The following is a 72,089-nucleotide window of genomic DNA, read 5'->3' on the forward strand; positions in this document are numbered from 1 at the left end:
ATAGTGTGTAGCTGCTGCCTAACCAAGAGATGGAAGGAATATGAGAATGGGGCATGGCAGATCTTTCAACACGGGAGTCTCCCAGCCAAACAAAGATGATTAAACATTGCTGGCTTCATGAGTTCCTATCTGGGTATCAGCAAAAAAACCCAGAATTGCTCCCAAACTGTGGACTGATGACTGCGGGTTTGTGCATTCACACAAAGGAAACTGCAGTGGACACATATATTTAAAAAAAAAAATTGTGTGAGCACCTCTTCTGTCTTGCTGAGATTTCTGACCCAAGAGCTGACACCATTATGTCATGTCCTCGAAAACTCAATCAAACTGCTGAAATGAGTGTGTTGATGTAGTTGGGTGACTGGCGCTAAGTCCTGTAGCAGTAGCACCTGGTTTTGAAAATGTAGCCTCCCTAGATTGAATCAAAATATTACAAAGGTATCAACTGTAATTTTAAAATCCATGTGCATATCTGTATCTGCAGGGCTTTTTTTGTTTACTTTACTTTAACATACTTAACTCAATTATGATATATGCCTAATTTCTAGGAACGCTTACAGAACACACTCACAGAAAGTCAAGTAGTCACCTTAATGTAATGTCAATAGAACTATACCTTCACCCATTCTCTCACACACAAATTAAATTAAATGTTTTCCAGTTTACTTACAACTTCCAGAAAAGCCTGAGTAGTTACACTGAGGTAAGCCTCAAGTTTTCCTGACTAAACTAGGATTTTACAGAGCACTAGAGTTCACATTTTAGCAATATGATAAAAACATGTTGTTTTTTCTTCCTAGTGTGCATAGACATGTCTTTCTGAAACACCCATTTGGCAACAACAATGTTCCCTACAGCAACATAAGGCTGTTAAGACTCCATAGATTTGGACAACAGCCTGTCCATACCACAAAGGGGAGGAAGAGAAGGAAAATAAAGGATGCTGAGCAAGAATACTTCAGACAGGCACCAGAGGTGCTGATGCTTCTGGGACACGCTCCAGGTCTATGCCATAGTGAAGGGAACAGCCATAAATGTTTAGGCAACACTTTCCCAGGCCTTAAACAGAGTATCCAAGATGGCCGTGGGTATTACTACTATTATTATTATCTGGATAGGGGGTGCAATAGGCATAAGGCCATCCAAACTGGATGTGGGAAACCATGTAGCACTGTAGGTGGAGAGGAGCATGTTGGCATGACTGATAGTTTGGGGAAATGTACACTAGGGAGAGGGACGGCACAAGGGCAGGGCAAAGGCAGTCAGTATTGCTGTGGACTCTTTCCCTTGCTTGCACTAGCCTGCTTTGGGGAAAGAAAAAAGAAAAGGGAGCGTTAGGTCAGGGAACAGCTGGCGAAGTGGGCAGGGGACTTTAGTAAAGACAAAACAGAATGTCAGTGCCCTGAGCCCACTCCCATCCTCCCAAGGGTTCGTCTGCCTGGGCTTAGTGTCAACCCAGAGATAGCACCGCCTGTCAACCTGGGGGAAGCTCTTCCAAAAGCAACACAGGGAGGCCTTGGCCAGGGCTGCCCCTCCTTCCCTTGGGACCCGCTTTGAAGTCGAGTCTCTTCCCCTTGGTCTCTGCCTGAGCAACGCTGCAGCTGCAGTGCAGCCATAGCTGTGCGTTGCCTGCCAAGGACTGCCAGAAGAAAAGATTTGCATGACTGTATCTGGCATTGGCAACAGCAGAAACTGCAACATCCTTTAAGGAGTACCTCAGTAATATTTGAGAGTACTAACCCTGTTCCTTACTGACCTGGCACTAGCATCTTTGCTGACAGATTTCACTCGGTTTAAGGAATTTTGGCTTAAATTTGGGGTTTTTTAGTGATTAAAGATATCTGGTAAAAATATTTTTAGGAATCACTTGAATTTCCTCCAGCAAATACAGTTATAATTAGGGCCGCTGTATAGAATTGCAGGATTAGCAAAGTGTGCCACAATAAATCAGTTTGTGTTCTTTCCTTATCTCTTCTCAAGGCAGGGATTTACAAACATCATTCTACAAGGACATCTTAGTAAGCAAAACTTTCAAGTTTCACTCCCGTTCACTGCATGGACTAACTCTACTCAGTCGAGATTCTGCAGTCCATGATAACTGTAATAACTGCTCGGTAATTAATATGAGGAAGGTTTCATGGAGACAGATGCTTTCTATGAACTTTGGTAGCTTAAGACAAAGAGAGTACCGTCGGCCCACTGGCAGACTTAGAAATAAGAAAGATGTGTTAAGATCATCTAGAAAAACAAGAAAGCAGATACTATAACAAAGAGAGGGCTAAACTGGATTGCCTGAAGACGGCAGTCAGAGGTTAGGAGGAGGCTGCAACATGGCTAAAGAAGCGCTGATCAAAGTCTCAGGGAAAGTGCAGTTGTTAAATACCCAGAAGAGCTTCATTCCCTTCCTGATTAGCCTGTATCTTTCACAGCTCCTTCGCTCCCTGACAAAGCACATCTGTGCACACTGAAAAACACAAGACTACTACGGAGGACCATCAAAGAAACGAAAGACATGAAACACCAAGAATATACTACGTTTTCAGTCAGGTAAAGGTTGAAATCCAGCAGCTTTTGGAGCTGACCACCAGTCAGAGCAGACACCTAACCCAAAGACGGGCAAAAGGATCAGACAGATGCGAGTAAGAAAGACTAACAAATCTTAGGTAGGAACAGGCTATGTTACTTTAAAAGAGGCCTGGAACTAAGAGGAAATGCCTCACATTTGCTAAGGCTAAACTGGCCGTAGTTGTAGTCATGGGAATACAGAAAAAAAATCCCTCCATTGCCTGAGCACTTGGCCCCAAGGAAAGGCAGATTTCCACCTCCTGCTGCACGCTTCGGATCAGCTCTTCCTGTTCTACCTCAGAAAAAAAAAATCTCTTTAGCAAAATTCTACATCCTTTCTTCATGGAAGCACATGAAAACACACTTATCTAGAGGTAAACACATGCTCAAGTGCTTTGCTGGGGAAAAAAAAAGTGTTTTTCATTTAGGTTGCAGGTGACTGACTGAAACAAATAGCAGTGCTGTCCATGTGTAGAATTAAAAAGAAACAACAAAAACCAACTGTATGAAGCTACAACATTAAGTCGAAATAAGCAGAACTGCTTCCAAAAGAAGCAATACAGTTAGTAGCCATAACAGCAACAACAGCAGTAGATAAAGCACAATCTGTTGTAACGATGTCTAGAAGCCCCAAGAAAATACAAATAAAGACAAGCTAAAGAGATTAGGAAAATACTAAAAAAGAGAAGAAAACAGCAGAAGATAAACTCTACAATTAATCTGCCACACAGCAACAGTTCGCCGAAGACAACGGTGGGGATCGGTGAAAGGAGAGAAGCCACTACCCGTCCCCTGGCCCTTCCTGGCAAGGTGATGGTGCAGCCAGAGGACAAGGCTTTACAACAGGAAGGACACACCTGGAAAGATTGGGTGACAGGGACATCTGTTCACAGGCAGGCAGATCAAACTCTTCTCAGAGGCCTGTGTGCAACTGGACCCTTCTAGGTTTAAGAGTAATGAGAGTCACACACATGGCAACTGTGAGAAAATGTGCAAACTGGGAATGAAGGCTGGACCCCACTCCATGATGCAAACTTCCCCAGTGGTGTAAAATCAGCGTGAGACACAGCCCTGAAACAGACCATCCCTTTGCTGAGGGCCAGCAGTATCACCACCCATCCAGGGCTCCCCATGCATCTGGCAACCTTTAAAGGAATAGCTCAGGCTCTGGATAAGCAAATTATGGATGTAATTCTGCAAGAGGAATCATTGATATTCACCCGTTAGACCTTTGCACATTGTTTTGCAGAATATGAAGGCTTTAAGATCTTTGGACGCTTTCAAATTGTTTTGTATCGCTGGAGCAATGTAAAAGTACTTAGTATAAAAGAGAATTAAGCCAGGAATGTGTAACAGAAAAGGCACAGACGTGTTTGGAAGAGCTATAATATCCGCAGCACATGCAGGGCTAAGTCATGAGCTGGCACTTCGCTTGCAGACAGGTGTGCCAGTCGGTGACATTATCGTTCTTCCAGTCGTTTCTTACCACTCCTCTGCTGAGAGCTTCCACCCCCACAGCTCAGTTGGCAGAAGGAATTAAGCGAGCGTTCTCTCGTGTGCTTCCAACAAGTCAGATGGATTAGTCAACAAAGAGGGTTTAAACCAACCTGCTTGCTTTGCCTGAAGCAAACGAAAGAGCTCTTAAACAAACCCTTTTACCAGCAGAGCTATGGCAGTAGTAACCACAGCATCAAAGGTACAAACTGGCAAAATCTTCAAATGGCACAGTTAGATCTGGAACGCACTGTTTGTCCATAGTTTTACAAGTATGCACAAGCTATAGCATCTTATATGCACAACACCTGTCCACATGTATATTTTTTGGCAGCAAATACAAAGTTAATGCCATTATACTGAAAACTCTTCCACCGTGGGCTGGGTTAAGGCACGCTATCTCATGCTCACTGTGTGCTAAGAGCACACAAGGGAACAGTTATCAGATGATGGATGGTAAAGTTTAACTCGTGATACCTTCCTAACCTGTCTAAGGTCACAAGGTGTCATTGGGCAAAATTAAGTAATTGACTTTCAAGGTATTGCAAGATGATTAACTGTACAAATTCAATTTGAATTCAGTTTACTACAGAAATAGCTACTGATTGTAGTCCAAACATTCTGCTGACACTTTACAAATGTGTGAGTTTCTATTATTGGAAATTACTTCCAAAAGTCTTCTCTAATTGTGATCTGGAAGCAAGGATTGTGACATGAACAGATGTGCCTGTGCCAGGCCAGACAGCAATGAAATCTCAGCATACAAGCCTTCCCAAGACACTCAATGCTCCCGAGGCAGCTGAACCTGTGCCACCAAGATCTACTTCAGTCTGTCTGCTTGAGCTGCACTTGAGAAGGCAGCATAGGCATACCCTCAGACTAGGGAAGACACTGAGGTTTCCAAGTCCTTCCTTGTCGTTGTTTTCTCTTCCTGGTATTTGTTCTGTGCAGCACCATTCATACTATAACGTGATGGTTTACCTGATCTATTTTCTGCTACGACCTAATTTTCCACTTTTGGCATATCAGGACAAATGTGCACTTGCTCCTGCCCCAGTAATAAGGCTTCGATCCCCACACACTCACTTTGCTGTGTCATCCCCACAGCAGATCAGCCTATTCTGCAGAGTAACGCTTTTGCTTGAGAGGCAAAAGAGCTCCCTCTCTGATCAGTGAATTTCTAGCTTCCAAAATCCCTGAATACACAGGAGCATTTGAACTGAAACTTTCATATGCCTAGGCATACAGATTTCCAGTAACACAAAAACCATGTTAGTGGAACTTGAATTCTTTGAAAAAAGTCTTGAATCTTCTTTATTGCATGATCATCCATTGCAGAGATGTGCTCTAGGGATTGGACAACATCTCATCTGTTTCACAAGTTGCATTGGAGAGTCAGCCCCATCATGAAAGTGTTTCTTAGGTCACAGCAGGAACTTTGGGACACAATTATTTCCAGATATAATGTGCTGTTAGTATCAGTAGTATTTTGTTGGAAATGCTATGATTGGTATACACTGGAATTGCATAATGTTTCTCATGGCATGATCTATTTCTCACTGATTTCTCTAAGAGTTAGATCAGACTTTAAATACTCTTCTCAGCTGTAACAAAAAGAGACACCAGACATGTATATAAGAGTCTGTCCCTAATCAACAGGACGCTCTACATCAGGCATCACACAAGTACGAGAATTTAATTCCCAGTCTTGCACAAGGGTTTTTATCATCTCAAAGCAAAAGATCCTATTGTTCCGTAGGAGCTTGCAATTTGTTCATTGAAACCCTAATTCAGCAGAATACACAAACACACTTTTATATGTTTTGGTAGAATGGGTTTTAAGTAGTATTAAATACGGAATTGATTAGTGATGATATTCACCCATGAAGGAATTTTATAAACCATTCTCCCCAGATATACATATAGCTGGAGTGATAAACAGGATTTTATGCTATGTTCACCACCTTTCACAGCATTATGTGCATTTAATTATTTTTAAATATTGGACTTTCAGACCCTGGAAAACAAAAATAAGTGACAACTGATGCCTTCCTAGGGTATGTCGCCTGCACAAAGTACTACCAGTGGCTGTTAACTGCATGGTTTAGATTTGGGTTATTCTAAATTTGGAGCAAAATGCCACACTGCAGCAGTGTATGTATCACAATGCATCGATTATTAATTCTGCTCTCTTGCGTGAGGCACTAGCTTGTCTTTTGCAGGAAGTCAAATCAGTTTATGGTTCTTTCCCAATGAAGTGTGAGTGATTTTTATGTCTTTCTGTAACATGGGAGAAAGAAATAGAACCAAAGGACTACTAGAGAAATGAGGAAGCTGCATGATATATCTGGAGAAATAGATTTCAGACTGAAAAAAACATTGTTTGTCACACACAGGAGTAGGATGATTAACCACAGAAGATTTCTCTCCTATGCTGTCTCATCAAAGAATGGAAAAGGAAAGAGGTTCCAGCTGACTGTCCAAATATATGAACTCTGGCAGTAAACGTTACTGACTCTTAAGAGACTATGGGTGAAAAAGGTATGTTAAAGAATTACCATAAGGTACACATCAATGATTTTTTTCAACTACGAGCCTTAGCAGCACGTGGGTTTGTCAGGGGAACTGAAAACCAGTTGATGAAGAAACAACAAATTAATGTTCCTACAAAATAAACGTATTTTTGCTACAGCATCTCAGGATGCTTTTTGAAATATTTAGTCCTATCACAAATATAATACAAAGCCTCATTTACAACAAAGCAGTCTGAAAACAAGAACCTCTGCAATGAATATTAAGTGGTTTGAAAATGCTTGCAAATTACACAGCGACAAAAAAGTGTTATGCAAAAGTTAAGATTACCTGGGGAGACCTGTGTCCATGAAGACACTCAGTAAAACGGAATTATCAAATAGACCAATACCACCTCAATTCTGGTGTGACAGAGCCATTATAGATCAATTACATTAGCCACAGTGATTCGGTGAAGTTCCCCTTGCTGAGCGCACTGTGCAGCAGAGGAATCCCTTGTAGCAAGCTGACAACGCAGAAGTGTGATGAGACAATTTGGGAGAAGCCATTAGCAAAGGTCTTCTCAGCAAACAGTCCAGGAGAGTCTGAGAAGTTGTCCCTGAGCAACCGACTGTAGCTTTGAGGTTGGCCCTGCTTTGAACTGAGTGAACTCCTGAGGTTTCCTCCAATCTAAATTATTTTATGATTCTGTATCGATTTGTTAGCACTCTAGATTACCTGCTGCAATCAAATGACACTCTTTGCACTCCAAAATAGGGACCCTACAGCTCATTATCCTACCATATCTCCTACATATCTTATCCCAGCTCATTCCTGGATGTCCACTGGGTAGGTTTTAAACATACCAGTCCTGGGTGCAGGTTATGTTCCCCGAGATCATAAGTAATCTGCCCCGTAAATGTGAATCCCAGCACGGATTTTTAATGTAAACTTTCTGCATACACTCACTGCAACCTGCACGAGTTTAAACACGTAGTAAGAATAATCTACACCACCAAACATTTCTTTAAAAACAATGTAATCTTCAAATGGGTAAGAAATTCTAACGTCAGTAAGTGCCGACACGCTAGTCAGCTGACAAATGCTGACAGGCAAGGATCAAGTGCGACAGGAATCCAAAACCAGGGATACATCACAAAGCCTAAAACTTTATGAAATACGAGTCTGTTTGGAATTTTACGGAGGCTGCATCATGGGAACCCTTTGCTTCGATGGACACAGATCTGAATCGCTACCTCCACCCTGTGCCCCAGTGAGGCACAGCAAATTTCAAAACTCTATCTCCGAGCACTCCTCTGCCCCCCCTTGCCTAAATTTAGACCATCTTTGCTCCTCTCCTGGAAATCTGATACTGTCTTTTACAGTTTCTTGGCTTTCCCATGACCAGCTCTCCAATTCTCTCCCCTCCTCCCCCAAATTTTAGACAGACTTTGTTAATCTTTCCAGAAGTGGAAGTTAATTTTCTGGCAAAGGTCTCCTTTTCCCAAGTATTTCTTTGGAAGGAGGAAAGCATTCTTGCTTACAGCATTATTTACAGCATTTATAGCCATCTTGCAAACTCTTCTCAGTTGTTGAAATCAACTCTCCAACACCCCTGTGTATTTTCCGACCAAGACAGAGGAATATCTTTTTTTATTACTCAATATATGAAGTTACACAACAGCCACACCACCATACTACTTCACCTGGAAGACTCCATGGCCCTCCCTCCTTGACACATTTTGATATCTGGGTCTGGTATAGATGGAGTTGACATTCCTCACAGCAGGTCGTATTGGGCTGTAGCTTGGAGTCAAGGCCTTTTCTCTCTGCCCCCCCAGGTAAGAGACTGGGGGTGCCAAGGAGGTTGGGAGGTGACACAACCGAGCAGATGACTTGAACCAAGGAAACAAGCATTCCATGCCCTGTAACACTGTGCTCCCCGGCAGAGTGGAGAGAAGAGGGTTTCGGGAGGTTCACCATCTCTTTCCCAGGAACTGGCTGGGCATCGATCTACCTGTGGGAGGTGAAGAGTGATTCCCTCAGCGTCACTCGTTCTGTTTTCCTTCTTCCTTCTCCCACTTCTTCGCTTACTAAAGTGTTTTTTCACCTTGACGTGCTGTCTCTTGCTTTTCCTCTTCTGTTTCCTCGTGTCACCGGGTATAGGGGAGGGGCGCGTGAGCGGCGCGGCGCTGCCCGCCGGGGTCACGCCACATCCCCCACCGCTCTCCTACATGCTCGGCAGGACTGTCAGCCGCCCGCCGCCCCGGACGCACCGCGCTGCCCCTCGCCGCGCCGCACTCTCCCGCCCCCGCCACGGCGGCGCCGCCGCCGCTCCGCGCCTCGAGCCTTCGCCCCGCGGAGGGGCCCGCCCCGCCGGCACGTGCGGGCAGCGCGCACGCCGCACGCGCCGCCCGGCGCTCCGCGCCTGCGCCGCGCCGCGCCTAACGGTACACGCCGCTGCCGGCCCCGCCGCCGCAGCGCCCGCCGTTCGCCGGTCCCGCCGCGCAGAACCTCCCGCCGAACGGCCCCGGGCGGCTCGACCGCCCCGCCTCGCGGCCACCGCGCACCCCTAGGGACCCCCCCGCGCGTGCGCGGGGGAGCGGAGGAAAGGGGCGGGGGGGGGGAGGTGCTGCGGCCCCTCCGGGGCAGGGAGGGAGGGAGGGAGGGAGGGAGGGAGGGAGGGGGTCGCCCGCCCCCTCCGCCCCCGCCGTGTGGCGGGCGGGGCGGGGCGGGGCGCGCGCGCGGCGGGGCGGGCGGGCGGTGCAGGGGCGCGTGACGCGCCCCAGCTGTCGCGCCCGCCCCGCCGGCCCCCCGCCTGCCCGCCCCCCGCTTGCGCTCCCCCTCCCCTGCGGTGGCTCTCCCGGTGCATTGTGGGAGCAGTCCGTTGTTCATTTGCCATTCGACCTGATCCGGGGCCTGTTGGGACGGAAGCGCTGCCGAGCCGGATCCATTGTGGGGAGCCTGCGGCGGTGATCTAGGCCGGAGCCGGGGGGGGGGAGCGGCCGGACTTCGTTTCTCTCGGCCGCCACCCCCGCCCTTCCCGCACGGCAGCCGGCGCCGCCTTCCCCCTTGCCCGCAGGCAGAGCCCTCGGCCGGGCGGGGAGCGGCGGGCCAGGGGCGCGAGGCGGCGGCGGGCGGGGGGCGCGCGCGCGCGCCATGTTCACGGAGATGAACCGGCGGACGCTGGCGTTCCGGGGCGGCGGCCTGGTCACCGCCGCGGCGGCGGCGGCGGCCGGCGGTGGGACAGGCGGTGCGGCCGAGGCCTGGGACCGGCAGGACCCCGAGGCGCTGAACGGGCGCGGGGCGGACGAGGAAGTGGAGCTGGAGGGGCTGGAGGCCGAGGAGCTGGAGGCCGCTGCCGACGAGAAGGAGCTGCTGCTGCCTCAGGACGCGGTCTCGCCCCCCGCCGCCGGCCCCATGTTCGCCGAGAGAAACCGCCGGACACTCGCCTTCCGGGGCGGCGGGGGGCTCCTCGCCGCCCCCTCTGCCGCTAACAATGGCTGCGAGGCCTCGGCCTGGCCGCGGAAGCACTTCAATGGGCGGGGGGCGGACGAGGAGATGGAGCTGGAGGGCGCGGAGGGCCTGGAGCCAGAGGGCCTGCTGGAAGGGAAGGAGCTGGTCCAGGACGGGGGCTCCCTGAGTGACAGCAGCGACGACGAGGAGGACGGCGAAGGGGGCAGCCTGGGCGACGGCAGCGGCGCCGAGGGCGGCAGCTGCAGCAGCAGCAGGCGGTCTGGGGGCGACGGAGGGGACGAGGCGGAGGGCAGCAGCGTGGGCGCGGGGGAGGGGGAGAGCATCAAGCATTTCCCGCTAGCCAGGCCCAAGTCGCTGCTGCAGAAGCTGCACATCTCCTTCCAGGGCTCCTGGCTCAAGGAGTTCCCATGGCTCTACTACTGCCAGGAGACCGGCCTCATGTCTTGCGCCTGGTGCACCGCTGCCGCGGCCGCCGCCGCCCCTCCCGAGCTGATCATGGCCGGCGGGGCCCTGCCCGGGGGCCACGACGAGCTCTGCAAAGGCACCCGCAACTACAAGCGGGCGCTGCTCCTGCGGCACCACCTCTCCGCCGAGCATCGCCTCAACGAGCCCGTCAGCGCCGAACAGGTAGGGCACGCAGCGGCTGGGGAGGGGGGGTGTACCCCGGGTGGCGGACCGGCGCGGGGAAGAGGCTGGACTCCCCTTTCGCATAGTTTGTTTTTTTTTTTTTCCCCTTGCCCACGTGTGTGAACTTCTTTACATGGCGCTTCCTGTGCGTGGTGGTGCCCGGCGGGGTGGGCATGCCGTGCTGGTCTCGCACGCCGTCTCCGGAGCGGCGTAGGCGAGTCCTCTTTCCGATTTGGGGTGACTCTCTCCCGCTGGATCTTTCCCGCTGTCAGGGCTGCCCGGGAGCGTTTGCACGAACTGTTGTTTATGGCTGTACCTGGTTCACGTAGCCTAGCCGTTTGGAGGTAGCGAGTGCGGTTTTCTTTAGTTCATCTCTTTATCTCGCGAAGATAAACCGGCGATGTGGGAAAAAGTTGCGTACGAATACCAGTGTTGCCGCACTGATTTAGAAACGCTCGCTACAACTTCCTCCTGCGGTACTAGAGAAGGGAGGATAGTGTCCGGCGACCGACTGCGTGTGAAACTGGTCCTTGCGAGCGTGAAATTAGAATTACTCTGCTGTTCTTAACGGTATGGTCCCTGTGCAGTAACGGGATAACTCTGTGTAATCAAGACCTTCTCGCTTAAATCTTTTTTTCCCGGTTGTGTTGCTTTAGATTGAGTTACTGAGCAAGCAGTTTGCAATTGCTTGGTGTGTGTTTGAGATAAACATGTGGTTTCCTGAAAGCCATGTTAATATGCCAGCTCTCCTCTATAATGCTTTAGGACTAGTAAAACTCTCCCATGTTCCCCGCTGAATTAAAATTATTGTGTTTCTTGGCTGCTCTTAGGAACAAGGCAGGGCTAACTCTAGAACATATGTGGATGAAAACCTCCTAAAGACTACTCGCATAGAACCACTATGCATCTGCCGCGTTTCCTCCTAAGGACGTTTCGCGCTGCAGAAGTTCACTCGGATCGCCACGCTGATGTTAAACTTGCCAGTGGGCACAAGCTAACCTGCTTCAGGTTAGGCTAGTACTTGGAACTGTTAGGCTGAACTTGAGCTGTTAGCTGGAATTAATCCCCAGTCACTCCGTTTTCACTATTCGGAGCTGAGGTTTAATTAAAACACCCACCTTGCTTCTAAGAGACGATCTGGAGTCCGAATTGTAGAGCAATAGTTAAATTGAGCTTATTGCTTGAGTGCTTTAAGGAGCTCAGGGTACCTTGGACAAGAGCAGCTGCTATTCTAATGTTTGGGTAGGATATCAGGATGACAGGTAAAATGTTAGGTGAGCGTGAGTTTTCCTAGAGCTAGTTGGAACAGGTATGCAAGTTTTATGTGAAACTACTGCAGGAATGCAAGGAAAACCCTATGGTGCATAAATTTCGGTTATCAAAAATATTTTATTTACAAATGCAACGTTTACCTTCAAGATGAGTAATACTACCTTTTCAGTAGGTGTATTTCTAAGGCAGCTGTTGTTACAGACATTTCGTGGCAGTAGATCATCTTGTCAGTTTCTTCCAGTCTGGGGTTTGTTATTCACTCTGCAGTATTTTAGCCAAACTTGCTTTAAATAGCTTGTTTCTAATTTTGAAACTTTCATTCTTAATTTCTTTTACCTCTTTATATCTTTGAAATCTTTTTGTTTAATGTTGCTGCAGTATATTCCTTGCTATCTTGTTGCCTAGTTCCTAACTTTGAGTTGTGAATGATCACCATGTAAAGGTATGTCCTGTCACTGTGTAGCCTCCTGTGTCACTAGATGTTGCTGATTCATGCCACACTTGGAAGTTTCTCTCACTCCCATTAAGCTACGCATAAGTTAAACATATTCCAAGCAGTTTTTCCTACTAAACTTACTATTTTTTTCTTCTTGTCTTCCTATCCCCAATCTGTGGTAAGATTACTAAGCGTTGGGAGGGTGGAAGGGGGAGACAATGTTTGCTTGTGTGTCACGGTAGCCTAAAACTTAACGTAAGTATTTATTTGAAGATTAACCTTTCATTGTCATGGCAATCTTTATAAAAACGAGCCTCTGCTTTTATAACACTGATAGTTTAAGAAAAAAATATTTGTAGTAACTATAATAATAAATGAAACAGTAGGATAGATGAGATGTCAGTGATTCTTTTGTACTGTATTAAAGATAAGGTTTGGACGAAGTAAGCTTCTATAAGATAGCTGTACAGAGATTGGTGTTTTCAAGTGGCGAACAGTGCTGGATGCATCCCTGTGCAATTACATTCCAGTTAAAAACTTCTTACAAGGGAAAGAATTGCGATTTTTCAATGCAGTTTTCTTTGTGGTGCACTTTTGGGTTACACTTGCTTTATCGCAAATTTGATTAAGAATCTCTGTTTTCTTTCTGCTTTTATGTTTAACTTCCGTATCATTTTGCACTTTTAATAGCACTTGAATTTCTCTTGATACGTATGTTTAAATTAATGCCAAAACAATAGCCCCATTTTTTCCTTAATGCCCTGATACCAGATACTTGGAACAAAAGTAGGTAACTTGTACCCTCACCATATTTCCAACATGCATAATGAGGCAGCAAAGCTGTTGAGCTGTTTTTTTAATGAAACTTGGGAGAGATCTTTCAGCCTTTGTCTTGGAGACAACACACATGTATTCTCGACTTGACAAGCTTCAACTGCAGGGCATGTTTAGCAGCTGCTAATAAACATATGGCATCGTGCCAGTGTTCGACTGCGAAAAGGAAATTGTAGGTGTTAAGACAGTAAAGCAGTGGAAATTTCTATAGGTCTGTTGGATTTTACACTCATGAAGGAACGAGTGATGATTTCAGTTTATTTTTGGGATACATTTAATTTGGAAGGCCAAAATATATCATGAGTGGTTGCAGCTGCTGTAATTCAAAGGCATTGAGCTGTTAGTCGGTGCTTCTTTCTAGGACAGAAATCTTGACTCTCTTTTTTTCTATTCTAGTTTTTAAAATAATCTGTTTCCATGTTAAAGCTGAAGGAAAAATATAATCAACTTGAAACTACCTTCAATTTTTTTTTTTTAATAAATGGACTATTGTGTTGCAAAAATATTAAGAAATAGACACTGGGAAATCACTGCAAAATATTTTAATTCTATGATGAGTATAGATCTATAAGGTGCAGATTTATTGGCTACTGGGAGTTCCTCCCCTCAAAGCAGCTTCTTGAAACGTTTCTCTCTGGACATAATTTGAAGCTGAGCTTTGGAAATACTGCCAGAAAGGCTTTCTCCAGCCTAACAGACATGTTGGTTTAAAGCAGAAGCTCTCCAAAAGGAGGAAGGCCTTTGATGTGTTGGGTTTGTTTTCCATGTGAACAGTAATTGTTTGCTTTAGGTGAGCAATGATGACTAGAAGTTGTGCTTCAGATGTAGGAGTGTATTATAGTGTTCTAAGTTATCTTCTTGAATTACTCTTAACAGAGCAAAAAAGTTGAGGAGGAAGTCAGGCCTTCAGGGTAAGGACGTTTACTGTATTTTTATTATTATTTATTTACTGTTTTTACTAGACCTTGAACTAATCCATTGGATGTTAGACACTTAATGGAACAGTTTTAAATTGCTGAGTTTTCTGTGAGCAGTGCTATGGCATGTAAAACAGCAGTAGAGCATCGTGTGTGCAGCAGATAGGACCATATTTTGAGATAACTTTCCTTCGTAGCTGCACGTGCTTAAGAGGTTCCTGATAGCTCACTTTTGTTAGGGGATCTATTTTTCAGGATGAGAATTAATTTGGGGACATAGGGAACTGCTGTAGAGTAAGATGTGGCAATGGGGAAGAGATTACAAAAATGTGGTGTAACTGCTTTTCATATACGTAGAGCTGAGACAAAATCTATGGTTAGATTTGTCTTGGTTTTGTTTTCTTTTTTCCCCACTTCTTCTCCCCCCGCGCCCCCCCCCCCTTGGTCTCAGGAGACTATGTTGATGGCACAGGAGGAGAAAGAAAAGCAAGTTTCTAGTAGCAGTTTTTGATCACCTGTTTCTGCTCCTATCAGCTTTTAGGCAAGTTTAATTAGTGAATTATACGTATGAAAGAGTCATTTATCTTTGGGTATATGTAGATGAGACTAATTGAAACTGAGCACAATATTAGTTTCCTTGAGCAATCTCTGTTCTGTCAGACCACGTCTTAACTTCACCTATGGAGAGAAGCTTTTCAGAATTATGATGCTGTAGATTCCACAAATAAAACTGAAAAGTCCTGGTTTTTATTCTAGATTTCTTACCTGTTTGTATTAAAGGATAAGGTGGTTTGGTATTGAGATGACTTAGGTGATGGGAATATTTGGTCTATAATCTGAAAATGTAATTGGCATTTAACCAAATAACATTAGTTTGTGGTTATCATCAGAAAAACAGTACCCTTATGATGATGTGCCATTAGTGCAACATAAGTAACAGAAGCTTTAAAATATACTTTTTTATTTTATTTTTTGTAATTATTTTCTGCAGCTTACCTCCTATTGAACTCTCTTGTACTTTCTCTGTACAAAGGGGAGGTATTTAAAACTCTCCAAGGGTTACTAGATTTTTTTCATCTCTCATAGCAAATGTTAACTCTACTTGTCACACTTGGTGTGCATAGGCTTTGATTAACTGTTCAGGTATCAGGGCTTTCATTTCAAGTATGGCATTAGGGTTAGCTACTTCCATACCAGTAGTTAAACAGTTGTTTTCAAATATTACAGTTAGTTTTAAAAATCTTTATGCACCCATTTCTGTAAAGCTATAATACCAATCTCTTTCTGCCAACGCACACCCCTGTAGCTTGGACATTAGTCACACAATGTTTCTTATTTTCACTCAGCCTTCTGGTCTTCTCATAATGAAGACTTCAGTCTTGTGTTTCTGTAGCACATTTGTGATCTGCAGCTCCTTTTTACCATGCTGACTTGTTGTTTTCTCAGGAAAACAAAAATATATATATATTGTAAATCTTGATTTCTTTTTTTTATCAGCCTGATTGGATACATACACATCCTCGGTTGAAACATACTCTATCTCCATTCTTTAATCAGACATTTGTAAAAAGAAAAGAACCACTGCAGATTATTTTTAAGTTTCATGTGGTGTTTAATGTGTTCTCAGAGAACGAGATTGTCATCTACCTAACATTTACTGTGTGAGATGCAAGATGCTGATGATTGACTTTGACTAGAGTGACAACACTTTAGGGTACGATAATTTTCATCTTAATCTGATCCAAAGTCAGTGTAATTGGTGTTTTGAAACTATGCAGTGTTCTGTTCCTGGAGTGACAGGAAGCTAGTCCAGATCCAAAATCTGCTGAGAACTTAAAGAATGACAGGCTTAGCTGTTGCACGTGTGGGATGCACTTTCTGTTTCAGAAATCTCATCTGAGGGAGTACCTGGGTATGTCAGAGAGCACACAGAGAAAATTAAGCCAAGGTTGGACAAAGATCTTTTGCTTATTTTCTCATAAAAGCCTGATTGCTTTTATTCCTACCTCTTCTCTTCACCAAAATGTTTTTTCTGAGATGGATAGAGATTTAGAAGGGACTTGAATGTGACAGCAAACTGAAATTTCTCTGCAGGAGATGCTGAAATGATAGTGTTTCTATTTTGGTTTTGCTGGGTGTTATTCGCTGCTTATAGTTGTAAATACCATTTTAGAGGATGTAGTTAACGGCTTAGGTTGTCATCCCACTGATCCGCACTGGGATTATAACTTGAAATGAATATTTATTTAATGCACTAATTACTGTGTGGTAGAAAGTGAGTTTTTTTTAATATAGCTGTTTTCTGCCGTGGTCCCAAATTAAGGATAGTACGTCTCTGCAATGTATATTTTAGCCCCAGTGTAGATTACGGGCTCATGACAGCATTGACATTACCTTGTTAATGCCGATTTTTACCTGTAATGTTGAGGCAGTCGAGCTTCAACAACACCTCTAGCTGCCAAATTTGTGAGTTGTTTTAGAAAACGAGAGGAGAAAATCATGATGTAACTTGCAAAATCTGATCTTCTCTCATCCTAAATCATATTGGAGCCAGCCAGTTTTGAACTGTTCTTATTTGCTAGGGAAGAAGAGAAAATCTTAAGGATCTGGTATAAAACATACTCTGCTCTTGATGGCAGCATATGTCAATCAATATAAGTATTGTTTCAAATATGCCAGTCTGTGGTGGTTTCTGCTTTCTCCTAGCTGCCACTTTGTAGTCGCTGTGAATCATCACTGTCTAAACATCAGTTATAAAGTTTTCTAAATGCTCTAAAATCCAGTTCAGATCTCTTTTTACTTATCAGGCCTGTCACTGTCTGAGCTAATCTTTAATAACAACTAATTTTTTGGTGTTGGATTGTCTTATACTACTTTTAGCAAAACTTTAAAGCCAGGTTTGAGATCATGTCTTAAAAAGGTTGTAGAGAGACAAATAAGTACATATGGTCTATACTATAATAAGCATGTACCAGTTAAAGGTGTTGCTACTGGAAAGTTTTAGTGAAGCTTGATTCAAGAAAGTCTTAGTTAAATAACACAATGGAAACTTAAGTTTTGTTTGGTCACGTGGTGTTCTGGCTGCTTGTCATGTAATACAGCTATTTAATCCTAAACCTGCCACGATTAGAAAATAAAGAATAAATGCCTATCTTGTACAACTGTATAATAAATTTATCTGCTATCATAACTACTTCAGTAATATGTTTTCTTTAAAACATACAAGACAGATTGGGAGATACAGACCTAATCTTTATGTATTCATCTCTCAGCATGAGATGATGTTGACTCAGTAGTCAGGGTTCTACTTACCTGTTTAAGTGAAGATTTCTAGGGAAGAATGATGGGTTTGATATGTGAGAAAACCACCTAGTTAAATCTTTGGAAAGAAACTCCTGAATCTTTAATGTATGTGGGTTGAGGAAAAACAAGTACTTCACACTCAGCTAAATCTTTTCTTACTTTTGGCCGAAATTTCACTTCCTTTGCCCTCAAGGCAATTCTGCTAGTTCTGTTTTTGTTCCAAATTTGGGGGCGGAGGGTGTGGAATGAGATCGAGATTCTTGTTTTCAGAAGTATTTTTTAATTATGTATTCCCGCCTGCCTTTATTAGAAGAACATAAACAAAAAAAAAAATCGTTTGAATAACATTATCGTCTTAAGTGTATTTTCATATCCTTATTATAGTGTTGGAGGACTAAGGAGAGCATTCATTAAGAGCTAATTATGGTTGTGGGTTCTTTTTAATTGCAGGAGTCAGAGTTACCATCAGAACTGAATAATGAAGGATACTGTGATTTTAACAACAGGCCAAATGAGAACTCTTACTGCTATCAGCTCCTGCAAGAGCTCAACGAGCAGAGGAAGAAAGGCATTCTTTGTGATGTTAATATTGTGGTGAGCGGGAGGGTCTTCAGAGCTCACAAGAACATCCTGGTTGCAGGCAGCCGCTTCTTTAAGACTCTCTATTGCTTTACAAACAAAGAAAGCCGTAACCAAACCACTGTTACCTATTTAGATGTTGTTGCTGTTCAAGGTTTTTCTGTCATCTTGGACTTCTTGTATTCTGGTAACCTCGTGCTGACGAGCCAAAATGCCATTGAAGTGATGTCGGTGGCCAGCTACCTTCAGATGACGGAGGTTGTCCAGTCCTGCCGCAACTTCATTAAAGATGCCTTAAACATAAGTATAAAATCAGAAGCTCCAGAGACCGTTGTCGTGGATTACAACAGAAGATCTGTTAGTAGGGATGGCTTGTCTCCAAGGGATCAGAAGGTTGCCAGCTTCTGGGCAACGCGAAACCTTACCAACTTGGCAAGTAGCATAAAAACTGAGAACGATGGTTACCCTATTGATGAGGGCCAAATGGAAAGCTACCAAATGAATGACTGCAGCTGGGTCCAGGACAGCTCACCTGAAATGGCTGAAAATGAATCTCAAGGTGAGGGAAAAGTTTTTGTATGGAATGACATGGGCGCACAGGGACAATCAGTTCAAGAACCTGGAAAAGCAAGAAGGAAAAACCAAACTGCAAAGAGATTTATTTATAATATACCACCTAATACTGAAGAGAATTCAGAAGATTGCTCAGTGTTGCAACCGTCAGTCCCATATCCAGAAGAAGATTTGTCGTTTATTAAAGAAGAAGCAGGTAAATATTGCTTAATGCCAGTCGTGTCATTTGAAAACTAAATTATTGAATAAAGTACATGACAATGTAACTTTTTAAAGGTATGTTGGATAGAATGTTTTAATGAAGTCAGCACACCAGTCAGGTTACTAAATCAGTAATCTGATTAATTTAATTCTCCACCTTGTTGACACACAGCAGTGTATCCTCAGCTAGAGAAAGGAATGACAGTGCTGTGCCATGCAGTATGTAACATGCTCTTTGCATTTGATGCTTGAATTGGGGATCTTTACCAGCCAGTGGAAACTAAAATTCTTAGATTTACATTTAATCTGTAGCCACTACTAGGCACAACATCAAGGAGTGATAACTGGTAGCTAATGATGTTAGCTGGTTGAAAGAGAGAAAGGGCCTTTATAATTGCCTTCCCTACACTAGCAAAGGATTTTTGTGGTAATCTCCCTCACCTGAGTGTCACCTAGAAAAAGAAGTCAACTTTCCACTGCGGTTTGTTGTAGGGGGTATCTGGGAAGCTGCAAAATGGAGTAATCCTAGCTAATATAATAGAAACTCTTAAAGCAGATTTGTGAAACAGATTGGAAAGAAATGCCACAATGACATACAGTAGAGATGATATCTTTTGTAGAACTATTCTTTAAACAAATCCTGGGAGTGACTGACTTCATAGTTGTTTTTTTTTTTTTCCCTTGAGGATTTATGGTTAATGTAAAAGCTAGGATAAAATTAAATATGTTTACTAAACAAATAAGTTTAAAATTAGTTAGTGTTAACTAAACACGAATTGTTATAAGCAGCCTGTGCATAGTGTAATTGGGATTTGGGGAAATCATAGAATGGTTAGAGCTGGAAGGGACCTCAAAGATCATCTAGTTCCAACCCCCCTGCCATGGGCAGGGAAACCCTCCACTACACCAGGTTGCCCAAAGCCTCATCCAACCTGGCCTTGAACACTTCCAGGGATGGGGCATCCACAACTTCTCTGGGCAACCTGTTCCAGTGTCTCACCACCCCCTGAGTGAAAAATTTCTTCCTTATATCTAATATAAATCTGCCCTCTTTCAGTTTAAATCCATTGCCCCTTGTCCTATCACTACATGCCTTTGTAAAAAGTCCATCTGCAGCTTTCCTGTAGGCCCACTTTAAGTACTGGAAGGCTGCTATAAGATCACCCTGGAGCCTTCTCTTCTCCAGACTGAACAGCCCCAACTCTCTCAGCCTGTCTTCATAGGAGAGGTGTTCCAGCCCTCAGATCATCTTCGTGGCCCTCCTCTGAACTCACTCCTGCAGCTCCATGTCCTTCTTGTGTTGGGGACTCCAGAGCTGAACACAGTATTCCAGGTGGGGTCTCACGAGAGCTGAGTAGAGGGGCAGAATCACCTCCCTGGACCTGCTGGCCACGCTCCTTTTGATACAGCCCAGGATACGATTTGCTTTCTGGGCTGCCAGTGCACATTGCCGGCTCATGTTGAGCGTCTCATCCACCAGCACTCCCAAGTTCAGGTTTTTATTTTTTAAATTATTAGCATTGCTATTATTTTGTATGAATAGTTGAAGTATATATTTGAAGTAATGTCATTTACCTGTATCACTTTTAGATGAATTAGCAGTTTTGAAAACATACCCTACTTTAGGAGTCAAATTAAAGATAGATTTGAGACATAGCTAGAACAGTTCTTTAGATGTATCTGTTTCTAAAGCATTTTTAAATTTATGTTCCTTTCAAACATCAAGGGATTGTGGATATCCTGTGTTTCATGGGCTGAAGGGGTAGAATTAAGAGGGAAGTAAAAAAAAAAAGAAATCGGCACTCACACCTGTGAGTATGGAACGTTTCCAGATATTTTTATATTCCAGTGACAAAACAGAAATTTGAAAGCAACTTGAGTTCTGGGAAGGGTCTAGGAACCTCTGTTTATTTAGCTGGAAGGAAGGATGGCCTCAGTTTCTTCCTATATCCCCGGACTTGTTTAAAAACAAGGCTGAAAGAAATCCTTTTGGTGGTGGCAAGCACAGGACACGTCTCCCGGGCAGCACATAGGTGCGTGGCTGGCAGCTGCCGTGGTGCCAGCAGCCTGGCAGAGGGCAGGCGGTGATGCTGCGCTGTACCAGCAGCACCGCAGTGACCTGCGACAGTACAGAGTGATGCAGGCTGGAGCTGTGGACTTGCACACCGGGCACACGAGCAGGGGCGGCCAGTACGGGTTGTGTCAATATAGTTAGCAAGGAGTGTGGCCCTGGAGGAGCAGCCTTGCTGAGGAGCTGACATTCATTCTGTGAGTGCTTCAGGGGGTTTGCTTGGTTTGCTTATCTCTGCTCTTCATCTCTGAACTCAGTGAGTAGGTCTGCTTTAGCTTTGCAGTTCAGCTTGGGAGTAAGTGCTTGAAAAGTGAATTTCTTGATCTTCTCTTACTGTCTAAGCTTTCTTAGATTGCACAAGGCTTCTTCTGACTGAAATGAGAATAGAAACTGTATTTCAGAAACCATGCCTATTGTGCCTTGTGTTCGCAGCACCGAGTTACATCTAGCCTTAAGTGAAGCGCCTTTAGAGGTGTGTAGTGGGGATGCTGAGTGTCTTCAGCACCCACACAACAAATCTGCCTGTGCTGGGCTACACTGCTTGCTAATTATGTACTTAGTTGCAGTGGCGTGAAAAAGGGGTAGCAGAGGATCTGGAGCAGGAGCTGGGGACCTCTGTATTAATTTGCACAAACATCCAATTTCTGACACAGTTTAGCATGTGATTTCTATTTCTGATTTATGAGGTAGATATTCAACCTGTTTTACTCTTGGAAATACCCCAGAGAATGTGTCTACTAAATGGTGTTCCAGCAACAGAAATAAATACTTATTTGCATTCTGCAGAATTTGAGTATGTGCTGTGGAGCTTTCTTGAAGAAATAATGGAGGATATGGGCAGTGCAGTGGTGATTAAATGGGTTTAGTCCTTCCTTGTTCATTTTTTTTTTGGACAGAAGCACTAAGGTTTCCAGTAACTCATTGTGCTAAAGAGATAAATTACAAAATGCATCCATGCAACATCTTGATGAAAAGAGCTGTATTAGAGGCTAGGGGCACACTCAGTATGTGCTGTGAGGTCTGTCCAAAACTGTTGAAAGTTCTATGATTGCAGGGGGAAGTTTATTTTACTGAACTGTAAAATATTGTCAACTAATGACCTCCTTGAGCACAACATAAGTGCTCTCAAGTAAGTAATTACATTTTCTGTCAATGTTAGAACTATTTCGGAAGCTATGTCTAATATTTTTTTTTATAAAAATACCTTTACTTCTATAATACTGTTATGTGCATGCACATTGTTTGAAACAAGAAGAGATATTGAAAGTATGGCTTGGTATAGCTTACTTTCACTCATAATCTGTGCTTTGGTGTTTGGTGTGTTTTTCTTCTCTGCTGCTGGCTAGCTTTTTCTTCACTCTGCAGGTCGATTCCACTCCTAAATTGCTCCCTCTGTGCCCAAGAAAGAGTGGAAGAGGGAGTGGTGGAAAATTAGAAGAATGACAAGAATGAGTTGTAGAGTAACCTGTAGGTTATATGGTAACTTTTTAGTTGTGGATTAAATTTCTCATGGAGATGAAAAACTACTGAAAATAATAGGTGCTGGGAGTTAAAAATGCATAATAAAATGTCTTCTGGAATAGGTATAAGACAATGTTCTGAGAAGAAAAAGAAGAAATAGTAAATTCTTAGGATGAAAGCTAAGGTTGTCCCGTTGGTTGCTAAAAGTGAAAGAATGAGCTTCTACTATTACACTTTGTCATGTGCTGATGAGGGTAACCAACACCAACTGTGGTTATGAGATGTCCGGTTACATGCAAAGTGAGTGGCTCTGTCCTTGATTATGGTTTTGGGTTGTCTGGTGTTTTTGTGAGAGGAAAGAAATACCATAGATATGGTGGAAGGGAAGCCTATTTAAGAGCACTCCTCTCACTACAAAAATGTACTCCAAAAGCCACTACCTTAAATTCCATAGCAAATGGACTTTCCAGTTGGGTGCTGCTAGGTAAGTATTAGATAATCGACAATAAAAGCTTTCTGAACTACCTGCTATCCCTCTTGTCCCTGTAAAGCAAACATGTTCAACTGCTCCTTGCCAAATGTGAGTTTTCCTACAGGTATCCGTAAGGCTATGTCAGCTTCTCCTTCTCACCCTGTGTTGCTAGTGAATTTATATTTAACACCTTCCTTGTAAAAGTAGCACTTTGGTGAGCTTCAAAAGACTGCATGAAGTTGAGATGGATTTTAAATTGCATGTACCGCCTTACTTCATTTACCTGCTCTTACTAAAGCTTTCAAGCCTTCTCCAGTTTTAGCTTTATTAATTAAAATAGCTGCGTTTCTTCACACTGAAGGTTACCGCTTATGTCACCATTTTCCCTTCTAGTTGATAATCTGCTAAAGAAATGTCTTTACAGCCATGGCGCATCCTACAATTAACAATTTACCATGGTGAAATAACAGTGCAGTCAGTCAGCATCTCTTAGTCAGTTTCCAGTTTATTGAAGCTCAGTGATTCTAATTCATCATATTCTTAATGTCTGTTCATAGTTTTTTGTAAATTTTTATCACTCCTTGAATTTGTTTTCCACTTGGCCTGTTTTTTGGAGTGCGAGTGTCCTATCATGAGGCTTTGGAGCACAACTGTGAAATATTGTTTATACTTTCCAGAGCTGACTGTGTTGATTCTTAAGGGGACTTGTATGTGATATCCCAATAGCTTTATGAAGCTGCCACCAGATTATTTGTTACTGTGATTTTCAGGCTACATAGTGCTGCGTCACGTAATATGTTGGGACTGGGGGGAAAGATAAAATGGCAGGATAAAAACAACCCTTTTGTGGAGCAAGAGGGTCCCTGATTGATTTTTGTAGGGATTCTTAGAGAATTTAATTCAGCTTGCTGTAGAAGCAACTACTTCTCGGAAGGATACAAGCAGTGGCTAAACCTGCTTACAAAAAATGTAGTGCTGTTCACAGTTTTTGTCATGACATGAGGGAGAAGCATAACACAACTTGATCAAGACTTTACAGTAAAGACAGGTAACTTCATATTTGAAAAATCAAGATTGATGGACATGTATGTATTTCTTGTAGGGATAAATCCCTCTTGACTGTCTGAACTACAAAGCAAAAAAAGTAGTACAAGAAAATTAAGCTTTATTTCCTACTCTTCCATGGTACTATGACTCAGTCAGATCTTCCTCGGATCTCCAGATGATAACTCTGATTGAAAGATTTAAATTGCTTAATGGACCTTTAACCTCTTTATTTGCCCCATTCCCTATGTAATCTGGTATTGAAGGCCCCATAGGTTTTTAGAAGTCATCTAAAGACAGTATAACATCTGGGGGTCAACCTCTTTCTTTCTTTCTCATTACATTTACCTCTCCTAGGGACGACTGCAAAGACAAGTTAGATCCTCACATTCTCATGGTGCGGTCAACCACTGACCTTGGAGCTTTAAGCAATGTTCTGCATATTACTGTTGTGTTGGGGTTTTTTTGTTTGTTTTTTAACCAAAGGGGAAAAACAAGCAAGGTGGATGGGTTAGAGAAGAAGGTTGTGTGGTGTCTACATACCATTTCTGCCTGAAAACCTATTTTCTTGTTGCAGTGCAGTTGAAGCACAGGCAATACATTCACTTATAAAAAATTGTCAATCTGAAGTGCTGATGTGATTTTTCTGCTACCTCATTTACGAAATAGTGATGATGATGGCAGCAGCTCCGTAAATAAAGAAAAGCAGGGGCTGTGTATCTTCCTGATTCATTTGGGGGGCATAGTTCCAGCCACAGAAGTTAGCTATGCTATTTCTTCAGCTAGCTTCCCTCCTGCATCTCAAAGATGTAGCTCAGTAAGTCAAATCTAATTAATTTTAATACATGTTGAGCAGTGAAAGTGTTTTTACTCTTTTTGGATTGTAGATAATTTTCAGAGTAGTGTGGAGCTTTTTTTAAACTGTCATGAAGATCAGAATATAACTTCCTTTAAAAAGCTTTTTCCCAGCTAATAATTACCCTAGAAAATGGTCTTCCTTTTATCTAGAGCCCCTTTATCTCCTACTTGCTGGTTTTCACATGCCTGTCCATTCCCATATGATATTTATGAAGCTGAAGGACCGCCGAAGGACTTTTTGAAATACCCTTTATGCCTTCATTGACATATGGTACAGAAAAACATTAGGTTTCTTTAACGTGCCTTGGTAGGCCTACTCAATTCGGTTAGACCACCATAACTCCCCGTGAGAGCACTCTTATGCTAGAGTGGCTTTGTCATGTAAGAGTTCATAGAGGTATAAATTGATCAATTGCTGTTCACTTACTCTGGACTTACAAGTCTTAGTGTGTTGTGTGGTTTGTTTTTTGAGGGGGAGTTTGGTGTGGGTTTTTTTTTTTAAATTTGAGGGAAGGGATAAGTCATCTTCGGTGTTGGTAGCTGAGTAGAGTAGGTTTTAAGTGGCATGAAATTTGACTAAAATACGATTCCTTCAGGTTCTCTTTCCTTGATGAGTTGTTTTGCTTGTTGCCCAACCATTTATTCTCTGTGTACAGTTTTGAATTCTTCTGTATGGAACTTGGAGTCATTATTTTGGTGTGGAGGAGAGAGGCAGGCAGCATTTCTTACTTGTGCCAGTTTCTGGCAGGTATCAGTAAATGCATCCAACCAGAAATGTGTTCATAGTGTCGAAGATTTATTCTAAATGTAGAATACTGTAGCATAGCAAGCTTATACGATGCGTTTACCCTAAAGCTCGCTGTAGTACTTGCAGGACACATGCATTGGTAGGAGTACAGCTTCAGCAGACAGTTTCACTTCAACCACTAGCCTTCATGGGTGCAGCTGTTAGTTACAAGCTTCATCCTGACATACTGGGAACAATGGACAAGGGAGTTAGCAAGGTCAGTGGCCATTTTTACTGTAAAAAATGTAGCCACAATTGCAGAACTTTAGTCATTTCTGGTATTCCCAAGACTCGGGGAGGGTTGAAGGGGATATGATCTTTAAAGCTGGAACCCCCTCGCAGTTGTCTTTCATGGTCAGGCGATGTGTATGAAAAGTATGAGCTGTGTAAAAGTTCCAATTTTTTACACGTTTGCTTGCTTGTTACTTGAGTTGATCCCCTTCCTTTAGGGTGTAATGTTGCGTGTTACTTTGTAAGGAGAGCGTGACACCAGTCTGACAAGCTTAGTTTGTTGTGTACTCCCAGATCTTGTTATGCAGAGTTCCCAAGGAAGTATCTGAGTTTGTATGATTGGTCGTTTGGTGTTGGTTTTGGTGTGTGGTTTAGTTTTGTTTGAGTTTTTTTGGTGTTGTTGGAAGGTTTGGGGTTTTTCTTTTTTGTTTTAGTTTTTTTACAGATTTGTGCCTCTGTGTTGTACCTTACTTTTCTTCAAAGCCCAGTCTAAAGACAAAATTAATTGCTCAGTATTCCTGGACGAAGTTAGAATTTGGCAAAGTAAGTCTGGAATGAATGACTGTGAGATACCAGTTCAACACAAGAGTTTTGGTCAGTTATGCTGCTGCTTCTAAGACTGCCTGCGATTAGAGAAGCTAACATGAAATGAAAAGCTCCTTAGCATTTCCATTCAGCTGTTCTAGCATAAAAAGTTGTTCAGATCAAAACAGTCTCTACACAGCAATTGTATCTGTGCTTATGTCTTTACGTGAGAATAAATATAAAAGAAGACCTGTATCAGTTCTTGGTGTATTTGTCTTGACTACAGTGACATCAGTGGTCTTTGATCATGATGCACAGTGATTCTTCTGTTTCCTGTCCCTCAAGCTGATGTTTAGTTCTTCCTTTAAGAAGATATGTTTACAAGGTACAAGGTGTAGCTGATAAAATGGTAGCAATAACAGTTCTCTAGTGCTCATGCAGAAAGAGACTAATGGCTTTACAAGAGAACCCTTGTATTAGGGCTAAGATGGGAATAAACTTTATTTATTTATTTGGATTCTTTTTTACCCTCTCATTAGGGTAAAAGCTGGCAGCTTTGAGGACAAGTCGAACTTATTTCCTTGGATTTGTTCTACAGTAGCTTTTTCAAAGAGTTAACAAGAAAATAGGAGCAGAACATAATGCCAAGACGTTTAATTTGATTAGCAGAGTGTCTAGAATGGTTGGTGTTTTTTTACTGTATTGAAGGATCTTAATCCTAAATGCCAGTCAGTCTCTAGGAGTTTTGTGCAGCCTTTCAGGTGTATATCTCCTTCAAAGTCCTACTTATGTTAACACTTCAAATATAAGACTTGATGAAAAGGGGATGTGAAATGTTTATATTAGAAAGTCTTTTGAGTTATTTCTTGAATACTTTACTTGCAAAAGCTCTTGAGGTACATCCTTAAATTGACTTCTAGTGTTCATGGTGTGGTCCTTGAGCTCACAACATAGCCCAGAAGTTTATGGATGAAGCTATTTTCTTGACAGTGAACCCAAGAAGAGCTATTTTCCTGAAAACAGCTTACTGAGTCTCATACTGTTTAACATCTTTGTCAGTGATTGGGATAGTAGGACAGAAGACGCTCTCAGCAAGTTTGCAGATGGCATGAAATTGATGGGAATGGTTGATATGCTAGAGGGCAGGGCTGGGCTGGGCTGGGCTGTTGTACAGATGGACCTCAACCATCCGTAGGAATTGGCCAACAGGAACCCTCAAGATGCTGTGCGAAGACGAATGTCAAGTCCTGCATCTGGAAGTAGCAGCCCTGTGCATCGGTATAGCTGAGTGCTGAGTGGCTGTGTAATAAGCTCTACAGAAAAGAACCAGAGGATCCTTGAGGACAGCAAGCTGAACATAAGTCAGTAGTGCATCCTAGAAGCAATGAAGGCTAGCCTCATGGTGGTAGTATTAGCAAGAACATAGCCAGCAGGCTGAAGGAAGTGATAATAATAGCCCTGTACTCAGTCAGGGCCGACAAGAACAAATTTGAAATACTGTGCCCTGAACTTCAGGGCAGCCCAGTATAAGAAACGTGTTGGCAAGCTGGAGGGAGTCCAGTGGAGGGGCACTGAGGTGATTAGGGGGACAGAGAACATGTTGTTTGAGGAGAGGCTGAGGAAACTGACTTTATTTAGTATGGAGAAGGCTGAGGGATATACCTGCTGTCTTCCACCACCGTAAGGGGATTATAGAGAAAATGAACCCAGATGCTTTTCAGAGGTGCACAATGAAAGGGCAAGAGTCAGTTGTCACAAATTGCGACTAAGGAAATTCCAGTTGTATGGGAAGAAAACTGATGACCATGAGAGTAGTTGTGTTGGAGCAAATTGTTTATAGAGGGCTTATGGAATCTCCCATCCTTGTAGATATTTAAAACTTGGCAAGGTCCAGCACAACAATACAGTCCAGCTTTGAAGTTAGCCCTGCTGTAAGCTGGAGGCTGAACTAGGTGACCTTCAGAAGTCCCTTCAGACCTAAGTTTTTGTTTGAGTCTGTGATAGTCCCTGAGAACAATAACTTCCCCACAAATAAATGAACTGGATGAGGAAAGCTCTCACTGTTTCATGTTACACTGAGGTAGCCTTTCTGGGGAGAGATCAGCAAAATAGCTTTCCAATGTGAATGGCACCCCTTTCTCAGGGAGGAGTTTTTTCAGGGAATATATGATAATCAAGTGGAAAAGCAACGGGGTTATATATTTGGCATCAATTGATAGTCATCTGGCAGGGTTAGTTGGTGATAGATCTGCCTTCATGTCAAGGAAATTATTTTTTTTTCATGAATGAGAAATAGTAAAAATCAAGAACAACTGAGAGCAGTACGTAGAGCATGAGCGAGATTGCGTTGGCAAAATGTCTTAAGTTTGAGCCTTCTGTTGCGAGAGGCAGCTGAGAAGTATTGTGCTTTGACCCCTTTCCAGAAGCAAGGTTAAAGATGTGAGTAATACTCTGGGAACAAACGGAGTGCGACATACTTTTTCCCTCACTTTCCCAGTATGTCAGTCTTGGCAGCGCTGTTTTTTCTGTCATGTTACCTAACGTAAACAACAAATCCAGCTCTCTAATAGCAATCCAGATTGTATCAGTAGATTACCACTGCTCCCTTTACAGTCCTTGAAAGCTTTGGCCTAATCACTTATCCTGTCTACTTTCTGTCTTTTTTTAATTGATCTGGAAGACTTGGTGGAAAAACAGTATTCTTTTTTTGTCCTCTTTTGGTTTTGAGTGGTAATATATATAAAGAAAGCAGAAGTTAAGTTCATTACAGACAACTATATCTAATGTGAGGTTTTGTGTCTTCTCTCTGTGTGCCCTATGTCAGTATCCCTTTCTATAGTGACCTGTTCAATGGCTTCTATTGTTGATCTTCTCATTAATCTCTTTGTTCATCTCCTTTCCAGTCATATCTCCTTTTCTTCCCAAAAAAGTGAGCATATTTCTGGTTACAGAAAAAGCGCAAAACTTGTTAAACTAAGGATGTTTCTGCTCAGATGCTCTCTCTTTGGTGATACTCCCTTGCCTTCAAAGCTGAAAATCAGTGTGTCTGACTCCTGGTTATTGTTTTTCCTGAGAACACAGACAGTAGAACACAAAATCCTTTCATAAAGTTTTTGTTAGTTATGGAAAAGCCTACACAACCACTTCATTGTATTTTGAACTGTCTTTATCTCTTCTCAAATTGACATCTTGAATTTTAGTGCTGATAGTTAATCGGCTTATTTCTATTCTGTTAATTTTATTATTTTGGGTTTGGTTTTTGGTTTTAAGGTCAGGTTACTGGTAGAAACCCCTTCTCCATGCAGGGTATAAGAATGGGTAGATGCTGGAGGCTAATTGACATTAGCTTTTATTAACATTTAGCTTTTATTAGCAATTATTAACTTACACCTCTTTTAGAATCAACTAAACTGTAAAAAGGTGTCCTTAGATGAGAGGAAAGTTGTGGCCAGATGACCCGGTCTGGAGATATAAAATATTATTGCTTCTGGTTACTCTCTTTTTTATATTTTTTAAATTATCTTGCCACTGTTGTCTGTATTTCCCCGTTCACACCCCACCCCCAGTCTACCAGTACAGCTGCATATGTAGTTGCTTTCAGTCTCCTATCAGAATTGTCTGGGTTTAAGTTGACAGGAACAGGTTAGATGATAACTATATCTGCGGCTTTGCAAGCAGGTTTCAGGGGGCAGTAGCGCAAGTGGGAGGAGGAATGGGAGAAGTTACAAGCCACAGGAGTCTGTAACATCTTACACTTCGCTCAGCTAGTCAGAAGTTTATCTGACTGTAGGCTGTATGTCCACCTGAGGAAACTAGTAGAGGCTAGGTATTGCGCTTCCAGTTCCCAGTCTATATGTAATTCATGTCTTTCCTGTGTGGATGAGCCATATGACATTAAAAATGCCCTTTTTTTGTTGTTTTGTGTGTTTAATCTAGAAAGCAGGTTTTTCTAGGTCAATGAAAGTCTAAGAAAATAAGCATTACATTTAATTGTGATCTACTTAGCCCTATACTGTGCAGAGACTGAAGTGTTGTAGCAACCTCTTATCTCTTGTGGTATCTGTGCTGGTGTTCTTTCATGTTATAGCAGGTCTTCTCTCAAATGGGAGGTAGGAGGATTTAGTAACTATTATCTACACTAGATTATACCTCTTAAGTCCGTTTGGCTCTATGCTGAGTCTTGTGCTAAGATCTAGACCTGTGCAGGGGTTTGAGCTCCCTAACTTCCCTCAAACCTCAGTACCAGCTGTAAGCATAAATGTTCCTAATGAAATTCAACTTGTGCTCTGTTAAATCCAGAGGAACCGCCAAAGAGACAGTGTTGTAAACGTGCTCAGCTTGGTACAACTCTCACAGTCAGTCTTCGATGTATGCTTAGTTTGAAGGAATCTATGCAATATTACCTATACACAGCATATACATTACATCTGGGAACAGTGAAGGCTTGGTCTGTTGACCTTAAGTATTTCCCATAGGAGGGGAAAAAGTGGGTAAAACACTTCGATCACTGATCTTCCACTGGTCAACTAGAGACAGGACAGTTCCATAAGAGGGGGAAAACCTGCGAAGAAAAGGTCAAATATTTTAAACAGATTATAAAAGTTGGGTTTGTTTTTTTTCTCTGATAGATCCTGAAGCCTGTTTTAATCTAGGGGCTTTTAGCCTTGAAGTCAAGTAATTTTTTCTCTTGCCCAGAACTGTACAACGCTGCTTCCTCACTAATCCTTTCTTGTGTTATAGAAGGAAGTTTTACTGCTCACCTCAAAGGAATGTGTAGTTGGCATGTCTATAGGGTATCTGTGTTCTATTCTTTGAGCTGTTGTGAGATGCCGTTGCTGGAGTCCGTAGCTCCAAATTGGCATAAGGAGTTCTTGTCTCTTTTGGACATAACAGCTATTAGAGACAGTGATTTTAAAAAAAAAAATTAAAAAAATTTTCCTTACTACTTTGTTTCTTAAAGGAGAGGGATTTATTCCTTCCCCCTCTCCTTTCTTTCTTTCTATATCAAAATAGCTAGGTGGGTGAGCTAAAATACTGGGGTTTCCCTTCCATCATCCACTCAAGCTCTGCTTTTCAAAAACTCCGGTGGGATACCTAGTTTGACAGTTGTCATCCAGCTTTGTTTATCATTTTCTGTTATCTAACGGCGATAGGATGGAATTGTAAGCTTTCTATTTGTCGGTTGATTTCCTTTTGAACTGTTTTCTTATGTTGCGGATGAAGCTACTGCTGCCAACTGCAATACTGCCTGAGCAGTAGATGAAACTACTGCCTATGTCTAACGCTGTGAGGATTTGTAATCTGTACTTTCTTTCCAGTAAGACTGTAAGTTGTGAGTGTTTCAGTATGTAGCTTACCACTAACTGTGTGAAATTCTAGTTTACACAAAGAATTTCCTTTCCCAGAAAAGTCCTTAGAATGACCAGTATTAAAGACAAAGGGAAAAAAAACTCTTTGGACCATTGAAAGGTACAATGTCATGCTTGAAAGGGAAAAAAAAAAAAGGCTATGAAGCCCTTTTCACAACAGTGACGTTGGGAATCCAGTGTGAGAGGACCTGAGTGCCATCCAGACAAGTAAAAGGAAATCTGCCAATTTCCACTGCACTTGGTTTATTTAACAACCGTGTGCTTGTGAGGAAAGTAATGGGTTTATGAGTTCATGTTTTCCAACAGACTCCTGTCTTGGAGTTTGGGGGGAAAGATTGATTTGCACTCTTGCTAGAAGACGCTTTGCCCCATAAATATGATTTTGTCAAATGCCTAGTACAGCTTTCTTGTGTACTATTTATAGTTCTCTGTGCTGTGTAACAGTGATTCCACATTCACTCATGCAATTCTTAACTCATTACAAAAGTATAGAATTAAACAAGCAAGGATCTCCTTCTTTTTAAGGCACTGTTCACTTCTGAATGATTTTGTTCTTTTAAAGAGGGGAAAAAAAGCTACAAAGACCACACAAACTTAATGAAGATCTTGTCTAAAGACCAAATGTAAATACGCAAAGCAGGCTTTTAAGCTGGTTTATTCCAAGTAATTATGGTCTCTTGAATTGATGTGGTTATAGAGTAATGGAGATGATTATTCAAAAAAGGATTTAGACATAGCTGTAGGATACTTTATGTAAATAAAGGTATTTAAAGTGCTTTGTATACCACTGAGATATTTTAAGGCAATAAAGAAAATCACCTCCAGCAGAAAATGTTTACTTTTGTACCAACTAGACTGCCTATGGTAGACCAGATGAAGTCACTGCACAAAGCAATTGTAAAGCGAATCCAGTGGAAAAGTTTTTAGCCTTGTCATGATGATAGTGTGAGAGTAAATATCCTTACCATAAAAGTTCCTGTAGTATCAAAAAGGCTTTGAATTTTTCTCAGGGTGGGGAGAAGGAATGGTGCTGTGGAGAATAGTTTAAAGGTCTAATTTCATTGGAATTAGGAACTCGGTTACTTCTTTGTTTCAGTGTTGAAGATAATGTGAAAACCAATTGTAATTACTATTTAAAGGTTTGAAACTTTTTTGTCCCAGTTTAAAAAAGAGATATATTTTGCTAAACAACATGACTGATTAGAACCCGGGAAGCTGAAGTAAGACTGTGTCTGTAATAGGTACTTCGAGTGACTTCAAGTACGGATTGCTGCCGGGGACTTCGAGTGACTTCAAGTACGGATTGCTGCCGGGGACTTCAAGTGACTTCAAGTATGGACTTCTACCGGGTACTTCGAGTGACTTCAAGTACGGACTGCTGCCAGAATCTTGGCCAAAAGAAGCTTGGGAAAATGGCAAGTATATCTTATGGAGAGGAGGTTGTTTTTTGCCTCTAATTAAGGTTCTCTGTTTTCTATGTCACTGCTGGTAATATTTGATCAGTCTGTTTAGAGATTTATAAGATCAAGTGTTTACATAATCTTCTTCCCTATCATTTGCCTTTCTGGGTAATGTAAATAGGAGCACTTCCTTGGAGGGAGAAAAAGGAATTCAAATGTATGGAAAAGCAAAAACAGAACATGATTTATGTCAGCTTTTATATTGTGCCTGAATATGAAGATACCTGAGATCTTTAATGATCTGATAGCTCCTCCTGCTTAGTAAGCTAACTACAGTTAAATGGGCTTTGAAATTGAACATTTGGATGATGAAGATACGGAGTTAAAGATAACTTTAAAAGTAGATCTCGGAGCATGCTTCTCACTATTAAAAACTTCACTGCAATAAAGGTTCTGAATTCAGTGCAGCCATAACTAAAGTCCTCTTCAGTCAAACCTGTGTTATATAACCTACCATTTCACAGCTCATACGCCTTTGTTAATAGTTCAAGCAAGCAATTATCTGTAATTATTCTTGTGTCTGAAAACATACCAAAAAAACCCACCACATCTAAAATAATTATCAGTAGATCCTTAAAATACATGAAGTCTATACATAAAATACATAAAAGAGGATCTTAAGGATTGAGTAATTGTAATGCCTACCTCTTCTCTGTAATGCTTGGAGCTATTACTGGGATGTGGTTTATGGTTTACTTTAAAACATTTTGGTTTTTACAGTGGAAGAAATTAGGTCATCAGAAGGTGAAATTCACTAGCAGGGGATTAGAACTCAGGTCTTAGGTTGTCTGCCTGTTCTTAAACTGTTAAATTCCCACATATCTTGCAGCCAGATGTTTGCCTGTCTGTCATGCCCATGTTGATGTGTATATGACTGGAATTTCAAACCTTTTTTGAACTTATTTTTCTTCATGTAGGCCGTTCTGTGACATTATGTTGACATGCAGTTTGTGTTCTGATATACCAAGGCAAACTTTTGAATATTAGCAAAATTTAACTTCCATGTTATTATGGATTTTGAAGCTGGGAGGAGACAGATACAGGCCTGAAGGCCCACGCACATAACACAAGAATACTTTCGCTTTCTTCCTACCAGCATCACCATTAGAAACTCTTACGCATATAATCATGTAGCCTTAGCCAGTGGTTTTTTGATGCTTCTAGATGGTTATGATCATGTTCATGAATTCTCTCCTGTAGTACGTTGAATCAGTACCTTGTTCTCAAAATGGTCCTTGTATTCCTGCGTGACAGTCTTCATAGCTGTCGCAGCATCCAGTGCTTTTCTATTTCACAGTAATAGGCAGCTGTGGTAAACCTATTTTGCATGTATCCTTTGAGCAAGCTGTGTTATCATTGGTCCAAGGATATGTAAATAGCTCTCTTCCATCATAAGAAAGAAGTGGGATATTGCTACTTCCAGAAGTTTTTTCTGCTCTCTATTTTTTCTACTAGACCAAATTATATTGTGGGCAGAGAATAGCTAAGATCTGAACCTCTAACTTCCCTTTTTAGCTATTTCAGAATTACGTGGCCTCTTACTGTCCTACTGCTTTTGTCAATATTCATTCTTGCTTAGTTATGCTTTCTTTTTTTATTTATTTGTAGAGTCAGATCTTGGCAGGCAGTTCCTGCACATAGTTGTAAATAGAGTATTGGGAGAGAGGATTGTAACTGTCTAAATGCCACAGAGCTAGAGGATTTCTAATCCAGAATGCAGTGTTTTCTGGCATAGGTGACCTCTAGAAAATAGAATACTACTAATACACTCTGATTCATGAAATAAGACTTCCTTTCAAAGAATTGATCTGTACTTCTGTAGTAAAAATTCCTTGGTTACAAGTAGGTGTTTTTCTAGCGAGATCATACATGCAGAACCTGCTGGTATTTGTGGTTTCTGCAGGCAGGCATTGTCCTGATGTAGCTGATGAAAAGTCATGTGGATGCTTTATTGTTTTGGCACCTGTTTATTTTTGTGCACGAGGCACAACATACTGAAATAGTTTTTTGTGTTTCATCACCTTTTCTCCTGATGGCTTATTTTCTTGTAGGTGATTCCTCTGCTTTAATCATGAACAAGTTGAAGTGTCCACACTGTAATTATGTAGCCAAATACAGAAGAACACTAAAGAGACACTTGCTCATTCACACAGGCGTGAGATCTTTCAGTTGTGACATCTGTGGGAAGCTGTTTACTCGAAGAGAGCATGTAAAGAGACATTCCTTGGTAGGTAACTTCAAGTGTGCGTGTGTATGTACACACAGGTGTGGGGGAGGGGGGTGTTATGTTTTTTTCAGCTGTTTTGGTAGTTGGGAGAAACACTGTTCTCTGATTTGCCATAATGTAAATGGTTTTATCTTAATCTAAAATGGATGAAGGTAAACATCTCTGTGATAATTATACCTCTTGTATTCTTAATGGAAAATGCAGTATCAATTAAGACAGTCGCTGGAATTCTGATAGACATAATTACAAGACGATTTTGAAAGTGACGTGATAAAGAGATGCAGTATATGTAAGTATTCTGTAGATAGTTAAAAGGAATTTTGGCTTAGTGTTACTGCAATAGAATAGCGCATCTGCCTGTTCTGTAATGCTGCGTCACCGTTTTCTGTGAGGACACTCTGTGAATCATCAGTTGCACAATATCTTGGGGTAGTTCTGAAATACTTACTCCACAACTAGACCAAGCTATAGTATAGCATTGGCTTTAAGATTTAGCAAAGAATAAAAAATATCTGAGATGCCAAAAGTAAACATCCTTCTGACTTCATTCTACCCATACCACAGTCAACAGTTGAGCTTACCCTGTCTTGTGCATGTTGCCTAACTCAGGATTTGACTTGAGTACTATTTATCTGAGGATCCAGAGAGAGTATTATCTGTTTTGGGTATTTTGCAGATACTTTATATCTAGTCTGTAAGGAAATTGAGACTTCATTATAATATTTAATATATAAAATCCAAGGTATGTTTCAGGGGAGTAATAAAAGCAAGATCGTATTGGTGGTGGTAAGGTAATAATGTTTCTCCAAGTTGTGATTTAAAAAAAAAACACACCTCATTTTGCAACATGTTTTGCAGATACTCAAAGTAGGTTAGTACATGGAATGAGATAAACTGTACTTTACTTCTGAGGTAGCTTTCCTCAGTCCTTTGAGAATCAATGGACCCCCTTGCTCCCTCATGAAGGTGTTCCATAGGGCTCCATAGCCTCCTCATAGTTGGCTTTTCACTCCTCAGTGAACAGAAAAAGTGATTGTGAGCTTCCAGGTTTTAATGCAGATGCAGAAAAGAGCTTTTTGTGCAAGTCTTCCTAATTTTCCTTTGTAACTTGTGTTATCATGCAGTGGACTTTCTCTTAGCCAGTAATATTATTAAAAGTAAGTAATAACCTGAGCTATATCAGGATATAATTCTAGAAGATATTTAGAAGACCACTGTAGTAACTTTAAGCATTCCTTAAACTGCTCTACAGGTAGGAAAGTCATATGTTAATAGCTCCTATGTAAATTTTAGAACCAGTGTCCTTCTTATGTTCCGCTGGACTTCTCTCACCTTAGATGAACATCTTGCCACCCTGCTACTGCTGCCTTTCTTCCTCCCGTACTGCCTGGTGAAGGTTTAGATCCCTGAAGGCCAGGAGTACCTATGATGTTACTGAGTATGAAGGACGTTTTGTTCCCTGGTGTATCTAAGTGAATGCAGTGATGGAGCAGGTGATGGCACAGGACAGCTCTGTGGCTGGGCAGAGCAGGCTGGGTCATTGTCCCCTTATTGGTGATGCTGTGTAACATGTCCCAGCAGCTATTCTACTTCTTCTTTTATAGCTTACCAGAGAAGACAGCAACAGTGAGCTGTAGTCAGTCTACCAGGAAGAGTAGAGCGGGACTTTAGGTTTCTGTCCTGCAGTATCCTGACCAGGTCTTGTAGCTGAAGGTTATATATTTTTTTTTTTCCCCCCTCCAGGAAAGGAGTTGAAGTCAGACAGGGTGAAAATTGCTGTAGAGTGAGCTCAGCCAGCCCTGTGCTGTAACTGAAGCATGCTCTCCCTAGATGGATTCAGAACACCTTTTTTTTTTTTTTATTTTCCCCTCCCCGTTCAGCAAACATCTCAAACATTCTGCTTTGTGTGAAACATTATCATAACAAGTCTAGAGGCTGGGGAAAAAACTTGTACTATCAGTTGTACAGATTATACAGAGGAACTAAAGTAACTATTTGTATCTTGACCTTGGTTTGTTTTTCCCCCCTCATTTGAGGGGTAATTTCTGTTTTATCTAAACCAGCAACTTTTTCAATGTGACCCCAAATGAGATATTAAAGCACATAGTTGTAACCTACTGTGGGGACACCAGATACAAGAAAGAAGTTTTTGACTTAATTTTTTTCCAAGATGATTACTATCATACATGATTGCTGAATTCAGTTACATGTATGAGTAACACGCACTCAAATTCAAAAGTAAAATTTTTTATTTTGTCAAGTTAGTCAACAGCAGCCTTCTACTTTTCCACACAAGCTCACTCTACATACAGGGTAAAAAATTTACCAAAGGGATGTTGAAAGATGTTGGATTTGGTTGTGTTGGGAGGGCGGTGTGGTGGAAGAATCTTACTCTTTGAATTCACATAGAATTTAATAACTTGCTTATTCTTAATGTTTCTAGGACTTAAAATTACAAAGGCAATTTTCTAAATGAGATATGATCCTGCGTGCTACTTAAGTGCTCGTACTGTTCTCATTCAGAGCCTTGTTCTGTGCAGTGAGTAGTCATAAAATGAACGCTCACCCGCTTACGGAACAGGCAGGTGTTCAGCTACTGCTGAACAGTAAGCAGGTCGTTTGGTTGTTGCCAATAGCTCGTGTAGTCAAAATGGATCTCTGGTAATACTTCTCTTTTTTTGGAACAGTGTTAGGGTATTTTTCAGAAGAGTTCTGAAAATGAATTTTGGTATTAGTAATTAGTAGTAGTAGTTTTTTAGTACTATATGGAAATGCAACCTGATATGCATGTTTTCAGCTGTTAATATTTCTCTTCCATAGGTGCATAAAAAGGATAAAAAGTATAAATGTATGGTGTGTAAGAAGATTTTCATGCTAGCAGCCAGCGTTGGAATAAGACATGGATCACGACGCTATGGAGTTTGTGTAGACTGTGCAGATAAATCTCAACCTGGAGGGCAAGAGGGAGCAGACCAGGTGCAGGACACAGATTTCCCCAGGGATGAAGAATACGAAGAAAATGAAGTGGGAGAAGGCGATGAGGAGCTTGGTGATGATGTAGAAGAACAGAATGACCAGTCTCGATGGGATGAATCTGGGGAAGTTTGTATGCCTTTAGAGGACTGACAGAGCATATGACTTCAGGGTGCCACAAATGGACGCTGTATGGATTGACTATTTGAATTTTTGGACTGAAGGCTTGCGAAATATGGTACAGGCTGGATGGTAGTTATGTTGCTGTGAAAAATGTAGGGTCAAAGCCTTATAGCAAAAAAGGATTATTAATTTTTTTATGATATTTGCACAGGACTGTACAGCATACAACCATTTGGTTGAATTATACAGAGTCCTCACATCTACAGTCAGTTATCAAAAGAAAAATGTATTTTTTATTATTTATAGGATATAGCTACTTGGGTCCTATTCAGACATAGTAGTAACTGTACTTATGTTACACATTCATGTATCTGTTAACATGAATGAAGAAAGTTGCAACTTGGTGTGGAAATACAAAGACAGCTTTCCCAAATCCACCCGAACTCTGTCGGTGAACCAGTGAAGCTAATTTGGGCTAGTGGCTCTCGTTTCCACAAGCATGTCTTTGCCATACGAACCTTACCTCTCCCGTAATCTGATAGGTGAAAGCCAATCATTCAAATATGCATCGTGGATAATGCCAACACCTTGTTGAAATTTGGGTTTAAAACTTTTGGCTCTATGCTGGCAGGTGGTATAGGTGATAAGCACTGGAGAAGTTAATAATGGCGTTAATTTAGCATCTGTTTCTTCACAATTTTGAATTTTCAAGAGGTTGTTACTGATTGATCAGTTCTAAAATGATCTTGCAGAAGAAATGACCAATAATGAAAAATAATAGACTGATCAGAGCATGGGTAACTCTTCTGCCATTTAGTCGAAAGAGATAATCATGCTAAAAGGTATCTGATGTAATGATGTTTCTTCCCTCCTCTAAGGCCCCAATCCTTTCAAGCTTTTTGACTTCCCTGGTGTATACCTCAGTCCCACAGAATAAAAATACAAGGAATGGAGAAAGTGTCATATTAAACAACTTTTTGGTTGATAATTTCTTACTTGTCCAGTTTTTGGCTAGTTTATGTGATGTGAATTGGACACTAGGCTATTGTGCCCATCGTTCGTCATTAAAATGAACACAGACTATTTTTTATTCTTTTATACTTAATGGGTTGTTGCTAGGGTTTAATGTAAACCAATTACATTTAACTTGTTGACTTAATTTGCTGGATTTTTTTTTTTAAAGAAAAACAAAAAGTCCAAAGCAAAATAATGCTCTTTGAGTCGTCTGCTTTTCAGGATGATATGCTCCGTACACTCTTTATTTCAGATTTTCTTGGAGGCATTGAAACTTGAATTTTTGTAGCCATGTGGATCTTATTCCTAAGCTTGTAATATTGATGATTTCAATACCAGCGGCATTGGTATTGAAATGATACCAATGATTTCAGGCCTCTTTCATAGGGAGGGGAGGGCATTACACCTTCATCTTAAACTCCTCTGTGTTGTCTAGCCTAAGGCAAATGAGTTCAGGCAATTATTGGAACAATACATCCGATGTACTATTATGTCACAACGAGTAAATATGCAGAGCATTTATCATGACACATAGCTAGGCCAGTGTGACAGTACTGTATAAAAACCAATTGAGAGTCACCGTATTTTTCAGCTTTGTTTAATTTTAAAATGAGTATATTTTTTCCTATTTTATATCAGGTAACTAAATTATGCTAGTTGTGTGGATAACTTTGAACTATGCTTTGACGGACAGAATCTGTATGGTGCTTCATCTGATCAAAGTTGGTATCTATTTAAAGAGACAAGCTTTACTGTTGTCCTTTACATCAGTAGGACAGTAACATAATGTTAAGACATTGTTTTTGCTGATTGAAGCTGAGATAAGTTTGAACTACAGTTATATGGGAATTAAAAAGCTTTTTTTTATCATCCACTTGTTTCATTGGTAGTTTCCACATCATTGTAAACCTGACAGACAATTAGTTTTTTTGGGGAGGGTGGGGAGGGAGGGGTGCCTTTTTTTACACTGAAGAATACATCTTATTCTCATTGTTCTAGACTGAAATGAGTAATGTGTAATTCTGGTGGGGTCCAAAGTAGAAATTAGCTGGGCAAAGATGATATGAATGAAAAAGTATTTTAAACGTTAAAGTAATGTTCTGCTTTGTGAATATGTAAGTATAGCATAAAGATTTTTTCCATCCCATTTATCCCCTTTTAAAACCATAGTTTACAATTGGTAGATCTGTCTATATATATAAATATATATATATATGAAATTCACCTAAATCTGCTTTATTAGAATACTGCTCACTTAATGCTTAGAAACTGGACCTGGCTCTACATTCTTAATGTATTTTCCTTTTTTTTTTGTTTTGTTTGTTTTGTTTTGTTTTTTTCTCAAGATATGAACTTATTCTCTTGGAAGTGAATCTTCTTTTACTACTTAAATCATTTATGTATATCTGGTAAATTATGACCAAATTTGTTGTTAGACTGCATACAGTAAATTGAAATATACACTTGGTACACTACAGAATTGTTGTGCTTTTGTTCTGGTTATATTTGGAAAAGCAGGCTTTAATAGAAATTAGAGTTATTTATAAATATTCAGTTATTATTCACTGGCCTTAATATTCTGTTGCATTGTGACAATCATTGTTTCCTTGGTAATAGTTAACTGCTTTTAGAAGTTGCATGTAATTGCCCTTGGTAGTGTTGGAGGGAGAGGGATGACTATTGAAATGTGATACTAGCTCTTTAGCAAATGGTGTGAAGTAGTTTCATGAAGGTCCACTGTTCTTGTGTTGGAGAATCAAAAGAATTTGTTTGGATGCTATCTGCAGTCTGGATTTTCTGAGCTGTTTATTCAGAAGTTATTTTAAATATATTACTTTGATTGGGGAGCTCTAAATTAATAAAAATAAACTTCCAAAGAATTACCTTAAAAGGGACAGCTAAAGTTTCTTTACTATTATGAAAAGCAGGAAGAGATTTCTGTTTGCACTAGAAATTGTCTTCCTCTTAAGAAATGCTGGAGCTATGCTGTAGTAGCATGGCAGTGAATTTCAATTTCTTCTGCTTTGTTTTTTTGGTTGTGGTTTGCTTTTTGGTTTTTTTAAGAAGAAAAACTAATGCCCTTAAACTGTCTTCCTTATCAAATTAAAAGCTACTCAGTCTTTCATTTTGTCTTCTGATGAAAGACTTCTCAAACCAGATGTCTGAGATTTGCTTACTTGGGGCAATGCCACACAAGAGTAGTTTTATGAAAAGAATCACATATGCTATAAAAACAGACAAACACGGAGTTCTGATGTCAGGACTCCCCCCTTTCTGTGGGTTTTTGTTTGCTTTCTGGTCTCTTCAAGCAGTCGCAGTTATCTTTTGGAAATAAACACACAAAGCACTTTCTGGCACCGAACTGTGGTGCAGGACAAAATCAAATCAGTAAGTAAACTCACTTTGATGAGAAGTCCCTGTCAAAGTAGGTGTGGCGTGAGGCAGACAGCGTAAAGTGTGTTTGCCTTACACCAATGTTACTACAATGCGATAGGAGGCATTTTCCAGTAGTAATGTCAGATGCATCCTGCAGGCAAAATGGCATTTTTCCTAATTATGTAGAAAATTTTCTTAGTTCAGTTTGCAAACAGATTTTCTAATAAAATAATTCTTTGAAGTGAAACCGGTTTTGAAAGCCAGAAGTGATACTTGGTTGTCAACATGATGATGCACCCTAAGTCGTAAGTGGAAATTACTGGTCCCCATAGTGTATATACACTGTTATGTACTTGTGCAAACGCACAGGTTTCAGGTGTTGCCACACACCCCTCTTCCTTCCGAAAAGAATGAGCGTTACCAGGTGAAGAAAAGTTTGAGGCCAGGGCTCTGGCGTGTGGTAGGCTTCTAGTTGTGGGTCACAGCAGTAATGCTGTTAGCAGAAGATTCTTTCTTTGCCTAGCTTTAAGTTAGTAAGGCTTCTAATAGGATTTTCTTTAATCAGGCCAATCTCTGTGGTTTGCTTGCTTTAAGTTTTGTTTCATTTGACTTTGCCTGTTCTTGCCACTAAGTAACACAAGTCTCCCACATATTCCAGAATTTTTCTGTGGTCTGCTGGCTCCTCACAGATGCAGAATTCACTTTGCAAGAACTGTACCTTATTGGCTGTTCCTTTGTACTTTGTATTTAAATGGCTTTGGAAACTAATAAGAGAAATGAAAGCAAGATAATTGATGCTACCACCACCAGCCCGAAAAATTTGTTGTGCCAAAAGAAAGTCAGGAAGGAGAAAAATGTTGAATGCAATGCGAAAGAAAAAGGCTTTGGGATTTGAGCTGTTACAGTTCCTCTGATTTGCTACTTGAATGTTTTGGACAATTCACTGTTTTTCTCTCTAGCACAATTTGATGACAACCTTCTGATGAAGCTATGCAAGAAGCCCAGTTTTGAGTTTATTTGATGTCTCCAGAATGTGGTTCAGACTCTGCAGAGGCAGTACCACTGAGTAGTTTTCTGTAGGTGTTTTACCATACACCCTTCTGTTAGCATCCCCCTTCACTATGTAACCTGTTACCCACTTTTTATTTGATAAATGTTTGCTCCTTAGAACTGAGATTTGCCTTCTATATGTTTTAATAGCACATTACTGTGTTTCACAAAACAGTATGGTAAAAGTTCAATACTGACACTATGGATCAAAATAAATAAGTTGGTTTTTTGTATAGTATCCTTTAACAAACCTGTAATAAAATAAGTCTTTTTTAATAAAGAAAATACGGGTTTGAAATCCAGAGGCAGGGACATTGAGCTGAACTCTTGGCGATGTTGATGATCCCACATATAATTCACTATGGGTTTTTAAAATACTTCTGTGTGAAAAAAACGTAAAAATATACTAGAAGGATCCAATGACTTAAACTGAAAAATAAAATTGGCTTAACAAGCACTTTGTATTTAACGTTATTGCAATTTAAAACAAATGTTTAAAATAAGCTATGCATCATGTTTTGCTTGCCTGAATTGATTTGGATTAGCTACTACTTCAGAATACAGACAAGTAATTTCTCACTAACGTATTGGTATGTAAACATAATTTCAAGACTTCTAATGCTATGTGCACCAGTCGTTTTAAGTTACCATACTACAAATAAATTTAAAAAACTATTTCATTCTACCTATTTTTATCTGTGCTCTGCCTCCTCACCCTCATCAAATAGATGCAGAGAGATTTATTTGGATGGTTAAGTGTTAAAGTACAAGCATTTGCTGCAAATGACTGAATTTCTGCTTCTGACGTAGAATAGAATTTATAGAGAACAGGACTTATTTTAAGGTTATATTTTAAACTTCACTTACAATAAGGCAGATCACTTTAAGGTAACTAGTTTCCAAAAACCAGCATCCCAGATAAGGTGTGTATACCTAAAACTTGATTTTAGACAAACTTCAGCACAACATTGAGCAGATCACTTAAGGGGATACTTTAGACAGTCTAGTGCATGCCAGAAGGATTGGATCCCCTCCAAAATGCAGTTGTACTTGCGTGCCCAAAACCTTTGCCTCTGTTTTGTTCCCCCTCTCCAGCCCAACAACCTGAGATGCCTGGAGAAAGCACTTTCACCTGGGTTTCTCAAAAGCTGCTTGAATGAATAATGCCAGATGTGTGTTTGAACTGATCCTTGGGCTTGTGTTACCTTCCTAAATGAGTGTTATTTTTGGTAGATTAAGCACAAGCGGGTTCCTTCACAGCCCTTTGTCAGTTCTTTCAAGGATTTGAAAACTTCTGATTTTCTTTTTGCCCTGTAGATATAATTTTAGGTTCTGTATCCTGGTTAGGCTTGTATGTCTTGACTTGCATACCAGGGGTTTCTGAAGCCCAAAGCCTCTGTCCTGAGGAGCTTTTCCTGCTGGCTGGCTCTGCACAGCTTTCTATCCGATATGTAAGTAAAGCGCATGAGAAGATTGTCTTGTTAGGGGACAACAGTTCTGGATTTGGGAGACTCTGGAAAATAACTTGAAGGCCATCGAACAAACTTGTGCATTACTTTTAAAATTATCTGATGTTTCTCAGAGAATTGTTTCAAGACTTGAATGTATTTTCAGCTTGTTAATTAAGTGCTGTATAGTAATGTGGTGTTTTCTTGTTACATTTGTGAACTATCATGTTTTGTTTAAGTTAGTTGGGAAAAGCTTCAGATTCCACAGAATAGTGTTAACTTTGTAGCCAGAAAGGAGCAGCAAGAAAGGAAATACGTTTGTTAAAATTCAGCAAATTCCGTCTAATTGGTTAAGAATTAACACTGGGACAGCAAGCCGCTGTAGAAGATGAACTGCAAAGTTTGTAGGAGGGTCATGAAAAAAGCCAGTACCGAATGAAATGGTCTCTAGCAGCTTTCCTAATGGATCTGAAGTCTAGCTGCATTCATCAAGGACAGGAAAAGATGCTTATCTTTGCAGCACGGTTGAGTGGATATTGCCGTAAAACCCTTAACTCTTGAAATGCTGACCTCTAAAGGATGAACCTAACAAAACTTTTAAGCAGTCCACCTCTTTCTAGCCCTTTAACTCGAGAACGTTAACAGGATGAACTGTTAAGAGATACCAAACTTACGCTGAGAAACAGCCCAAATTATTTTTGAATCAAATGAAGAGGGTTTTTTTGAACATAAAAGCGATTGTACCACCTCATTGCATTTATTTCCCAAATTTATACAGTACAGGCACAGTACTAGGTCAGTTCACTCAAAGATTTATTTTTTTTATTGATACTGCATGCCAAAACTCTCGACTCATTTGGAAATGGTAGCTGCATCCCACTCCTGTTAACTCTTAAAATGCCTCTGGCTTGGAAGGGTTGCTTTTATCAGTTGTTGTGTGCTGCGTTCTCCTGAGATACTGTCTCCCTAGGTACCTCTTGTTCAAACAAGCATTAAGTTCCTCCTTCTGGGTGTAGATTGCAAAATCTTAACCAGTGAAGAAGCATCAAAAAATAAATCCTACCTGGGAATGTGTTTCTTGTTTCTCATTGCTGAAATGTATGAAGTATGTTTCTGAAGGGTGGCTTTAATTGAAAGATCCTTTTACTTGAAGTAACTGTTTTTCTTAAGGAACAGTGATTTGGTGGGTGACCTACATGTGCTCTTTGAATGTTGTCATACCATCTTTCTGCAAGTTATTCACTTATCCACTGCATCAGACTACTGAGGTCATAGGATACAATATTAACATGCCTGTGTGTTTTTGTTGTCTTTCTCAGAAATCGAGGTAACTGGAAAAGAGGGAGGAGTGGGAAGGTTTATCTTTAACCTGTGAGTAATTGGAATTTAGGAAGATGCTTTCTTTTAAACCTTACTGAGATTGATATGCCAAGGTCTTTATAACAGCATGGGACAATAACATTACTCTGGCTAAGTTTGCAAAAATTACCATTGCCATGTTTCATTACATTTTTTCAAAATTGGGTTCTTTACTGTCATACCTCTGACATAATTTACAACTTTGGAGGATCTACTCACTTTCTAGAAACAGAAAGATATGAATATATAATACTCACAAAGAAGTTGTCAATAACTGTTGAAAGATTTTGTTCTGCCCTGGATTCCTCCTCGAGTGATGGTTTTTCACTGTTTGGAAGGCGTGGAAGGGGACATGGTGCCCACTGCACACTTGTAGGGTGTTAATTCGCAAAAAAGGCATATACATATTCATACTGGAAGCAGACTTTTCCCTTGAAATTTCTTGCACCTTCCTCTGAAGGATTTTAGTTTTGAAACCTGAGTAGTGGTATAAAGAGACTACTAGTCAGTCTGAACTGGTATGTTAATTTTGGTGCTTATGCACCGTTTAAATTAATAAAAATAGGATCTCGTTGTAGTGCTGCCCAGGCCTTAACTGCAGTGGTTACTATTTCCACTGCTGTAATCACAGTAGGTATTGAAGTGTATTTGGTTACCCTGTTTGACAAGGGCTTTTTTAAAAGCCCTTTTGTGCTCCGTTTGTGCCGTGGCCTGCTGGATAATCTCAGGGAGGTTACTTTGTCCCATCTGTGTCTTTCCCCAGTTATGCCATGGTCTCTTTTTCCTTTTTGCTGAGATCCTTCGTAACGCTCTCCTGAAGTACTGAGAAAAATGCTGCTCAAGAGGTTTAAGTACTGGAGTACCTGTGTAGGTCTGTGGCCTTTATTGAGAATTATTAGAAGTTCCTCCTCTTTGATGTAGGTTTAGAAAGAATCTAAAACTGAATGTGGTTTTGAGTTACCACATCAAATGATTTAACTTTAGAGTATGCTCATTGTGATGGATGATGACTCATTTCTTTATCATCACAGGCTAAAATCTCAAACAACTGCTCTCTAAGAAACACTTCTACCTGTTTGTCTTGCTCCAGATCCTCTTTTTTCCTCTTTGCAGGCTGGAATGCTTCAGTTGAGCTCATAATTATCTTTCTCTACTTTGGTTAATTGGCTCTGAAGTTATTGTCCCTCTAGATTCACAGACTTCCTTCCTTGCTGGAGACGTAAAAACTCTGGAAAGGAGTTCTGTAGGAAGAACCTCACTGGAGTTAGGGAGATCTGGGTCTACTCAACGTGAGCTGATAGCTGCAAAACATGCTTGATTTTTTTTCAATGCGATCAGAACAATTAAGAATTAAACAATGGGAAAAGAATCGTGAAATTATTTAACATAAGTATCTTCTAGGCTCGGTGGGGTTTTGTTGTGGTGCTGCCTTGCCTGTACTGGTGTTAATGATGATGATTGGCTTTCCCCACACCTACTGAAGGTAGAACAGTTACAGTAAATATGTAAAGTGAATGCATCATGGACATCAGCGCAACAATTCGGGTTGTAAATTGCCTGTGAACTTGGTGTATCCTGAAGATTGCTGGCATGCTAGAATACTTAGTAAATTATTTGTAAGCAAACAAAGAATAGCTTTTAATTTTGGATTTGATGCAACTCTTTTTAAAAAGCATTTTAGCTAAAGTATCTTAAAACGTAGTTCAGGGTGTTTTATGTAACCGGTATTTGGAACTGCATTGCACTAACTGTAAATTATTGCAAGTCGTTTGTACTTCTGTAACTTGATATCGGGCTCTGGGAGCAACAGTTTAACATCAACAAGTAACCACCTGATCGCTGGAGCTGACACACAGCCTGCCAGTCAGTTCTCTAATGAAGAATGGCAGGAAACAGCAGAAAATATCACAGGAGAGGGAGCCCTCGGCTTCAGCACAGCAGGGAGGAGGACCCCTGCTTTTAAGAATTCCTTTCACAGTAAAACTGCATGGAATTAGATTTATGTACTTTGGAAGGCGGAAGGACTGAGTCAGCCCTGTTGGAATTTGAACTTTTGTGCTAGGGCGCTTAGATATTTGAAGTCTGAGCTTACACCGCATCCCTTTCACCAGTGTGTAAGAGCCTTGTTAGTACGTTGTAGCATTAAGTCTGCAACCTGTTGTTGTCTTGTGAAGGACAGATTTTGTTTTTAAACTGACTTCAATTCCTTGCTTAATGTTTAATTTATTTTTTTAAGCTGCTTCCACCTGAGCATTTGAGAATCCACTATTTGACGCCCTGTGTGTAGTCAGTATTTCATGCAATTGATAGATGAAAGATGAAATCCGCAGTACCTCTTCACATGCGACAAGGACTTTGTCTTTCATCCTGCAGTTGTTACTTCAGATAAGAAAGCTTGAGCTTAGGTTGCCTTCCTTTCTTCCTGTACGGAGGCCAGCTCAGAATTTCACTTTGAAATGCAGCTGCTCTCCAGCTCTCTCAGCTGTTTTTCCTGTACCAAATCAAACATCAGACTCCTCATACCCTACTGAGTTTCTTTGGTAAGCACGTGGTTTGAAACTTACTGTTTTTTTACACTAGATGTAACGTCTTACTAAAAACCCCCAACTCATTCAGTGTTTTTCAGGTGCTAAAATAAACATTGTTGCTGAGGGTTTGACCTCTCTGTGTTCAGCATGGCCAAAGCAGTATCTTATTAATTCATTTAATATTAATGTAATATCAGCTTTGCCTCGAAGCAGTGGTTCCGTGCCGAAGTGCGTGCCTTCAGGCACAACTGTGATTATGAACAAAACACGGTACAGAATGCAGTTGTGCTGGAGAAGTGCAGCCAGTCTTTTGGGCAGGTGAAGTGGGAGAAATCAAGGTATCGCTGAAGCTCGAGCTGCTGAGTCACAAAGCATTGCCAGTGAGCCTTGCCATGTGAAAAGCTTTTCTCGAAGCTTGGTCGTGTCCTTCTCGTTTGCTGAGAAGCCATGCTTGTCCTCTGTCGTGTGTGGTCTTCTCAGCATCATCTCTGAGGGACAAAATACATCAGGTGTCCCACTTTCTCTCCAGGGAGAGGGTTCGTCTTTTGAGCTTGCTCTTATTTAATGTTCACCCTTCTTCAAATCGTGTGGGGAAGAACGTGACAGTTGTTGAGATATTTAGTTCAGACAGTAGTGAACTCTGTCATGGGAGGTGGAGCGTGTTCAGCTTTTCAAGTTTGCTTCGGAGCTCTCAGCTACCTTCTAATAGAGCTCACGCCTTATGTAGGTGACGGAGATGACATGCTCGATGTTGACAGATTTTTGATGTCAAGTCTGTACTACTGGTTCTTGTCAGTTTTAGCAGAGTCGGTGACTGATGTGATTGATTCGTTGGTATCCTGTATCTTCTGCTGTTATCAGCTAAAAAGCAAGGGGCAGGCATTCAATTTCTGGTTTAAATCCTTTTTATGATGTTTGCTGGCTAAGCTGCCAGTGCTAATAAGCTACTTTACTCTTAAGCTTTATCAGTTTGCTGCTACTGTTGTTAAATCTAAGTAAAGTACAAATCAGCCTTGTCAGATCATCGTGATTTAAAAGAAATAATGAGGGAATCAGCACAGATGCTAAGCAAAGGACAAGTCTGCTTTTACTCAGGTCTAGCTTGTTTAGAATTCACTGTACTTGGATATCTGTTTTCAGAATAATAAAAATTGTTTTCTGAAAATTTATCCATGCCCAGTTTCCCACATACCTGTGATCAAGTTTTCTTGTTTTCCAACAAAGTATAAAACAATTTGAACTATTTTTCTCTAGTGTTCTTTTCCCCTCCCCTAAACTGAATGCACTTGCTTTCAAAAAAAGGACTCTGAGTTGCCTTCTGGCTTGCAGTACTCGATACTGCAAAAGACCCATTTCTTTTTTTAGGTATCTGCGATCTTGTGCTGTTTTGTTGCATAGAAAATTTTCTTCAGCAGAAAGTCCTTTTTCTTTGAGCTATTTTCTGAGTCTTTTTCATCTAAATTGTTATACATAGAAACCTAATTGTAAACTTGAAGGATATATTCTGAAATATTGCATGAATCCCACTGTCATTAAACTGTAAAACTTTCACATCTGGGTCCATTTTTTTTACCTTATAGAAACAGAAGTGCAATTCATGACTTCACTCAGTTTTTTAAAAAACAAAACAACCTAAGATTGGGCATTTTTGCTAGTATTCTTGAATATCTTGAACCCTATCTGCATGTTAATAACTCCCAAACACAAAAGAATGAAGAAGCAAAGGCGATTTAGTTCTCCAGGTGTCTTCTGTCATTAAAAAAAAAAAGTGACCCCTTGAGGCTGGCTCTGGGAGAAACAATGAAGTTCCTCCATATAGCTCCTATTAGAAGTTTGCACCACACACAACACTCATCTTTGCATCACGATGTGCTGTTTCTGGGCTGACAAGAGTCCGGAAGACTTGAACTTTCCTGATTCTCCTGTGGAGACGAGGCGCAGACATTTCAACTTGTTCAGTCTATGTCTGGATAAAGGAAAGGCATTGCTTTCCAGTACAGCCAGTCAAAAACAAAGTAAATGCATCCAAGTCTGTGAGTTAGTTTGGACCAGAAGGTCTCTTTTGAAGTGGAACTCTCCACCATTCCCACTTACCTCCTTTAGTTTATATCACAGAGCTCTCTGAACACTTCATTGAATTCCTTTTGGATGAAACTAAACTCAAAGACATACTTCAGGAGTGTTCCTGATATGCTTCACCCATGAGTGCCTCACTGTCCATGGGACCAAATTAGAGCTAATTTAAAGGAAAACTTCCTTGAAATGTGTATAGTCTGGACAACTGTTTACAGATCTGCTTTTATGGGGTCACAGAACTTAGACATGGCCAAAATGGCCCCAAATCAACGTTACCCTGGAACTGTGCTGCTTTTGCTTGCATCAGCTGTACCAAAGACCAAAATGAGGACGTGCACAATTTCTTGAATTCCAGATAGTTACTGAAAGAAGTGATTTGCGAACCATGATAATTACTGGCCAGTTTTTCCTACCCGAGGTTTTAGCAGTGTGAAGTTGCACAGCCTGAGAGCTGAAAGGGTATTTCTCTTCCTGCTGATGAAGCAGTACCTCCAATCTTGCACATTCTCATTTATTTCCTTTGTGTTGCTTCAATGTCCTGCTGTTGCTTAATTTTTTTTGATGAAGCTGAAACCAACAAAAATTCTTTATATTTTAAAACCTTTAAATTCTTTTTTAGCACTGGCGTTCTGGTGCAGCATAGTGTCTTTACTGGAAGTAGCGACAGTAACTAAAGCCAGGGGGAAAGGCAACAGTGCTGATAGCAGAGTTAGTTCTCTGTAAATTGTGGATGTGATTATCATGACCTTTTTCTAACATGATGGAGGGGGAAAAAACTGACAACTGCTGTCCTAGAGCTTTTCAGGTGCATTCATGTACTTTGGGTGTTGTGATGCTTCTGCTCTCATAGGAACTCCAGATATTCCTCTGAAAAACTTTACATCTAACATTACGTCTGGTTATGAATGCTCTGTTTGCTGACTAAACTCAGTGGCGGGATACCTACGGCTGTAGGAATCAGGCTGGTGTCTTTTGCTAGACCACGAGTGTGTGTTTGGATGGGAGGAGAAAGGGTGAGTGGGAAAGGGGCACCTTTGGGGCGCAAGATTCAAAGCAGACAAAGTCTGAGTTTGTTCCTACCTGTACAGTATCAGTGGGTGTAACTTAAAGATAACCTCCTCTACAGCTGTCTCTCTTTTCTTTTTAATAGCTGGTTTTGGTATGTCACAAAGTGCTTCAGTCAGGGTACTGATGAGGTGTCATCTTTTTTTTTCCTCCCCAGCTGATGTGGCTTGTCAGGTGTGACTGAAAGTGGCAAACATGCTGAAGTAATTGTGGAAGGTCCCACCAGGATCACAAGTCTTTGCCCTCCAAAAGCTGCTGGGCTAAGGTTGAATTCAGGTTAAATAGGGCAACCAGTATTTTTGCTTCTTGGCAATGGACCTGATATGAATCCAGGAGAAGAATTTCAATCCCATATTTGACTGGTGCAGTCAGTGAAGGTCCCACTGCTGACGGGTTTTCAGTTCAGGAAAGAGTGTTCTGAGTTTTTTTAGGAACCCAGAACCTGTGTCATAGCCCCTGCACCCCAGCCTGCTTCAGCAAGGCATGCCTGGATAAGCCTCAGCGGCGTAGTTTAGGTATGCACCTCTGGATGTGACAGAGGTCTTTTTTTATGCCTGCATGGAAAAACATTCACTATCATCATCTTTTTGAACCTACAGAACTTAATCTGTTCTCCCCATGTAAAACAGTAAAAGGTGGCTGTCACCGTAAAGCAGTGACAGCCAAGTGCAGCGTGTACAGTCACGTTCTGAAAACAACCACCTCAACCGCATCCTGGGATGTATCAAGAGAAGCGTGGTCAGCAGGTCAGGAGAGGCAATTCTCCCCCTTTACTCTGCTCTTGTGAGACTCCACCTCGAATACTGCGTCCAGTTCTGGTGTCCCCACCATAAGAGAGACATAGATCTGTTGGAGCGTGTTCAGAGGAGGGCCACAAAGATGATCCAGGGGCTGGAGCACCTCTGCTACGAGGACAGGTTGCAGGAGCTGGGATTGTTCAGCCTTGGAAAGAGAAGACTTCGGGGAGACCTAATAGCTGCCTTCCAATACCTGAAGGGAACTTACAGGAAGGCTGGGGAGGGACTTCTTACAAGAGTGTCCACTGATAGGACAAGGGGAAATGGGTTTAAGTTGAAGGAGAACAGATTTAGATTAGATCTTAGGAAGAAATTCTTCAGTACGAGGGTGGTAAGACTTTGGAATAAGTTGGACGGAGCCTTGAGTAGCCTGATCTAGTTGAGAGGCGTCCCTGCCCATGACAGGGAGGTCGGATTAGATGATCTCTAAGGTCCCTTCCAGCCTATGCCATTCTATGATCTTGAGCTGTTGTCATGGATGAAATGTTTTAACACGGTTGTGATTTAGCAGCAATTCAAGATTTATTAATGGTACGAGGTAAATCAAAGGTTAAATTTTAGCAGCACTTAATGATTAACCAATGTAAAGATTAACAAGATGATTCAGGAGGATCTGTTATAATTAAAATAGCACCTCAATTACAGATTTGAAAATGACAAGATTCACACTAACTTACTACAAGGAATCCTAAATCAAAAAAAAAAAATAAATATATGTACCTATGTATAGAACGTAAAGCTCACAAAGACCACACTTGTAAAGGCAAATGTGTACGTTCACACAGACAAGAGGAGGTGGATGGAAGAGGCTGGCCTATAGGTAAAACTTTGCTCTGGAGTTTAGGGCAAATACAACGTACGTTGGGTGATAATTGCAGCTCGAGGAAGACAACTCACCTCTGCCTTCTGTCAGCTTTGTCAGCAGATGGTCCGTGAAGTTGGTACCCGAGAGGTGTCCCAGCTCAGGGGAGATGCTGGTCACAGCTGCTGCGATCCAGGAGAGCTCAAAGGGTCTCGCTTGGAATTGCTAATTATAGGGTGTGAGATAATTGACTTTGTCAGGAACTTTTCCGTTTCAGCCCAACTCAGATGGTGAAATATTCTGGTATTTTCTACCAGTTGCACAGGATGATTTTGGGGTTTCTGACATCACCCTTTCTGGGCCGCAGTCCAGGTACGGCTGTGTGATCCTGCTTCCCCTATCACACCAAGGAGCCTGGTACGGTAAGGGGGTGCCTCAACGCTCTGGTCCGCTGCCTCTTGCAATCGATACCTGACTCATCCTCGGTTGGCGTGTGGCCCAGAAAGGGGGGAATTGCACCAAGTAGCCAGGAGGGTGGAGTGGCACCGCCACAGCTGTTTCACTTTGTATTTGAACTGTAACACTCGGACCCAAGTGTTTTTCAATATTCCCATGAGATTTTGCAACAACTCAGTCCAAATTATATGAATTAGGTATTCCTTGGCCACTCATCCCTTCATTGTGTGCCACTTTTAATTTGTCTGGTCATGTACAATCTTACACAGACTTACTACTCTTATCAGTTACACCTGACAACTGGCAAATCCAAAGCTACCTATCCAAAGCAAATGTTTCATTCTGGATCATTCATTTCAACTTCTTAAAATGCTAATTCTTGGATTTGAAGAAGCTGGATCAAACATTTCTTGAAGTTTGACTTCAGTTTATAGGCCCTGATTCTTCAAAGCACTTGAGTATAGGTTTTATCTTAAGTGTCTTCAAAAACCCAGGTCTTAATTTATGTAAATATCTGGGTGCCTGATCCAGTGATACTAATCACTGAGTATGCTAAGATATTGGCCCGTTCAAAAGAAATTTAGTGTATAAACTCAAATGCTGAACTCCTATTGAAATATTTACTACCTCAAGTCATCCAGAGTTTTGAGGATTGCTGGACATTCTTAAGAGTTTGCAAAGTCTTTAATATAACAAAAAAAAACAACCAACCATATGTTGAAAAGATAGTCGTAGGAATCAAAGGACGCAGTGAAAACTTTTGCTATCCCAGATGTGAAGTAGGCTAACTGGTAGACCTCAGATTGAGTGTCTTATTTCCAACTCATAAAAGTCCATGAAAATTAATTTAGGAATTATGGTGAAGAGGTTATATTACTTCTTTTTTTTAAAAGACAGATGCTGTGTTCTTTTTTCCTTTGACAGTCGCTGGTTTTGTGTAGTTCTTGCTGATGTTCTCTTTCTTTGTGAAAATTCTTGAATGGAAATATCAACCACCTTCAGCCATGTAACATCTTCCATTAGTAACAGCTTTCCTGTCATTTGCATTTGTGTAAAATAATCAGTCATCCAGATAGCTGTTGCATAGATTTTAATTTGCATTCTTTAGATTGGCACAAAGAATTCTCAAATTTATTTTTTATTAAATTGCTATATTGAATATTGCTTTGGAAAATGAGCGGGAGAGGAAGAAAAACAGAGTGTTTGCAGTTAAATTAGAATGTGTCAAAGAATGCTAGAGAGCTTTCTTTTTAAGTCACTTTTAAGAGTGAATTTTAATTGAACAATTAGTTCCTTTTCAGAGATAAATATCTTCCTGAAATCCCACTCTATTGCCATCCGAGTATCTCCTCAGAACCCATTTGGTTTAGATCTTTGTCAAGTGAAGTAGACCCATTAGATGTGATTTGCAGGGATCTGCATGGACTCAGTTTTATATGTCAAAATGAAGTGGCAGCAAGACTCAATTCTTGGTCCTTCACCATTTTTCATAAGTGACCTTGGTGAAATTACAAACAAGTCCATTTATCCTTAGTCTACTTTTCCACCAAATGCCAGTATTGATTTTAAAGCTAGCTATGCTGTTGAATCCCACTGTCGTGGTCCTCTGTTCAGCGTTGTCTCGTACTCTCCAGTACTATCGCTCTCAGGGAAGTATGGCGCGTACTGTGTTCCTCTTACGCTCGTACCTGTGCAACCGCCTTTGGTTGCTGATGGAGCGCGTGACACTAGGGAAGATCCGTATCTTCATTCCGAGCCGGTGTGGCCCGCCTTACTCTTCCAAGGCCCAGCATGATTTTGAACTTTTGCCTTGTGCTAGACGGCCTTCTAGCCGTTTCACCTCTCTGTACTTAAATGTCTTACTTAATATGCAGATTCATACTAATTAAAAAATCCTCTGATAAATACAACGCCTTGGTGACAGCCCCAGGTAAGTGCTGTCTGCAGAATGATGTTTAAATCCTTTAAATGCAGGCATTTTCACGTATTTTAATTTTTCTCTCCCTAAAACCTTATCATGGTTGTCGTTCCTACCAAGTTTTGGCTGGACATTATTTATTTCTAACTGCTGCCACTAAAACAGAAATGAAGAACAAAAATTCTGCGTGTTTCTCCCAGTTGTGCTATCAGGAGAGGCATCAAAGCATCCTTCTGGAAGGGAGCCAGACTTCTTAACAAACAATAAACTTAAATAAAACGAACAAAGAGAAAGCATGCAGGCAATGTTTTTAATTAGAGGCAAAAGAACCTAATTGCCTGCTGCAGGAAGACTGAAATAGTCAAGTTTCATTAGAATTGGGGAATGTAGCTGCTAGTCTTAATTTACGGTGATGTACATGAATCAGTCACAACCTCTACCCTTAACATGGGCGTGCTCTTCTGCTCAAAGAAAGGCGTATGCAAGACTTGTGTCAGCACCGGGTTGCATCTCACCTTGATCATCTACGTTCACCTCCTCCGTTTCACATGTCTGCTGTAGGACAAGATGAACTTAACCCCAGAGGTGCTTCTGCCTTTTTAGTAATTATAAAAGAAACCTCTTTCACGTTAAGGGAGCTAGGGCTCAATTCAACTGCCTAAACTATTTCACACGATTTCAGGTATTTTAGGGTATCCCACTTGGCCTTCACCTGCTGGTCTGAAAGTGTGTGGGTGACTTAACAGAACCTGCACTGTATCTGCCAGTCCCGTATGGAATTTTTTTTTTTTAAGCACTGAAATACTGTATTAATTCAATAAGATGGAGTTTGATCTGATGCCAAGGAGCCAATACAGATGTCTACATCCGAGGTATATGTCCATTGGAGTCAGTGAAGAGCTAGCTAGTCACTACACCAACTGCACTGGAAGCTCAGCTCAGACATAGACTGAGAAGCCATTTAGCTGGCAAGCTATTGGGAGTGTCTTTTAGGGTAAACAGAATCACATTCTGTAGACTCCATTGAGCCTATTTAGACAGGTAGACACTTGAATTTAGGTGTCTTGATCTGGAGCTAAATCTCATCTTGTATTCAGTCAGATGATGATTTCACTTGATCTGTCTATTGCCTTCTGAAAGTTTGTGAGACAAAAGAGCAGAGGAGCTGAAAGAGAGCCCTAGTGAAGACCCTCAGCAATGCCAGCTGGGCAGCCTTGAGAAAGGCCTGGAAAAGGTTTGTTGCCTGCTAAATGCTGGTATATACAGTGATGCTCCCTCCCATTCTCTCTTGAGGGAAACAGGATTTGTTAAGTATGCAGAGAAGCAGGTGAAAGCCAATTGACAGTTGTCTTCAGTAGTCCAGAGGACTCCAGGTTTTTGTTAGCTACTGGGGCCAAAGAGTAAGACTTATTTATCCTTTATTCTTCATTTCAGAAAGCAACGCAGTACAGCAGCTTCACGTGTGTATGAGTCAGCCGTGGCAAACAGTGCCCCAGAAAGTCAGGCAGTGCTACGTCTGCCAAGGAAATCCTCAGATTGGAATCCAGTTCTTCAGATCAGAATTTCTTTAGAAGTGGCTGCTGCTTATGATTAGATTCTTAACTTCGTAACACGTGGAAAATATCAGAATATCTGTTGTGGGAGAAACTGTATTATTCACCTTTGATAGATTCATAGAGTATAGTAATTAAAGGGAGCCACAAGTTAAGCAGAAGCTCAGCAAAACAAACTGGTGCTGACATACACAGATAATGTCAACTGATAGCTGGTTGGCATTATGAATTGTTTTATAATTAGGTAGTTAAGGCAAGTCCGTACAAACTTTAACTTTCAGGAAACGATAAAAATGCATGTAGCTGTAAAATTATATTTAGCCATTAATTTCTTGTCAAGTCTGTTGTACCTGCTCATAAAACGCTTAATAAAGCTCATACATGCACAGTCTCATGCCGTTCTGCTAGAAAGTGCACTACGTAACAGCGCGATCCTGGAGTGCTGAATTACAACTGTAAAAATACATACAATTTTTTTCTCTTCATTCCTGTTGAAGTTGTTATTACAGCTTCCGTCTTCTAAAGGCGGGAATGTGTTTAAGGCCCACCAGAAGGCAGGCCCACTGCCTTAGCCAACACCATGCGAAAATGTCAGGGTTTTTTTGTGCGGGATCTCTAGCCTGAGAACTGAAACTGTTGGTTATTGGGATTCTGATTTCTCCCTGGGTTTCATTTCTGTCCCATTGCCAGAAGACAAATCCTAGGACTTCACAGGGAAAACAGACGTTAGTAGGTATTGAGCCCTGAACTATTGCATGGTCTTTCTATTGCATCTTGTAGATCCAAAGTAGATCCAAGCAGGTGTTGTACACAATACACAGGTATCTCATGACAGACATGGAGGAACTGATGATGATGAAGGCACACCAGCAGATTCACAGTAAGAAAAAAAAATCAGAATACAAGCCTACAGAACAGACTTAATTCTAAGATATTTAGTTTAACTCTCTGTTGCACTTTGAAGTCAATGAAATTTTGTACCTGTAGCCTGAGTATGGATTTTGATTCCATATATCTGAATATATGTATGTATCTGTGTATCTGAATTTCCAATTATCTGTCCAGAGGATCCAGGGGTTTTATGCAAACTAACTTGCTAAAAACAGTTTGTATGTTTTTTCAGGGACTAATGATGGAGGGTTCTTTCCATGCTTCTTTCAGTTTCATTTGATTGATATTTTTGCAGAATCAAGCTCTGCAAGGTTTAGACAACAGACTACTGCAAATATTTTTTCCCTTAGGTATTTCCTCCTAATGTTGAATAAATTAAATGGAGGACTTTCTGTAAAAATAAAATGGATTAAAACTAACAGATATATTACAGATGCAGAGATGACTGATATGAGAAGTTCTTCAGTTTTGAGTTGGGGATTTTTTTGGGGGGGAACCCTGTTGCTGAACAGTTCATACTACAACAGTGGTGAAACACTGGAACAGGTTGCCCAGGGCAGTTGTGGATGCCCCATACCTGGAAGTGTTCAAGGCCAGGTTGGATGAGGCTTTGAGCAATCTGAGCTAGTAGAAGGTGTCTCTGCCCGTGGCAAGGGTGTTGGAACTAGATGATCTTTAAGGTCCCTCCCAATCCAAACCATTCTATGATTCTATAACAGTAAGTCCCTTTCACAAAAGTGTAGGTTACCCCAACTTTGAACTCAAGGTATCTTATACAACGTCTTTTTTTTATTATTATTAGAAGCTCTTGGCTGTCCAATACATCTTTCATCATAATGCATTTGGCTCCCCACAATGGTAAAAATTGTAGAATTTCTAAGGACGTGTTCATTGCTGACCTAATCTGCACCTACTCAGTATGCAGCTGCTAACATCATAAAATTGTGATACAGTAGAATAAAACAAAATGGGTAAGATACATAGGCAAACCAAATGCTGCTAATATCAGTTGCATTGCATCTTACTCTCTGTGAGTAATTTCCTCTCACCGGGAAAATCCTTCTGACAATTAACTCAATCTTAAGGTGCTTTGGGGGCTGGCACAGTTTTACTTCTTTTGTTTTTCTCATGCTTTATTTATGACCTGCCAACTGCTTTTAAAAGAAAAGCAAGGTCTCTCGGTGTTTCACAATGCTTCAATTATTGGAGTTTACTTGTGCACTTTTCTAAGTTTTAGCTACAGTACCATAAAAAAACAATATAAACTGAACTGCTGGTATCTGAAATGCTGATGTTTTCCTAATTGTGTTGTTATAAAGATGTATAAACAGTGACAAAGGGCTGTGGCTGTCACCAAATCCGGATGAAGGGCTCAGTTTTCTTACTACATATGTTAACCATGTGCATAAAAGTATGCATTTTTATTGGCGTTTCCTATGTCATTTTTTTTAAAAAGGGCTGGTCATATTAATTCCACCACAAACTCTATCAGAGCTTCGTTTTCAATTTAGAATTTGTTTTCTGAATTATACAATACAATGGTGACTTTAAAATAGTCTGCCACTTGTGTGCACTGCTATTGTCTGCTGATGATCTTGTCCCCATCTCAAAGGACAACATGCATTCTGCTGATGAGCTAAAAATTTGCTTTTGAAGCAGGCTTAAAGGCTTAAACTTTATAAAAGATAATTGTCTTTTGTCAAAATGAGAAGTGAACAGGTTTAGAGAGCAGTGGCATTGTAAGCATGAGAAGTCAGAAATTGTCCTGAATACGCACATCTTGACACTTCAGCTTTTAGGTAGCCAGAACTGGAATTGCTGGACTATCAGCTTCCTCTTCCAACTGCGGAGTAGATGTGCTGTAACTGCTGGAAGGGAAAACCTTGAGGTTTACAATGTACATTGACGTTAGTATGCAGAACATATACCAAACTCTTACAGCAAGGGATTAAAAAGTGGTTTTGGAGATCCAAGTCCTTACCTGTGTCGCAGTGGAATGACTGTGGTAATCTTTTAAGCTTCCCCAGTCTACAGCCATAATGCACTTTGGCATGATAGATCGCAATGTGCTACAACTTTTTTTTCAAACCTCGAAATAATTTAAATGACTGATATTTCCCTGAAGAATATCTGAATCTCCATGAATTTTCTAAATACGCTGTCTCCAAATGCTCACAAGTATGACATACAATGCTAAAACTGGCAGCTCCTCTTTAATGAAATGGCTCCACCTGACCGCGTGGGGTTAGCGTGCTCTACTTCGTGTTCCTTACACAGACAAATAAGCCAAAGCTTTACCCTGACAGATTAACAGAGGACAATGTTTTTGGTAGCACACACTTTATGGGTTTTAATCCACTCAACCCGGAGGTATTGAAACATTTCCTGCGTACGGGCCAGCACGTACTGTAGCTCAGGCTGATGCCGGCGCCGAGGCTGCCTGACGCCCTGCAGGAAGGAGTGGGTCAGCCATGCCGGTTTTAGCTGACACTGCAGCGTCGCACTGAGACCCAACTGCACCGCCAGCCCGGCTCCTCCTGCAATGAAGTTACGTGACTCCTGAGCACCACCAGTTCCTCCCCTTGAGCCATTTCTAGCACATTCTCTGTCCTGATTGCACAGTTAAATATGGTGTGTTGCTTGTGGCTATTGATTTATATGAAGATGATTTGTTCTATGAGGTTATTCAGCTCGGAGAAGAGAAGGCTCCAGGGAGATCTTATTGCAGCCTTCCAGTACTTAAAGGGGGCCTACAGGAAAGCTGGAGAGGGGCTTTTTACAAGGGCGTGTAGTGATAGGACAAGGCAATGGCTTTAAACTGAAAGAGGATAGATTTAGATTGGATATAAGGAAGAAATTTTTCACTCAGAGGGTGGTGAGGCACTGGAACAGGTTGCCCAGGGCAGTTGTGGATGCCCCATCCCTGGAAGTGTTCAAGGCCAGGTTGGATGAAGCTTTGAGCAACCTGATCTAGTGGAAGGTGTCCCTGTCCATGGCAGAGAGGTTGGAACTATATGATCTTTAAGATCCCTCCCAACCCAAACCATTCTATGATTCTAAGATTCTAAGATTTTAGTATTGTGGCTGGGAGGATCAAGAAGGTTGGCCAAATCTAGGCTAGTTTTAAGTATTTTTGTAGTCAATGCTCAGTATTGTACTTCTGGTTTTCATGTTTCTGCATGCTGGCACAGACACGCTTTACTTTCCTCCAGCACAGGGTATGACAGTCCTACTTTAAATGTCAAGAAGCATATGGGCTCGTATGCCTAATGCCACAGCTTTCCGCCATAACCATGTTAAGTACAGACCAGTCCATACAAGCGGATTTTTTTAATGTGGCTTTATACTGAAGGAGGACAAACAATACCTGAAATTATATGGAATTAGATCAATAACTGATTTAGCAATGACAGTTACATCTCCAAATTTTCTCTTTTAATCGGTTTTTAATGATTTAATCCTTTGGGTTCTGTGCCTGTAGAAGTTTCATCTATATTGTGTGCCTTAAAACATGTCTAGTGGAGCTGTAGTCTAACAGCAGCATGGAACAGTGCTTTCTGTAATTTATTTCTGCCTCAGTTGAGCAGGTGGCAAATATAATGTAGGCTTTACTCCTTTCACTTGGTTTTGAGCTCCATCTTCTTTTTTAGGCTCTCAGCTTCTGACATCAAATAGAAATTGGGCCAATTTGTGAGACGGTCAATATCACAAAATGGAATTGGGAGATACAAAGCTCTATTCGGGACCATGACAGAGCAGTGTAAGCATTGAAACTGCTATGAGGGCACAAGGTCATATTTAAAATAGAAAATAAACGTAATTGGGATCATACTGAGGGAAAATCTCTACCTCCTCCAGCAATTTTCCTGAATGCAATAGATTGCAATATATTTTTCCCATTTGCACCTCAAGAAAAGGGAGGGAATGAATTTTACTAGGCTATTTCATCTGAGGGAGTGGAAATTCACTGTGTGTGCTTGGATGAAAGTTTTTACTCTCAAATTCTTTACAGAATAATAGCTTTGTAGCCAGAACTGTAAGAGCAGTAACCGTAACAGTTCCTGAATAAATGAGGCCAGCCAGGCTGGAGCGACTGGAGGTGATTGTACTGCCTTGTCAAGCTGGTTGGGGAGGAGGGTGCAGCGTGACAGAGGGCAGTGACCAGAGAAAATACATCTCGAGGGGAAAAAGGCCACATATGAGCGAGCTATGGAGTCACGTTTCAGAGATTTAGTACAAGTGGGAGCTGTAAGTATTTAGAATCAGAAAACTACCTTCATCTTCTGCAAGACTTGTTCTGCATGAGTGGCAGATTTTGGTTGGACACTGGTAGCCTTCTTGGCCTGCTCTCGTTATAAATTGCAGTTGAGGAACTGTTGGTGTGGTCATAGAGCAGTACGGGCTTGTTTTTTCCAAAGATCACGTGATAACTGGAATCATGTACTAACTGCAATTTTCCTCCTGCTGGCTAGAACGTAGTATTTTGATACAACAATTAATATGGATACGTACTGTTCTCATCTTGCAACAAACAGACAGACCACCGCATGCTGCTTCTGAACTCTCCATCTTCTTTAAGTAATGCACAGTGGGGAGATGCCAAATTCTGTGGGGTTTTTTTTGCAGTTCATTTTATAATAGATTTTCCTTCTCAAGATTCGAGTTGCAGGGACAGAGCGATTGCAATAGAATAGAACTTTTCTAAAGAAAAAATAAAATAAGCCCTAGAGCTTGCATAGCACTTGGAAAATGTGAGTCAGGTCCACCCTCAAGCTCAGAAACCAGAAAGCAAATAAAAGAACCTAACAATGTTACCCAAAATAAATAACCACAGCATGGGGGCACCTGACTGGGGGGTATGTGGGGGAGAAGTTCTTCGTTTTTTTTCATCCTCAAGCTTGGCACATCTGCCACAAACTAAATAAACAAATCGTTATTGGAGTCAGGAAAGGACAAGCTAATGTAAAACAGGCTGAGATATAAATTAGTAGTCACAGTAATCTGTCACAGGTGAGTGCTTCTCAGAGAAGTGACTTGAAATGCCAAACAAACCTTCTGCTGAAATCCCAGGCATGTGTTTATCCAGTCACTTTATTTTAACCTGAGAATTAATGGCAACTACTATGAAAAACGCATATAGAGAAATATAAACACTGCAAACTGTTCTAAAAATTACTAGTGAATTTCCCTCCACAGCTTCTCTGCCATCATAGTGCCTGTGTAGCCATGTGCAATACTGAGCAGCCACAGTAAGTCAGGCCTTTCTAAATCAGAAGCTATGAAAACTTTAAGCATTGCTTTTTCTTTTTAAATCCCAATGTTTTATGGAATACAATTTCTTCTTTTTCTTTGCAACCATTAGAATTATCAATGGCAAAGAAAGTGAAAGGCAGCATTCCTGCATAATCTTAACTCCAACAATGGAGTTTATGGTTTCATGGGGAAAAAAGCACCCAGGGTGCAAGACTAAGGATAAAAAAATGACAGCTGGTAACAAGTAAATGTGCTCATCTCCTAAATGCTTTCATACTCACAGCAACTGTTAAAGCCAACTTTGCCAAAACTTGTCAGGAAATGTCATATTATTTCTTTATATTTGTTCCTTGGGTTAGCACTGGCTTGTAACATTTAAATCTCAAGATTACATTACATTAAATCTCAAGGTACATTAAGCTAAAGATGGTGATAATACGAGCACTGAGGAACTGTTACACAGATGTCAGAATTACTGGCCCAAATCGACAAATAATTAACAAACACTCCTAACTTTGACCAAGTGAGTAGACCTAATAGAGCACACACACAAATATATGCTCTGAAAACTACTGAATGGGGCTATTTCTGGAGTGCTTGAGGAGCACTATGACAGTATGTTGGTTCTTACGGTTCTGTCAGCCTTAATCGTCATCTCACGTTTCTCACTTAAAATTACAGCTGTTGGAAAAATTACTTCTGTCTGAAGTGCTGTTAAATCTGGAAAATGAATATTCAGCCCTTATTTCATGAGAAGTACTGTCTGCTCAGACTCAACGTTGATTTGAGCAGAACTAGATGAATAGTTTAAATAGTTTAGCTTTCTTTTTTAGGTGTAAAGCTGAAAAAACGGTCCTAGAGGCTTCATGGAATCTTTGCGATGTGGGCTGTTTGGGTATAACAACGAAGCAGGTTTATCTGATGGCTGAACAGTCTTAACAGAGCTAAACAGCTTAGACAGCAAATCTTTATTTAGATTTAATTGCAGCAGAATCTAATTAACAGTTTTATATTAAAGACTTGAGAGTCTCTGATCTTTTCAAAAATCACCAATACTGCCAAAACTACAAACTCATAAAAACCATGAGAGTGATTTACGTTGTGAGGTTTTTGCACTGAAGTCATGTATGCGACTTCTTTGGAAGGGAAATAATAGCTGTCATTAAAAACCAACAAAAACACAAAAATGATTTAAAGGGCCAAATCTGGGAGAAAGCATGAAATATTGGAAGAACTAATAATGAAGAGACTTTCCCAGTGTAAGCAGCAGACTTACTGATACTTCAGTTAGATACTGCAAAGTTTCAGAGATTTCCATGCTATCATAAGGAAGAATCTAGGAAACATGTTTCTATTTTAACTACGGAGTTATAATGGCAAAACTGTGCCCCTGGCATGGGTGGGTACAGCCCTGCTCTGCCTGGCTGCCAAATGACAGGGTGGGCCTGTAGCACAGGGCTGCAGGTAACGTGAGGCTGCAGCTTATTTCTCACGATTCTCTGCAGCATTACAGATGCTCGTTAGTTTTTCTTGATCTGATGTGCAGACAGGACAAAAAAAAAGAAGTTGCAACAGTCCACTGAAAAGGAGGGAAGCAAGAGTTAAGGTCACCTACAATAATGATTTTATGTCTCGCTTCCCTTCAAAATCCTTGAGAGCATTTTGCACTACTTCCATCAGGAGAAAGTTCAGGTTTAGAAATAAAGACAAAAAAAAAAAATGCATGTGACTTTTTTTCTTTTGTTTATCTTCTTTTCCTTCCTACCCCTCCACTGTAGATGACTAATTTCCCTTCAGTCCTCCGGGGGACTAATAGTACAGCATGACCTCCAACTGTTTCAGGAATGGCTCCTTATTTTGCTAGGAAGAACTTGCCCGGATGCAGAATGCGCAGCCCACGCGCAGTCTCCGTACTGTGCCTTTCTTAGATGCAACTACTGATCACATGTAGAATGTGGAAACAAGGCCTACAGCTTTCTTTTTGCAGATCAAATGGTACCAGAACTGGATGGAGACCTCTATCTTCTCTACTTCTGTCCCATAAGCTCTTTAGATCTAGAGAGGACATCTGACCATGACTGTTGCACTAGCAAGAGAAATCCTGCACTAGTCCACTTACCTACCTGCAGTACTTCCCTCTGCTCTTGAAGACCATAGTGTCTGCCCGGGTTCCACCACCTGGCTATCCCTCCAAGGATTGCCACAGTCACACAAGGAGAAAATTTAATTCTCGAAACAATAACGTGAATATTCACTGCAATTCAGGCAAAGTCAATTGTCTCATACTTGACCCAAACAGCTTTTTGGTGAGCAGGGATATGCTGCTGCACTCTGATACTGCAGAAATGGAGAAGTCAGAAGTACCTACAGGTTAATGAGATAATGAAAAATGCAAACTTGGGGTTTTTTTTTCCTTTTGCATGGAGTTCTGACATGTTTTCTATGACTTTTCTCTGAATTTCTTTTTTTTTTTTTTTGACTCAGAGCAGCTGGGAATGTTAGCCCTCCAGAAATAACTTTTGCAGGAAAATCTAATTACATACACAACACAGAGCCCATTTTACAGCCCATTTTGAAAACAAAGCTACTAGTTATCGCTCTGTAATGTTATTACCAATGTTATAATAGGGATTTTGTGTCTGACCTGACTCCTATCTCACCACTCCATCAGATTGGTTGGCTTTTGCAAAGTTCGATTAAGCACTAACTCAAAACATAAATCTTAAGGAACTTCCCCAGTCACTTTGACATTTTCTAGTTTGGTGGATGCATAAAAACCCCATTCTCCAAAATCCAATGCTGTCGCTTTTGTGAATGAATGCAAAATACTCTTGGAGCCATGGTAAATACAGACTTTTACATGGAGACACTTAATTTATTCCAGCTGCGTAATCTCTCATCTATTGCTATGGCCTTTATTTTCCTAATGAAACCACCTGTTTTTTCAGATAAATGGCTAAAACTGCTATCTGCCTGGTTTTAGTTTAGGATCCAGAGAGGATGTAATAACAAGGTGGTCATTCAATCTGTATTCTCCAAACAGATAACTAAATTCAATATCCAAATGAAAGACAAATGTTCAGTTGGACAGAGAAGCAGCTGAAGCAGCTTGGTAAACTGCATTCCTAGTGGGAAGAAAGTCCTCTGCCTTTAAAATCTAGGCTGTTCTCACAGTTAGGAACACACCCTTAGGAAACAGCAAACAGATTCTCCCAAATAGGGGGAACTGCACACAGTTTCCAAATAAGGAATTCTCCACGGAGTCTTAAACAAAAGGAATAATCCTCTTTTCCTACTGTAAGTGGAATGCATATTTTTTCCCCTAGAAGAGACTTAAGTATACTTTCCTAGATGAACTCATTCACTTCAGTATTTTGAAGTTCCTATGCTTTCAGTTTTCATTTTGCAAAAGGATATAGAAACGATGTCCCAGGTTCCAGCAGGCAGATGTATTCCTCTAGAGTCTTTATAATCTCTGCTCCAATTGATTTGGGAAAGCCTGTCTGTCTACAAAGACAAATGAAAAGCATTCTTTTTTTTAAAGACAAACTATCTTTCTGAAGTCTGTAGAGAATATGTTCATATGACAAATATTTTTTAACCGATCCCAGAACAAAGAGACTAAACCCATATGTATACAACTCATTTAGGAAAGGAAAAAAAAAAAAAACAACTCCACAACAATCCTGCTTTAACAACTGTCTAATCTGCTTTTGCTCTATCGGCCTTTTGCTGAGTAACTGGCTTTAGGAACCTCTGACAATCAAGGTCGAAGTTTGCTATACTCGCGTGGATTTAAAAAAACACTTTTGAGCCAGTAGCTGACATGCCCTTGCCTTCCAGTTCCAGCAGACCCACCTCTGTCTCTGTGTAACTTGCAACACCAGCCTGTGAGCTCCTGGACAGAAGTGACAATGGTGTTTATGTGCAAATCTACAGTTTCTGTCTGGAATTCAGTTTTTTCTCCTACACTAGTGCTTTGTATCAAGTTCTTACTTACAACTTTCAATTGTAGCCCACAGGCAGACCTCTCAATTACTGTTTCAAGATCTCCCAATAAAACCAGGACCTAATTATTAGTGATTTTTTTTCCTTCTGAGGAGTCAGTAAGCAATTGGATTTAGCGGGGGCATGGCCTCTGACCAGCCTACACCCTACATAGCTTCCCTACACCCTTGTGGGCAGCAGTGGCTGCTAGCTGCTCCAGCCAACTGGGTCCCTGGCAGGTGCCAGCATGCCTCCCAGTGAAGCTCCCCCAGAGCGGGCTTCAAGAACAAATACAGTGAGTATTAGACCCCCTACAGTATTAGACCCTATAAAGAGGGCAACACTGCTGGAATTTCCATGCATATCGTCTGATGCTCTATTTCCATCTCTAAGCTGAGGGCTAGGTCTCAGTTCAGAATGACGATTTTCTGCTCCAGCAGAGACTGAACTTCCTCAGACTTTTTGGCTGGTAACAACAGCACAATCAGTAAACACTGTGAAAGGAATACTGTGAGGACCAAAAAGCTTGGTTTGGCTTTGAGGAAATAACACCCTCATTCCATAAAGTTTCCTCTTCTACTTGGAGAGAGGGGAAAGGTGGGGAGAAGTAAGACAGGGGATGCACGCATCTCCCGTTTCACTTCTCTGTGACACAACCGAGGGAGTTGCGTTCCACATCTGGCCCCGAATTGAGTGCTGGACAAATCCTACCCCAGCCACTGCCGCTCAGTTACACTCTCTCTATCACTCTCTCTCAGTTGTGTTCATCCCTGGGAAGGCTTTCTCTTGCCAGGCATGTTCTTGCCTCCTCCTCCTCCTACCCACCCACCCAAGTTTCCCTGGCAGCTGTGTCTGAGCCTTGCTCCAGTCCTTAGGACGTCTCCACCTACAACTTCCTCCTATGAAACCCTCAGGACACCAAACGCTGAGCTGTATCACCTCTCAAAGGCACAGATAGGGGAAAGGATGCAGAAATGACTTAACGTACCTTGACAGCTCTTTTTCTCCTTGGATTCTAGGGGATCCACACACATCAAGAACTGAGATTGCTTTAGCAGCCCTTGAATTCCTTTAATTCATTCCAGCAGCGCCTATAACACATAAGAATCATCTCAGTGAACACTCACTGTACAGCAACTACTGTATGGGAGTATTTTTGACTGTCCTACACAACTCTCAAGATCTGACAGTTCTCCTACTATGGTTGTGAGCCTTCACGATTCTTCAGCTGCAATAACCTGGCCTTGATGTGATCCTTAGTAATTGTTAGGGCCTTTATGGCATTCCCGCGTGCATAGTGCAAGTACAAACGTGCAGCTCCAGGTGTGGAAAGGGTGCAAAGGCTTTTAAGACAGAGAGAAGTTGGAAGAAGGTGCAGCAAGATGAAAGCTGTGTAGCTCTATGGAGACTAGGAGAGGAGCGGCAAGAGGCTGCAGTCCTTTGGGAGGAGATGTTCCACAGGAAGCTCAGTGAGAAAGAGGAGTGTGCTTCAGATTCCCTCTTAATTTTTTTTTTGTAGGAAAGGGAGCGAATTGGTTCAATACAGTGTTATTTAGGAGGTGGCTTGTTCTGTTTGCTCCATTCCAAGTTATTAAAAATGGAAATACCAAAAACGAAATCAATTTTCCAGAATTTCACTCCATCAGTGACTGAAAACAAACAAATATTTTTACATTTTATTTCTAGCTGGTATGCCATTTAATGTTGCAATACTGTAACGTTTGGGCTGTAAATGCTTCAGGGAACTTGAAAGAAAACTATTTCCACTGGATCTTACATCACAGAAACTTCTCTATTACTATGAATTTCTCACACTGTACAAAAACAAGCTTTGGTGCTTTAAAATTTAGCTCTTCTTTGTTTACCTCCTAACACTATAGCAGGAAGGGGTTCATAAATATTGAGTATTATACCCCAAATAACGTCAAAACAATGACTATCAAGATTCCTAAAGGGAAATACTGTAGTTTTATGACAGTAGACAGCAGACAGAACAGAAAGAGAGAGAGAAGGTAATTTATTAAAAGCTGAACATTACACAGCAGCAAATATATGACTATATTTCTAATAATGTAACTCTCAGAAAATGTATGCGATGAATCCTTTCTAACCTTTCAAAACTCATGTGTGGAATGCCACACATGCCAGAGGCCCCAAACAAAGAACGCATGCAAATATTTCAGGGAATTAATTTAAAATATTATAGGATTCCTGCATGTATTGTAAATTATTCTGGCTGCAATGTCAGGGCTCTTTACACCTGAGATGAATAAAATTAAGTTTTCTATATTCCCAGAATACAGAAACAGCTGTGAAGTGAGTGATGTCCATCAAAATAAAGGGCATGTGACAACTTTGAGATTCTGCTTGACTGCATGATAAATTAGGCTTTTCTCTCCTTACTTATACTGGCTTTCTTATATTAGGAAAACCTCATTGCTGACCAAAAGCAAAGGTGTTTTTTTTCCCCAACGACTATAACATTTCCTATCCAACCCACATTTCTATCCCTAGTTTCCTGGAAACTATTAGAGTCTCCATCGTGCCAGCCTAATTGTCATGATAATGAAACTATGCCCTTTTCAGTTTCTGAAAGACAAAACAGGATCCCAGTCCAGGAAAGGGTTCATGGCTGTGAATCACTTAAGGAGACTTCCTCCAGTCCAGAGTTAGTTAAGTAAGATCCTGAGCCTCAAAGATTTAGATGTCTAACTTGTATTTAAAGACACCTAATTACCTTTAAGAATCTGAGCCTAAGTCCCTTGGGGTTAACTTGTGGCTCTCTCCTCAGCATTTCCTACAGCTATTTCAGAGAGATCTCTGTTCAGTTTGCTGATGCTAGGCATTTCAGGAGGGAACAGGTCTCTTTCAGACCTGTGAATGCTATTAGGTATCAGAGCAGCTAAAAGCTAAGGTGCTTCAAAGGAACTACTGACACCTTCTAAATCTCCATTGTGAATTTAGCTTCTCATTCACACTGACTTGACTTTGCACACACCTGAAATGCACCAACTGTCCCTTCTTCTTAACCTTTCCACTTTCTCTATGCTTAAATACAATGACTTCTTCCACGAGCCCTACATAACATGCTGCTTCCTCTAAGAAGCAGCAGGCTTTTTCTTTCCTCTCCTGCTTTGCAACATCCTTGCTTTGGAATCCATCCAGTAAGCTCCTTAAGCACATGGAGTCACAAGTACTTAGCACAGAAGGGTATTACATAAATAATAATAACAATAATAATAATATAGTTAATAGCCCATAAATGGAACCTTAAGGGGCTTCTAATCTTCACACGTGCTTGGAAAGCAACTTTCCAAAACGATTTAATTTGGGTGAGAGTTCTTAGCAGCAACATAGTAAGCAAAATATCAAAGAAGTTTGTACAATTACATAGCCAAGTGGGCTCCAGCACAAGGCAGTATGTATATAGTTCAGCTGTGGCAGAGCTCTGCCCATCCCCGGATTCCTGAAGTTGATTTTTAAACAAAGTTTGCAGGGAACGTGTAGGATGTGTTACTCTTCTGTGCTACTCATCTGAAACTGGGTGCCAGGTTGGAGGAGTGAATCATTTTGGAAGCAGTGCATTTCTTTTAAGTTTCCTGAAACAAGAAATGACATAATGCACGCAGTTACGCACACGCTAGCAATACGCTGTTGATGCCTATATTTAACGGTCTTGATTTTTTAAAGTTTAATGATGTCATATATAATTTCAACAACCCTGGTGTTTGTAAGAACATTTTGTTCTCCATTTTCATGGGAGATTTCAGTACCAAAACGGCGAGCAAACGAGCAGAGTCAGCAGTGCTGCTGGAGTTTCTGGTCTTATTTGTGACTGAAATGTTGCTTATGTATAAAAAATAAAGATATCCTTGAATAATTATTTTTGCTTCGGACCCATTTGACTACAACATCATCCCCCTACTGCTCAGCAGTGGGACCTTTGAAGAGATACTAATCACCGAGTTTTCCATTAAATACATTTATTTTAGTAAAAACTTGAATGGTTTAGAGTGGTGGATTGGTCCACACTTGGAAAAGAATTGTCCTGGAAACCTGCATTCCCAAAAGTGGCTAAGACGCAGGCCACTGGCCCTCTCCCTGACGCAGCAAGTGCTTGTGTGTTGGCCGATGATACTTTCCATTTCTGGTGCCCGACTCCACAGCAGGTCCTGGGAAGACGCTGGCGTGTTTTCCACAGGGACGTGGAAATCTCTTGGGGGGAAAAGCAGCCTCACCTTGGAAAAAAGCAAGCTGCCATTGCCGGGGATGGGCTGCCAGCTTGGAAACTGAGGCACTGAGGTAACCCTCAGGGCCGCACCCCTCTCACACAGCTTGCGTGTGGGATAACAGAGGATCCTCTGAGGTGAAAAACAAAGATTTGCCCGTATCAGCTCTCTCCCTTTCCCTCACGTTTTGCCTCCCGGAGGGGGAAACGGAGAGGCCGCCGGGGGGGGATGAGGCGTTCCCGCCCTCTCCTGCCCAGCAGCGGGAAGGAGGGCGCCGAGCGGACTAAACGGCCGCTGCCGCCATGGAAACGCGATCCCCCTCAGCGGGTCGGGGGGGCGGCGGGCGCGGCGGGGACGGGGGCGGCGGGAAACCGCCGCCCCCGTCCCCGCCGCGCCCGCCGCCCCCCCGACCCGCTGAAAGACTGAGAGAAACCCGAGGGAATTCAGCCCAAAAGGCAGCGTCACCCGGTTTCAGTGCTGGTTGGGGGGGGGGGGGGGGGGGGGGGGCGGAATCACGGCTCAAATTTAGTCAGTGCACCACTTGTTACATTTATTTTTAATAACCTAGGAAAGCGGCAGCGGGCTGGGCTGGTGGGGAGTTTTTCCTGGCTGAAAGGAGAGGAATTGTACGGGAGGGGAGAGCCGAGGCGCTAGAGGGGAGGGTGGCGGGGCGGGAAGGCGGGCGGGAGCTGGCAGGGCTGGAGGAGGAGGTGGAATAGCGGGGGCGGGAAAGGGCAGCTGTGGTGCCCGGGAAAGAGAGGTCGGGAGGGATGTGGTGCGGGCAAGTGGTGCTGCAAGTCGTCGTCGGCAGCTGGAAGGACTGGAGAAGGCTGTGCAGCCTGCGGGGAGGGAGCTGGTGTGGATGGGGAGGCAGACAGTGAAGCCAGAGGGTAAAAC

At 41.3% G+C, this 72,089-nt stretch overlaps 1 protein-coding gene across 3 annotated transcripts; it reads left to right on the top strand.

Annotated features, from left to right (window-relative positions):
- Nucleotides 1–9,729: 9,729 nt before the first annotated feature.
- ZBTB10 (zinc finger and BTB domain containing 10) lies at nt 9,730–38,420 on the top strand. 3 transcript variants are annotated; one of them, XM_086609422.1, is made up of 6 exons: nt 9,739–10,674; nt 17,890–18,784; nt 29,851–29,880; nt 32,849–33,022; nt 35,119–35,294; nt 38,115–38,420. In XM_086609422.1, the coding sequence occupies exons 1-6, from the start codon at nt 9,742–9,744 to the stop codon at nt 38,418–38,420; spliced, it is 2,514 nt and encodes an 837-aa protein (XP_086465548.1). In that variant the 5' UTR covers nt 9,739–9,741. The 3 variants fall into 3 exon arrangements, with proteins under 3 accessions (XP_086465547.1, XP_086465548.1, XP_086465549.1); XM_086609423.1 differs by having other exon boundaries at nt 9,739–10,659; nt 17,887–18,784; XM_086609421.1 differs by lacking the exon at nt 29,851–29,880 and having other exon boundaries at nt 9,730–10,674; nt 17,887–18,784.
- Nucleotides 38,421–72,089: the final 33,669 nt, after the last annotated feature.

The sequence above is a fragment of the Tauraco erythrolophus genome, chromosome 3 (genome assembly GCF_009769465.1).
Source record: "Tauraco erythrolophus isolate bTauEry1 chromosome 3, bTauEry1.pri, whole genome shotgun sequence".
NCBI lineage: Eukaryota > Metazoa > Chordata > Aves > Musophagiformes > Musophagidae > Tauraco > Tauraco erythrolophus.

What these genes read in the sequence shown, in the direction of transcription:
- ZBTB10 (XM_086609422.1), top strand. Translation starts at nt 9,742, where the DNA reads ATGAACCGGCGGACGCTGGCGTTCCGGGGCGGCGGCCTGGTCACCGCC. An exon ending in GTTTAAGTTGACAGGAACAG is followed by an intron (nt 29,881 to 32,848) that starts GTTAGATGATAA and finishes TGTCTGTAATAG; the next exon opens with GTACTTCGAGTGACTTCAAG. An exon ending in AAAAGAAGCTTGGGAAAATG is followed by an intron (nt 33,023 to 35,118) that starts GCAAGTATATCT and finishes ATTTTCTTGTAG; the next exon opens with GTGATTCCTCTGCTTTAATC.